General features: G+C 34.1%; 6 protein-coding genes across 8 annotated transcripts; 3 read left to right on the top strand and 3 right to left on the bottom strand.

The window, feature by feature from the left end:
- On the bottom strand, positions 1,009–10,045 carry LOC18592637 (sterol 3-beta-glucosyltransferase UGT80B1). 3 transcript variants are annotated; one of them, XM_007019460.2, is made up of 16 exons: positions 9,793–10,045; positions 8,728–9,277; positions 7,884–8,029; positions 7,547–7,570; positions 7,200–7,445; positions 6,763–6,874; positions 5,693–5,863; positions 5,487–5,550; positions 5,235–5,292; positions 4,948–5,125; positions 4,348–4,478; positions 3,800–3,902; positions 3,132–3,208; positions 2,848–2,895; positions 2,511–2,660; positions 1,009–1,513 (listed from the first exon to the last, which is right to left on the bottom strand). In XM_007019460.2, the coding sequence occupies exons 2-16, from the start codon at positions 8,993–8,995 to the stop codon at positions 1,304–1,306; spliced, it is 1,986 nt and encodes a 661-aa protein (XP_007019522.2). In that variant the 5' UTR covers positions 8,996–9,277; positions 9,793–10,045; the 3' UTR covers positions 1,009–1,303. The 3 variants fall into 3 exon arrangements, with proteins under 3 accessions (XP_007019522.2, XP_017981693.1, XP_017981694.1); XM_018126204.1 differs by lacking the exon at positions 9,793–10,045 and adding an exon at positions 9,369–9,520; XM_018126205.1 differs by lacking the exon at positions 7,547–7,570.
- On the bottom strand, positions 14,112–15,311 carry LOC18592636 (UPF0496 protein At3g49070). Its single transcript, XM_018125650.1, has one exon. The coding sequence runs from the start codon at positions 14,678–14,680 to the stop codon at positions 14,273–14,275; it is 408 nt and encodes a 135-aa protein (XP_017981139.1). The 5' UTR covers positions 14,681–15,311; the 3' UTR covers positions 14,112–14,272.
- On the top strand, positions 18,495–23,339 carry LOC18592635 (G-box-binding factor 4). Its single transcript, XM_007019457.2, has 4 exons — positions 18,495–19,557; positions 19,654–19,725; positions 21,798–21,827; positions 22,785–23,339. The coding sequence occupies exons 1-4, from the start codon at positions 18,811–18,813 to the stop codon at positions 22,863–22,865; spliced, it is 930 nt and encodes a 309-aa protein (XP_007019519.1). The 5' UTR covers positions 18,495–18,810; the 3' UTR covers positions 22,866–23,339.
- On the top strand, positions 25,026–27,238 carry LOC18592634 (early nodulin-like protein 1). Its single transcript, XM_007019454.2, has 4 exons — positions 25,026–25,433; positions 25,559–25,674; positions 25,951–26,349; positions 26,858–27,238. The coding sequence occupies exons 1-4, from the start codon at positions 25,298–25,300 to the stop codon at positions 26,918–26,920; spliced, it is 714 nt and encodes a 237-aa protein (XP_007019516.1). The 5' UTR covers positions 25,026–25,297; the 3' UTR covers positions 26,921–27,238.
- Positions 28,540–31,792, top strand: LOC18592633 (titin). The gene is made up of 2 exons (XM_018126389.1): positions 28,540–29,060; positions 29,167–31,792. Exons 1-2 carry the CDS (start codon positions 28,913–28,915, stop codon positions 31,698–31,700), a joined length of 2,682 nt encoding a protein of 893 aa, XP_017981878.1. The 5' UTR covers positions 28,540–28,912; the 3' UTR covers positions 31,701–31,792.
- LOC18592631 lies at positions 41,740–43,506 on the bottom strand. Its single transcript, XM_018125948.1, has one exon. It carries the CDS (start codon positions 43,371–43,373, stop codon positions 42,111–42,113), a length of 1,263 nt encoding a protein of 420 aa, XP_017981437.1. The 5' UTR covers positions 43,374–43,506; the 3' UTR covers positions 41,740–42,110.

The following is a 61,408-nucleotide window of genomic DNA, read 5'->3' as shown; positions in this document are numbered from 1 at the left end:
TAATTAGTTAATGAGCTTAAATAAATATTACTAAATAAAGTTAATTTAATCGTTTAAAAATTAATTAATTATTTATTTGATAAGCTTTGTAATCAAGTAAAAAATTAATCAACAACGTTAATTAAAGGATATGGATTTAAATAGAAAACAAAAAAATATAAAATATAAAAAATAATAAATAATCCATAAAAAAAATATTATTAAACACATAATTGGGTGAATTATAAACCACCTAAGTCAATAAACGCGTGCATGTAAATATCATCATTTATCTTGTCATAGCATGCCACATTTATTTTGCAAATGGTGCGGGAGTTTCGATGATGGGATTTCCCCGAAGAGCTTGTAGAGACGAGTTCTTTCGGGGATATCTCTAGGTGAGGAAAATTTCGAGACTTCACCAAAGCGTTGGGATGGTTTTCGAATGATTTTTCAATAAAAGATTACCGACCCCATTATTTAAAATAAACAAGTCATGACATCAATTTACACTTGCATCATGTGCATACGTAAAACCAAATAAAAGACTCAAGCAGTCAATTTAATAGAAAATTAGTTAATAAGCGGGGACTAAATCAAAAGTAGGCTATAATAGGATAACTTAAAATTAAATGGTACCGTTCGAAGAACGGATGTCACGGAGGTGCTAACCTTTCTCCGTGCGTAACCGCACTCCCGAACTTATCTCTAAAAAACGTGGATCAGTTCTCGTTCTTTTGACGGACTTAAAATTAATTTAAGACTTCGTCGATTAAAATTGAGTTAATAAGTGACCAATCACACCTAAATACAAAAAAAAAGATTGATGACAACTCCTAAACAGATTTATTTTCACCAACGTCTGACGGACGGATTCTCGAACCCACACGTTACGACATTACCTTCATTATATTTTAATCATTATTTTGTTCATTTTTCCTACAATCACATTATTTGCAATCACATTATCTATAATCATATTGTATTGTAAAGTACTAAACGCTACCTTAATGAAAAGAAGCAAGATCGGCGAAATGCCAATGCAATTAATGACCAAAAGAAAAGGAACTAAACAACCAACGAAAAGGTATATATTATCAAAGCTTAATCTATCAGTACTATAACTTCTAAATTTTACAAATGGTGACAGAAGAAAGCCTAATGCTATTACACACTCTACGGCAGAAATCTACACTGGTATGCAGTTCCATTTTCTCAAATTTTTTCAAAGCCATGAATGTAATGAAAAACCACTCACAAAAAATGATGTAATTGGGAAAAAAAATTAACAAATAACTCATCTGTACAAACACTGTAAGATAGTCTATGAATTCCACAAACTACAAGGAAGGCAGCACAATCTTCCAATTTGAAGAAAGAACCACTGTAAAGCGTTTGGATGATCATTTTCCTCCGAGGGTGTGGTAGACAATGGTAGCTCCGAAGGTAAATGCCGGTGAAATGCATCAACTGCAGCTGCAACACCGTCTTCATTTTCTATCAATTTCGCTAACTCCAATGTGTGGGACTTCACCTGAGAGAAATTGAGTTCCAATGAAAAGCCTGAACTTGTATCTAGCAATATTATCATGGCATATGGAGGGTATGACTCCATGTCTCAGAAAACAGTTCAGTAAAGAGGGAATCCTAAGCTACTGATCAAAAATTCATCAGCTGGAAGGATAAAGCTGAAAATGCGGAGCTTTTATTCACAGAGCAAGTATGAGGGCACTCTTGCAGTAAGATAATTCAGATCACCACTCCAAATGGAGAAAAAAAGAAAGTCGTTTCTAAGCCCTTTATTTTCATGATTTTCCACTACAAACAGAAATGGCACTTATAAATGCTCTCTTTTAACTCATGTTGGCAATATCATAACTTGCCTCTCCTGAATTGCTGAAGCCCAAGTTCTGGATGTTCCAGCTACAGAAGATGGGCGTGAAGGGTCTAAATGCAGGTTTGCTGCGAAGCATTTTTCTTCATTTAGCTTTTCAACTTTCTCTCCTTTTTTCAGGAAAGAAATTAATTTCATCTATGAGCCTCCTGATAGTAGAGGTGCATACCCATGCTCGATATATTCCCCAAGTTTTTTTGACAATTATACTCTTCAAAAGTTGAAATCTTCTTCTGAGTTTCAGAATATTTGATTGAATATATCTTTTTGACACTAAATAGTAGGTTATATTTCAAATGCAGCATAAGAGTAACAATGTGTATTTTGACTGCTGCAAAGAGAGTATGCATAAATTTTTTTTCCAGAATCTTGTATAATGTTTATGCATCCATACAACTAAGGAAAAAAATCACCAGCAATCCTGGCGCCAAGTTAAATGAGACATTTTGTAGGATGGAAGTAACTATTCTCATAACTGATAAGATAACACAACATTTTGACAATAAATAATTATAGCATAATTACCTTGGCATCCATCAATTATATATCAAGGAGATGATGGTGCAATCAATTTTATAAGTGATTTTTAAAGCAAGTAATCACAGTAACTTAGGCCAGCGAAAGCTACTGGAGTTACCTCTGGCTGGAGCATAAATCTTATAGCATTTGAAAGGTTCTCGACACTGAGCTGCGATATTGGTATTGGTGCAGGTCCAAGCCCTCTCTGGTGTACTCTATCACCCCAAAAGAACTGATCTCCAAAGAATGGCACTATGGTTGTTGGACACTATAAAATTAACAAATATATAAGATCCCATTAGAAGTTCAAATTTAGTAGCTTCGAAACAAGATATCGCTCAATCATATAAATTAAGGACTAGAAAAACTTATAACCAAAACAAAACAAAAAATATATATATTTACGAATGCAATAAAAATGTTTACACTAAAAGCTGAGTTAAAAAGAAAATTACCCCAGCTTTAAGTCCTGTGGCTGTGGTTCCAGCACCACCATGATGAACCTGCATATTTGTGGAAATAGTGCTTCCAGTTAAGACATTCTTAAGAGACAAACCATATACAAATAAAAAAGACTATGAAATCTTCATCATTTCACACTATTGCTACATTCAGGTGATACTATCCCTGATATCTGGTAGTTTTTCAATTCCCACAAAATCATATTGCAGTAGTTACATCTAAGCACATCAAAGAATTCCCTCAAATTATCGAACATAGAGTAGAACTAAGTACTTACCACGGCAGAACATTGAGGAAACAACCAATCATGAGGGCAGTCTTCCAGGAGGAAAACATTCTCAGGAACTTCTGTAACTGCAGGACAAATAATCTATAAGAAAAAGAGGCCAATCATTCTAAATACTAGTACATGTCATATAATGGACAGGGCTTTATATACTTAACAATGGGAACTTTCATATCATGAAGTTATCAATTACAAGCTCCATAGATTAGCACTTACAAGAACATATAGTTCACTTGTCAACATGTTTAATTCAGTAACAGTTGAAAATCAGTCGAGACCATTTTGAAAATCGAAATACAGGTATAAAAAATCACATTGATTACATACAAAGGCAGATGCAGATCTTAGAAGAGTCCCTAAGTTCCTATTCCTTGATTCAAGGTAGCACTTAAACTTACTAAAAAAAGGAAAGAAAAAATACAAAAAAAAAATCACAAGTTGATGACAAAATTAAACTGGTCTTATATTGACAAAGTAAACAAGAAGAAGATCAAATCAGAAACCACAATGTACCCAAAGAGAAATTAGAAAGCACAACAAGTACCCCAGAAAAAGATCTAAAACCACAACCAAAAAGAAAACATTTCATAACCAAAATCAGCACTCAAGACATCACCAGGTAAGGAAAACAGAACAATAAACAAAATGAAGTTACTTACAGTGCCCTAGATCTCCCCAACCTCGGTCAATTATTCCTCTTTGTCCTGTATCTTTTAATGCCTCCAAAATAATATCTGTTGTTTTCCTGGAATCTTGAAGAGGCTTCACAGGCAAGAACAGAACATTTATTAGAATCTTAAAATTTCATGAAAAATAAAAAAGCATTGTATCAATTCTACATATTCGATAAATAGTTCATCAATTCTTAGGAATTGCATCAAAGATATTATACCCAATCTCCATAATAGTCAATCAAAGTCCAATGAACAGAGTGTCAATCCCATCTAAGCTTCTTTCATTGAAACTATCAGGCAGGGTGTATGTGCATATGCACGCACATGTATGCACATGCACAAACACATTTTTAGAGATAAAATGCTTTGATAACCTCGTAATATTACATTTTTTATCTTAGATCAATCCTTTTTAAATCATTTCGAAAGAACCTCAGCAACCATGACATGTTCTCATAATTCTTTTTAAATAAAAAGACAAGATAGATTATACAATTAAGTCTTCTACACCTCCATTCAAAGAATTATCATACCATGCTTCCAAATCCAATATATATGGGTTGCGATCCTTTCTGAATCCACTGCACAAACTCTTCTTGAGGTTGATACTTTGACCCCAAGTTCAAAAAACAGTAACCAACAACATCAACCAAGGGACCCCAATCTGCACATTGTTTAATAATAAAGTAAGCTACAGGGCACTTACCACTATTAGAATGACTCACATTCTGAAAACAGAAAGAAGCACATGGGTAGGGTACAAACATAAGAAAGACAAAATTTACACTTTGCAGTATTCCAGATGATGGATACCACATCAAACAATATCTTGTGCAAATGAATGTTAAAGTTTCAGAAGAGGAAAAAGAAGAAATTCTATTAGAATGGCTGACAATAGAAAGAAGCATACGAGTAGGGCACAAACAGAAGAAATATAAAATCAACACTTCACATAATAGCAGATATGGGATGCCACACATTGCATGAAAGAACATTGAAGTTTAAAAAAAGGAGAGAGATAAGAACTTCTCACATATCTTCTTTCAGTTCAAGAATTTCTTATATGTAGAAATTGTATCATCATTTTAAGAAGAATATTCATTAAAAAGCACAGCATCTGATAACATCACTACCTTTCGGCTTCGGCACAAGATGAGAACTCCACATGTAGCCAGTTGGCAAATGAGATATTGATCCATGGTATGTACTGAAGTATGCAATAGGAGCAAGCTTCAGCTTCTTTTTTCTGAAGTCATTAATGTATCCCCTTATGCCCCACCATATCAGTAGGTCCACAACAATATAGGAAAGCTGAATCCAACAACAACAAAGAGGAATGGACAGATTGGTCATTGAAAGTTGTTCAATGGTTCGTTCATATGAGAAAAGAAAAGAAAGCGAGCCCAAACCAAGGACATACCCAGTATCCAGCACTCTGAGGTACACGTGCCAATGGATGAGGAAATTCACATGTTGGCCTGCCTATTCAAAACAGAAGTGAGTAGATAAAACCTAACAGATTTTTCCTCAATTTTTACAAACTTTCAGTTCATCAGTGTATATAAGCAAGTACCCCGTCCACCCTCTCCCCTAAAAAATGATAGAATTCTTTCAATTAAATTTAAAGAAAGGATATTGGAAGACAAATTGAAAAGGAAAACCCAAAACTCACGTCCAAGGCATTGTGAAGAATATGTGAAGGGGAACACCAAGAGCTTCTGCAACATGAGCATGTCCTGCATCCAAAAGAACATATATATTATTCAGAAAAATATCTTAAAGATGAGAATTTGCTCCTAACAAAATAAAGTTAGATGGAAATCAGAAATAATTTATTAAAACCGTTAGGTACTGAAAGAAAATAACATATGGACTCACCATATGCCGGTGGGTTTGCAATGATTGCCTGTGCTCTAAATGGCAGACCCGTTTCTATATCTGGCTCCGTGCATGCTGGAAGAAGAGATTCAATAATGGCCTTCAGTTGCTTTCTCTGTATTGATATTTCTCCAGGTCCAGATGGGATAAAACCTTTATTTCTGGCCATATCTACAGCAAAGAATCACTCCGTATCAACATCATACAAACAAATTAAGGGAAACGTAAATGCTTGAAAATGAAAAGCAAAAGAAAACAAAGAGAAAAATTATAACAATATAGTAAAATTCATAAAATGAGACATGTTCAGATACGTTAAGATCAAGCCAGATTTCAAAATCAATAAGAGTTCCAACAAATTGAGATTTTCATATGAGCCCAAGACAGACAACAAGCTGGTAGTCAGTTTGAATGAATACTAGAACATAAGGACTTAGTTCTTTAATACTTTTTTGGGTTGAGGGTGGGGATAGAAAGGGAAGCAAAGGGATAGGGAGTGGTACACTTTCTCTTGTTTGAAAAAACACTTTTATAGAAAGGAAAAGATTTGGAGGAGCGCATGTATCCCTCCAAAAGCCTCCAAAACTTCATTTTTTTCTTAACCCTCCAGAATGAGGGGATTTGGAGGGGAATAAAATTAAACTTTTTCATTCTAGAGACAAAATTGCCCTTCTTTTGACATTTTATCTATGTATATGATGCATACAATCATAAATGAAGACATAAGTTATCATTTCCTTCCTTCTCTACTCTTTAGCCAAACAAGGTTGATAACATGCCCCTTCCTTTCCTTTCCCTCTTCTTTTAAGCAATCCAAACAAGGTGAAGCTTACCCTTTCCTTCTCCCTCCATTTCCTCTCCTTCCCTTCCCCTTGTAGTTTCCAAACATAAACTTTGTCTATTAAATTAAAGGAAAACAAGTAAACAAGATGCAGTGCTTTTAGGTAAACATTCCATATCAGTTTGTTAACCACTGGCGAGGTGAAATTTGTTTTTAAAAGCTATCATCAACATAGATACCAACATAAATATGATAAATTGCAACAGTTTCCATGTCAGGGACCTCTTACATCCAGCCAAAACCCGAGGATCACCACCCAAAGGATAAAAGTCAATGCCAGCCGACTTTACAAAGCTGCTGAAATTAGCATGAGTTGCCAACCTAACATGATGACCAAACTCCTGCAAGAGAAAGTAAACAATCCATAAATTCAAAACAAATCAATTCTATGACAAGTATGGCTAAAATTAGTGATATGTAATCTATCATGTGTCAGTGCATCAAATTAGGATATGGATCGCCACAAGGCAATTTGGTGTCATAGGCATGGTTCAAGTTCATGCTCTGTGCCTCACGGATGCATTCAGCATATTTAATTCTGAAGAAAGTTAATTCTTTTTCGCTATATACCATAGGGCAGATTCCAAAACCATGAATACCTGGAAAGAGGGTTCACATGATAAATCAGTGATAATAAGGTGAATCAACAAATAATGTTAAACAAACCTGAAGTCTCTTTGCCATGGCCAAAAAAGTTTGTACATCTCCTCTTGTTCCAACCACAAGGATGGCAATTTTCAACCTTGGGATTGATTTATTGGTTTCATAGAAATAAGTATCATCAAGATCGAAAGATGTCCCTTCAAAGGAGGAAAGTTCTAACAGTTCTGAAGCTACAGGTGAACTTTTAGCTAGATCAACTTCTACTGTTCCGTCATTTTGAATTTTGACAAAGTTCACAATCAGTTTTTTCTGCAGAATGAACACCAAAAAGGGAAGGAATTGTGAACAACAAAAAGAAACAGTGTCATGATTCATGGTGAGAACATAAAGGCAAGGTGAAAAGGACAAACCCATCGTGTAAGTCTCTCAATCACCTGAAAGAATGATCACTTCATCAAGACAACCAACTTGCAAAAAGTAACATAGTAATAAAACACTCGATAGTTTCATGATTTCTTAATGAAGAGAAAACAAAAAGTCCCCTGGCCATAATTATCCTAGCTGCTGGCTTATGTCCAGACAGCAAAGTCATATAATTATAAGTCAGGAGCCAGCATCTAACATGCTTTTACACAAAAATCCCAGATATGCATGTTTCCAATTGTTTTGCAATTCATGCCAATCCATATATATGAGCAGGAAAGAAAATGTAAACTACAGACAAAAAAACGTCACTCTGTTATCTACCTTTTCAGTTTCTGAGAGTCTATCTATTTTTAGATCATGCCTTGGGGTCTTCTTCTCTGTCATTGACCTAGAGAATGTAATCTCATTGTCATCAATTAACAGGTTTCTAGGAGTGCCAACAGGTGCAGTGATACAATGATCCAAGCCTTCAAGAGAAAATGATTTGGCATCAGAATATTAAATTTAACAATGAGAAAAAAGAAAAGGAACATTACTCTTTCGGGCCAACTAGCATAAATCACATACACAATGACCCTTGTGCTTAAACTTCCATGTCTGTCTCTAGAAAATTTATCGAGGTTTAACTGAAGTTTGTTCATGTGGTCTATTTTCCCACAAAACAGGGTAATGGCATTATATAACAGATATTCCAAAATAAAAGGAAATGGGCGACCAAAATGTAAAGAGATATTTCTAGCCGTTTGAATAATGCTTAAGTACGATTATTTTCAGTTCAGAGTAACCTGTAATACTTTTCTTGCCACATACTCAGGAACACAGTCCTGTCTGCAAATTAAATAAACATCTTGCTTATGCTTCCATGCTTGTTGATTATCATATTCAGCTAATATGGTTCATTTTCATAGATAACACGAAATGCCAAATGGGAGGCAAAAAGGTTCCACCCTTCATTTGTTACCTACTTCTCCAAATCAGACATAATAAAATGCTTGTACCATGAAGACATTAGAATAATTTAACCATAACAACTTAGAAAAGAGAATTGTAAAGTTTTAGCTCAAAGTTGGAGTTGAATAATAAATCTCAATTTCCTAGAAGAATTGGCAAGGAGCAACTCATACCAATGAGAAAAAGAAATGAGGACTTGATAAAAACCACTAACCTTTTCGGGGAGTAGACGTGACACTCAACTCTTTCGCCTTGGAAATCTCTAGAACTGATGACTTCCGTTCTGAACTTGACTTGTGATTCTCTTCCTCGTCAAAAGAACTTGAAAAGGATTGCTCATCAGAAGACCTATATTCCACTGTCACTGATTCATCTACTTCATCTGTGTGTTCACAGTCCTTAAGCACTCCCCTATTGCTGCTATTGCCAACATTTTCCTCTTGCAAATCTTTCAGTGGATGATCAACGCCATTGCTCCCCATTGTACCCAATGCAAATCTTCGATTACTAAACACCCACCAAATCCTCCAAATTATAGTTCTTAATATCCTAATTTGACAACTCAGCAAACAAATGCCCCAAATGTGAAAGAATCAAATTCAAAAGTAAGACCCCACTATGACCATAACTCTTCAAGATTTAAAATTTAGCTGAATGACTAAAAACTTAATCACTAAGGAAAACCAAGATGACCCCAAAACTCTAAAACTCTTCAAACAACAGTTCCCACATATCTGAATCCTTAAATTTTCCAAACCTTACAGCTGCAAAAAGAAAAAAAAAACACAGTAAAAAAACAAAATTTGAAACACCCAGAACTAGAAAATTCAAGAAACGTCCCATTAGATCCAGAACCTTGAAAAGACTAAAATTTATAACTGCAATCGCCAGTGTAGACAAGAAAGGAATAACTAGTAGACGTTAAAGTCCAAAGTGATTATAAAACGAAATCAGGTCTTGGCTGTTAAAATCAACAAATACAATTGACCAAACTAAAGCAAAAAAAAAAAAGATGAAAAAGAAACAAAGTAAGCAAAGAACCAAGCACCCACCAGTCAAATTAACAAAACCACAGAACGTTAGGTGAACAAGAATTATACAAACCGTTTCTAACAGTAAACCAATGTAGTTTTAACAGAAATTAAGGAAAAGCTCACGTTTTCTAGCACCAAAGAAAAGAAAAAAACACTATTAAAACAAGGTGGGTAGCTGAACTGCTGAAGGCTTTGTATTAAATAGAGAACAAGCGAACCACTACTCATTAGTCAGTAGTACTCACCCCCATAAAATATCTGGTTCGTATCCTCAAAATCAAATATATAAACTGTATTTGTCAAGTAGTTTTAAAAGAAAAAGCAGAGAATTTGAAGGTAAAACAAATGAAGTTTCTGGGTTTGGGGTGGGGGGGTTTTGATTGATATTGGTTCTCGGACAAGAGAGAGAAGAGTTGAATTGTATCTGTGAGCGAGTGACTTTCTGTCGTGTAAGAAGAAGAAACTTCACTCTGTCTGGTCTCCGCTGACAAACTGATTTTCTTGGATTAATAAGATTCCCAAAAGACTGTCAAATTTTACGGGTAGATTTTTAACAGTTTAAGGGCCAAAACCTTCTTTCTTTCAATAATTAATTCCAAGTCGCTCAAATATTTAAATTTATATACTAACTACAAATTTTCAAAAAAAATCCAAAAAAAAAGAAGGTAATAACACGAATTTACTTAAAATGTTAAATTTTTCTTTTTTTTTATAACAAAAAGCATTATATTATTTCTGCTCAAATCACATTTCACTTTTAAAATTTATATTATTTATATATTTTTTCCTCTTCATTTTTTAATCATTTAGCTGAATTTGACTGGAAATTAGAGAAAAAAGGAAAAGAAAATTTTAGCTGAAAGGTCAGGTAAAAAAAATTAAAATACATGTTGGTGGAAAAAGCGAAACAATTAAAAAGATCATTTTCAAAAGAAATTATTATATTTAAACATGATAAAATGGATGTGAAATCTGCATTGGACTTTGATCAAATCCGAATTAATTAAAAAATTAAAAACATGAACTTAGAAGAATCAAAATTTACTGTTTAAATTATTTAAATTCAAAATTAATTCGTTTTAAAATTATAATAAATTGAATTTTAATACTAAAAATATATAATTTAATTTTTAAGTTGATTATAGTTGAATCTAAAACGACCCAATATGGATGGGAAGTTGATCCTTTGTCTGAATTTAGAAAAGCGTAAAAACCGGTGTGGAGATATGAATTCTATTTTTATTGTATGAAAAATTAATTTAATACGTGGAATATAAAAATTAAAGATTCTGACTAACGAATGGATATTCACTGGCACCGTTGAAATGATTTGGTGGGCCTGGCCCCACGCCCCATCGTTTGCCCTTTCATTTTGCTTTTTTGACTTTTTCTTCTCCTAAGACTAAAAATAAAGATTGACCTGGAAATTACGTGGCATGATGGCAACGGCCACGAATTTGACACGTCATTACTAAAAAGTCCGTAACGGAAGGCATAAACGAAGCTCACGTCATTTCCTCTTTCCAGCTTGCGTTACTTAACACGGCGATGTGCTGTTTTTTGTTGGTCCAGGACGGCAAGTTATTTATACCATTTTTTGTATTAAAATTAAAAGGCCATTAATGCCTACATTGCAACGACTAATAATATATTATCTCTCATTATCAGTGTCCCAAATTAATAATGATTATGATGTTATTGCCTTGATTTGAATTCATTTGCTTAAAGAATTTTATTCAATTTTTTTAAAAATAAATCATTTAAAAATATTCACGAATCTAATTACTTATCAAGCTTAATTTTGATCGAGTGTAGCATTTGATTTTTAGATTTGAATATAATTTCAAAACCTTATTAAATTAATGAATAATATATTATCTTTTTGCAATGCAATCCTTCATTGAATTACTAATTTAAAGTGGATCCCTTTATCCTTTACAATCTTTAAGGATATTAGTTGCAAAGTAAAGAGTAAAACACTTCATTCTAAAACTTTGTGTTTATTTAAAAAGTGAATATTTAATTTGGAAAAAAGATAATACATAATATTTGTTTTTCACCTGTGTCGCAAAGCAGTTGTACAAACTGTTAGTGTATTATTGTAGAGAAATGTTAATCAATGCTTATAAGCACTTGCACTCGTTAAGGTGAGACTCATAGAAGAATTTTGTAACTAATGAATTATCTTTTCTTCAATTTGACGGAAACTTAAGAAAAATATTATTTGTCCCGACATTTTTGTTCCATACCAATATAGTAAAAATTTATCGATTCATGTATTTATATATAATTTTCATGAATGGGTAGATCTCATTTCTGAATTTGTCCAATAAATTTTTGTCTCACTAGGTGGAATAAAAGGTTATGATAAAAGTGTTGGAACAAATACTATTTTTCATTTGAATTATTGAACTAACATTTTTGCAATGAAAAATATCAATTGAATTGTTTTATTATTTAGAGGAATTATTAAAAATTAATAAAATTAACATTTAAAGGCAAATTTTAAAACATAGCTAGCATTTTTAAATCTGTTTAATAATTTGTGATGATGGTGATTTAATTTAGTTAGTTAGTACTCTATCTTTTCAAGTTACTTTAATTAAGTGAATAAAAATTATTATTTGTGAACGAAATTCATAAATTTAAATTTTTATAAGGCATTTACACCATTCAGTTTAATAGATTTTTATTTTTATTTTCCACTATTTATTTATATTGTTCATATTTGATTGTGTTTTTTACTCTTTAGTAGTATAAAGACATCTAATTTTAAACTATTTAAGCAATTGATATTTAAATAGTTCAATAATAACAAATAATGTTTTGTATAAAAATTAATAAATTTTGTATTTACTATTCAAAAAATAAATAAAACAAACACCTGACTTAGGAACAAATTTTTTAAGTTAAAAAAACTTTAAGGGTACTAATATCTTTCACCTTTTGAATTCACACTTTTTTAAGAAAAAGAATATGTGATTTAGTTATTACTAAAATATTAATTAATTTTGGAGTAAAATGATGATAAATCATAATGAAAATATGGTTTTGGCTTCGATAATAGCTTATGCATCAGGTAGTCAATTAATTTTTATCTACTCATGGTTAATTTGGATTTTATATTAAAACATTTAAACAAATATTATATACAAACTATAGGCATATAGTATAAAAAGCGTATAATATTTGTTGTTGAAAGTGGTTTATTATTATATTATATACTTTTTGAAAGGGATAATTTTTTTTAGCCCTCAAATATAAAGAATTTTCAAAAATAACTCTTTTTTTAATTTTAATTATTTTTAACAAATAGAAAAGATTTTTGAACAAAATTAATCTTAATGAAACCTTCTGATATTGAGCGCACGTGAAAAAAATATTGTTACATACACCCATGTTGAAAAAAAGTTATTACATACCATGTTAGAAAAAAAAGTTATTATACATCATGTTAAAAAAATATTGTTATTACACATCATGTTCAAAATGTTGTTACATGTCATATTGGAAAAAAAATTATACACGCTATGTTGGAAAAAAAATTATTACACCTTATGTTGGAAAAAAAATTATTACTCGTCATGTTGAAAAGAAAAAGTGATTACATATCATATTGAAAAAAATATTACAATCATCTCTTAAGGTCTCCATAAACAGTAAAAAACATCTTTTCAACAAATCTATAGAACATTTTTTTTACGAAATCATTAAAAGGTGACATAAAGTTTTACGATTCATCAAGAAAATCATCTGGCAAGAACTTTTTTAAAACTTTTTATGAGGTTTTATCAAATCAAAGATGGATGGAAGCAACTAAAATGCAAAAACCATTTTCTTCTGTGCAGTTCCTTTTCACTTTCTTTTTTTTTTTTTCACTTTTTCTTCATTTCAATTTTGTACTGAATTTGAAACAATTGAAACTTTTGTTTATTTAAAGATGGATGGAAAATATTGAACTATTAATTTCTTTTCCTCTACAACTAAAACACAAAAACTATTTTCTTCCATGCAGTTATTTTTCACCTTCTTCTTCTTTCTTTTTTTCCACTTTCTCTCTTATTTCAATTTTGTACTAACTTTGAAAAAATTGAAACCTTCTATTTATTTCAAGATGAATGGAAAAATCTTGAATCATTATTTTACTTTCCTTTATTTAAATTTTTTATTATTATTAAGATTTTTGGCAAGGAAGATGAGCAAATCAAACACATGGTTTTGAATGGTTTAAAAGGTATGAGAAAGTTGAGAGAATAGAGAAAGTTAGATGGACAGTTTTCTAGATGGCGTGAGAGAGGAATCAGGAGTATTGAATTTGTCTGAAAGTGTTTTAAAGACATTTTTGTCAAATTACGACAAAACTTAGATAAAGACAATTAACTTTATATTTAAAACTATGTTTAAAATAGATTTACGAGAATGACCATTTTTCACAATTTTTTCTTTTTGAAATATTATATATATATATATATATATATATATATATATATATATATTATTGAAGACAAAAAGAGATATATACACATTCCATTNTCAAAAAGTGATATATACACATTCCATTATATATGGAGTCTAAAACCTTATGAATCTTCATATATAACAAAAAAAAATCCCCCAACTGTTTTAATTAATAATCACCAACAATGAAAAAATATTTCTATTATTTACAAAAAGAAAAACAAATGATGCTGCATTAAACACTCTTAAGGAAGCTCGTACGTGTAACTAGTCCCTCAATTCTTGCGTAAAAGATGTTGTCACCTCCTTGATTACCAAAGCCCTTGCCCGATTGATTGTGACAAGGCACAAATATACATGCTCTTCCAGCTCCTCTACCTGTTTCCTCACACCAACATTGCTCTTCTTCAGCTCCTTCACTACTTGCACAGAAAATCTATCTTCCCTCCTCTCCAAACAAATTTGTATCATTGCCTTGTTGTGTTCAACTTCATCATGTAACCTTGACACTAGCCTACTCATCGTGTCGAAATCCCTGTTCAAAATATAAGTTCCCTTGGTCGCAACATCGAGCTGCTCCCCTATTTTCCTGAGAAATCCACGTTTCAAACATGGAAAACTGAAGAGCTTCTTCTTGAATAGCTTTGCAGGGAAGCTGACAACCGCCGGTGCCATGAATAATGCAGCAAGTGTATGCGCTGCTATGACTATAGCTATTATTAACGCCAAGCCACAAGCTGCTGTCTAGCAAAGCCCAGATGCCTTGTGGACGAACTTGATCAGCTTCATTCGCCTTGCAACTTTTTTCCTCTTTGACTTAAGGTGGTGTAACACCGAGGCATATTTGTCATGAATTATCTTGAAATCATGTTTGTTGGGATTAGAAAATGGGTTGTTTAGGACTATGAATGAGTTTAGCTCTGAAATAGTTCGTCTAACTTTTTTAGGAGTATAATCATCGAATGAATCGAGTGTTTGTTGAATGAAGTGATAATTATCTTGGAATTGGTTAATTTTGGTGAGGAGGTGGCCACAGATCTTTGAAGCTTCGGCACTAATGTCAAAGTAATTGAGGATAAGGCTTTTGAGTTCGGGAATTTTGGAAAAGATCGCGGATTCAAGGATGGAAGGTATGGTGTCTTGACAAGGTTCCAATAGTTGAAAAAATTGGTGGTGGAAGGAAGATGGAGAGGATGGTTCATTGGCTAGCAATTGAGCTTTGGAGAAAAATTCTACGTAGGATTTGGTTCTTAATGCACTGAGGTATTCCTCATTCACGTTCAAGCTTTTACGAGCATCTCTCAATTCCTTCTCACCTGAAAAGCCGTATACAGTAAAAATTACTCAACAAGAACAAGCTATACACAGTTGCACAATTTAAATTCAGTATGCTATTTGAATATTAATTTGTACTGTTAATTATGTATTAGATTGCATATATATAGAAAAGAAATTTAGTATATGTGCAAGAATAAAGAAATAATTAGATGATCATTAATTATTCTTTCTTGTGTGCACGCCTTGGGAATATATAAATACAAGAAAACAAATCAACTAATTGATGGGTTTTTAACTGTGTCAACTCTATTCTTAAAATTATATTTTGGCACTGTCGTATTTATTATCATTTCAAAGAAGAAAAAATGAGATGAAGAAAAGTTAAAACAGATAAAGCACAATACTTATATTTTGTTTCATCAATACACTAATTAATTTCTTTGCTTTATTGAAGAAGCTAGCATAAATTGACTATATCATTTGTGCTTTTTATTTTCTTCTTGTCAGATATATAGTTTCAACCGTATTAACAGATTGAAGATCATTGTATTATTTATTGCTAGATTTGCTCCATTTAGTATGTCTTTAAGAATATGCACAAATCAACCACATGCCCATTGCAGGGAGGGTATAAATCTTGCAGTGTAGTTATTTTGTTGAAAATTTTGGATTTGGATGATCAAGAGAAAAGCTTCCAGCGTATAATTAGTATTTGAATGATTTCTAGTTACTTGTTTTTGCCCTTGCAAAGGAGAAAATACAAAAGCATTAAATTAACATGAAAGCCAGACCTTTGTTATATGTAAGAGCATACCTCTTTTAGTCTTTAAAGCTCTAAAGTTTGCCCACGACATGATCGCTTCTGGTTGAAAAAGAAGAAGAAGAAGAAGAAGCTGGATATGGAGGATGGGGCTGAGGAGGAGGAGGAAGGAGTGGTAGCTTTGAATTAAGGAGAAATCTGTAAAGTGAAAAGGTTGGATACCCTGCTTAGGCTCTTCCTTATTATAAAGAAGCTTACAAGGAAGAAGTAAATAGTAGTGCAGGGTTTTTAAATGATGAGCTATGCAACTGCCAAGGTTGCGGTTGGAATTCATATATCTTTGCCTTATATAAAGCCTTTTAAAAGGGAACACACTTGTTAAGAATTGTATCTCACGCTAGCTATCTTTCTGACAACTATAATCTTATCAAGACAAGAAAGAGAGATCAGATCATGGAGACTTAATTATTCTCCAATAATATTTTGCTTGCAAAGCTTTAATCCCAAATTTGCTGAAGAGCCTTTCCTCTCTTGGGAACCTTTATTGCATCCTTTTTCCTTGTGTTTTTGCCTCTCTATCCTTTGTCTTTATGTTGTTGTGTGCTTTTGTAAGTTTACGCCAGTCATGCTTGTGTAGACGAGTATGTACCATGGAGGCCTGAAACTGATCCTTCTAGTTCAAGTATTTCATAACAGATCTAACACCCTATCTAGCTAGCTAGATCTCGCTTGACATGCCTTTTCTAACATTGTATCATCTATTTTGCCTTATATATGTTCGTGCATTAGCTTGGGGGTATCTTGAAAGCTAGGATCTTCTCCCAGTGGATGGCAAATGCTAATCATCCACGAAATTTCTCTCATTTTCTTACCATTTATTACGAAAAAGCTAACAACATAACAGCTGTCGCTTAATTTATACATGGCTCATGGATTTGTTAGGAAACTAGGTCTTTCACTTCCTTCCAATTAACGTGTCATAAATATGCATACCAGCTTTATATAGAAAGTTAGGTTTTCTGAATGTGCTATCTATCATACAATGCATGATTATTGCCATTGTCATATCATCCTCTTTGTATATTAATCAAATCTCCCTTGGTTTCTCCACCTAGCTATATACATAATGTGTTATACTTAAATTGCTAATGAATCAATGTGACCATAATTTGTTAATGCCCTATTTCTTCAATTATTTTCATATTAGATACAATTAGTTTGTTTGTAAAAATACCCCTTGTATGATTTAATAAAATAAAATTACCCTTTGTATGATCAAAATACTAATATTTTCTTAAATAATAGAATCTATCTATTATTCCATAATTGATACATAATCTCTTTATCTAAATAATAAAATATAATTTAAAAAAAGAATAGTAAAGTAATAGTTTTGGAGGAGCTGTGTTGGGTAACGTCGAGGCTTGATGGGGAGGGTACAGGTAGGGAACCTGTAGAGGCCAAGGGGGCCTTGTCCAAGTGAACGATTTTTCGATTGATGACAAAAACGTGGGTCGTTACTCATTGTTTATGGGATACGTGGACACTGGGCAGTTCATCCATACACCATTTTAAAAAAAAAAAAAAACAAGAAAGAAAAGCAAAGTTAGCGAGACGACCATGCAAGAATACCTGCTTGAATTCCCATGCAAGATAGTCTGTCGTTAAGATATGATGTCTTCATCATTGTCATTACCATCTTTTTCCACATGCTCTGAATCTTCTCCTAATTCATTGGTCTTTCTTGTTAAAAAATTGTTGACCTTTCTTATTACAATTGCATGCCGCCAAATTTAATTAATTAATATCCTCGTTGTCAAAACTTATAAAATTATCTCTACAATTATCATATCTTTTTATATCAAAAAATTCAATGAGAAAATCTTTATATTATTTGTATACCACGTTACGTTGACATAACATACTGACAGATCGTAATATATTAATGTGGTGTGACAACGTAACCACGTAATAATTTCACTTTTCGTGTTAACGTAATATCAGTACTATATAAATGTAAAATTATAAGTATTGATTTAATTAATGATAATTAGTTAAAATAAAATAAAGTTGAATGTAATGAAAAAATAAAAATTATTTAAAAATTTTAAAATAATTTAATAATTTTTTAAAAATATTATGCCTTCAAACTTTTTATTTTGTAATGTAATATTATTTAACTTCCATATATCTTTAAAAAATAGAAAAAAAATACTACAATTGCCAAGAAGGCCCAAGACTTAATGGACCAGGGTCCACGATGATATAACCCAAACGGGCTTAGTTTAGCTTATAATCTCATTGATATATAAAGGAACGAATCCAATCGCGACACGCGGCTTCTCAAACTCATCATTGCTCTCCAGGAATAATATAAAATTTGGACGGTTACTTGGGGTTGATCACGTGGCAAGTGGCATCCCACCACGTTTCCCTTCATTCAAAATATCAAATCAATCCACGTCGCCCCGAGCCTCACAGCCCTTCTCACCGCCTCCGTCATCCTAACATCTCCCTCACCTCGAAAACAATAACGAGTCAAACACTCCCAATCGGAGCTCTCTCCGGCAGCTAGAAAAGAAAAATCCCACGCGCCCTCACACGCTCTATTCAGTCTCCCTGATCCCAACAGAATAACAAACCCAAAACCCAACAAAACGATATCAAAATCCCCAAAAATCCCAAACCCTGAGACAAACATCATCCATAGGAGGCTGAAGTTTTCTAAGAGAGAATCTCTCCGTAAAGAGAGAAAGTGTCGCCGAATATGGCGTCGTCTAAAGTAATGCCGACTTCAAATTCGCGAAATTCGGATCTCTCCCGACGCTCTGCTTCTTCTTCTTCCTCTACAAAGCCTCAATCTTTCTCTGATCAAAGCAACATCAACAACAGTAACACCAACAGATTAAGCTCGACAATGACGGTCGACGGCATCCTTCGAAACGTTTACTCAGCCGCTCCCACGACGGAGACGACGCTGGTTGACGCTTCCATAACTCTAATCGATACTCCGACACCGACCACCGCCGGCGGTAATTCCGAAGTTTCTCAAGGTCAAACCGTCGCGGATTGTAGTAACAATGTGGCGAAAAGTGTAGACGAGGTTTGGAGGGAAATAGTGTCCGGCGAGAGGAAAGAGATCACGATGAAAGAAGAAGCGCCCGACGAGATGATGACGTTGGAGGATTTCTTGGCGAAGGCTGGGGCAGTGGAGGACGCGGCGGCTGCTGCGACGGCGGAGGTTAAGGTGCAGCAGGATAGAATGAGTGGTGGTGTCTACGCTTATGATCCGGTGGGAGGGAGTCCGTTTCAAATGCTGGATAAGATGGAGGGATCAATTGTTGGATTGAACGGGATGGAAGTCATTGGAAGTGGAGGAGGTGCTGGTGGTGGAGGGAGAGGGAAGAGAGGAAGAGGGGTTTTGATGGAGCCGCTGGACAAGGCGGCACAGCAGCGGCAGAGGAGGATGATTAAGAACAGGGAATCTGCCGCTCGGTCTAGGGAAAGGAAGCAGGTATAAAATTGGTGGAATTATTATGATTGAATTGTGGTAATGTTAATGGATTTTTTTCTTTAACATAAGTTTATTGTTTCTCCGCCTTAATTGTAGGCATACCAAGTTGAATTGGAGTCATTAGCAGTGAAACTAGAAGAGGAGAACGAGCAATTACTGAAAGAGAAGGTATGGAGTTTTGTTTTAAATTTTAGATGTATTTTTGGTTCTATGGTTTTAGAATAATGGTCAGGAATGTGAAATTTTTGCCCTATAAATTACTTGCTAACGGTGGAAAATTTCTTTTATCTCAAAATGGGTGACTTCGTGCTCAGTGTAGTTACTACAGACCTAATCTAGTAGAGGAGCCTGTATTTTGATCAACTTTTGTTTCAAAACTTCCGAAAGTTGATAATAATTATACTCACTTGTTAAGTAGTCCCAAGATAACTTGTTTAGGGAATATGGGATTTTCCTCCCTAATGAAGCACATTTGTACATATTGTTAATTTCATTCATTTTATGGCTATGTGCAAACTATGCTTGATCACTTCAGATTAACTGGAACAACAACATTAAGGAAACTATGAGCTTCATTAAGTAGTAAATCCCTTGGATTGTACTTGAATTCACTTGCCCTCTCTGTCCATATTCTTTGTTGGACTTGGTTAGTGATTAATTCACCGTATAAGTTCTCGAGCTACTTACAAGTTACAGTCTCTTGTTGTGGTGTCCCTCACTTAACAATCTCAACATCATTATTCAAGCTTCATGTGTTTTATTGAAAATATTCTTTATTCACTATGAGTCAAAAAAATTTCTGCTATATATTTTGTTTATAGTCCAGCTGGTCCTTTACTATGTATAGGCATAGGGTTGCATTGTACCCTCCTGTATGCAGTCAAATATACAAGTTCATGGTATTGGCGTCATCCTAATTATGAGTTAAGTAACTTGAGCATATACCCAAGGGCTATAAATCAAGCACATGTGCACATGCATGCATACATACTCATACACACCACATCTAAAAACCAAAATTTATTTCGTGCAGCAGGTGTCTTACACTTGTTATGCCTACAAAGAAATCATAATGTATTCAATGCGGGACATTTCTTACACTTTTTATGCATGTCTTGTATGAGGTGTTTAAGCCAACTGCTAGGAAGGAACTAACTTGGTTTTTACCTTTAAACATTTGTATTTCACGTTCGGGGTCTCAAGTCCTGACTGCTTAAGTATTAGGATTTCCTTCTATCCTTTGTTTCTTAGGCATTGTATTCTTTCATTAAACTATTTACTCTTCTTTTCAGTTAAAAATTGAATGCTTTGAGGAACTATATTGCAGCTGCAAAACGTGAAATGACTTTTAATTAATTGATAGTGGTTATTTCAACCGGAGATGTGAATTTTCTTGTCCATAAATTGCTATGATTACTGTAGCTGGATAGTGTGATAACATCAATAATGTGACAGTGAGTTCAAACTAATAGAAAAAGGGAGAAATCTTGTGATTCTCTCAAAATTTTCCAGTTGTTTTTGTAGTAAAATCACAAATCTTTTTGTGTCATTCATGGGAGGAACTATGCCAGCAGCAAACCCATCTTAATTTTGCTTTGTGTATTAAGCGTTGCAACAACTAATCACATTATAATTGAGTTTGCATGTACATAAACTTAAAACAAACAATCAGCAGGTGAGAGTCTGTTTGTTCATTGCTTGTAAATGTGACTTGCTTATTCCATCCATGAGATCATATGTATGACCCTTTTTCTTGTATGTGCTTGCTTTTGTGCTGAGGGCTAATTGTTTGCATTTTTATGTGTTCTCTTTTCTGGTAAGTGATCATTTTTCATGTCTCCATATACTTCTCTGAATTAAATCTTTGATTTCCATATGAATACATAAATCTCAATGTTTCTTTCCTTCTGCTGTCACACTGCCCTCCACCCCTGACCTCCCAAGCAAAATAAATGAAGACGGGATTTCATTAGCATTTGTTCTAGCAAATGGTTCTGTGAATACGTTATATGTGCTTAGCACATTGGAATGGTTTTAGGAAATTCTTGCACAACGAAGATCTAACTTTTAGGATTTCGATTTTGTATGAGAAGCCATTGCTCACAATTTTTTTTTGTATTTTATTTTATGCTTAATATATTTTCCCGTACTGTATTTCCCATGTTAATGCATTGCAACATCTTTCATATAATCAGTTTTATTTTGTATGTTTTTTTCTAACAGAAATTTTTTACTTGCAGGCTGAGAGGACTAAGGAAAGGTTTAAGCAGGTAATGAATCTCTGCTTTTATCATGGAATAAGTTGTAGATTAATGGTTAATTTGATTCAGTGGTATTGGTCTAAATAAAGATAGACCTTCTTTGATCTTATGTTAACTTTGCAAGTGTAGCTGGAATAGACAACAAAACTAAATCTGTAATAGCAAATTAAAGAGGAAAGGTTTAGAAGGTGATCTTTTGCACTAAACAAATATATTTCTGTTTTTAAGTAAAGTTGAAATAAGTAAGAAGGAACAATGAAAGGGTAGAACAGGACATGGCAGGGCAGGGGGAGGTGGGTGAAGATCTTAATAGAGTGGTGGTGTGCTAATTTAATTTATGTTAAGGAATATTACTGGTGTGCTTCTGTGCTTCTTAATAGAGTGGGATGGTTTTCTACTTGAAGTCAGCAAAACAAGAGATGTTTTTGTAGAATATGGTGTGACCAATGTTTATGGAAAAACCTGGGAAACTAATTAAGAAATGAATAAATTTAAGGAAATAAAGTAATCAGTTTCTAATTTCAAGTGATTGTTGTTTGTTATATTTTCTCCTGTTAAATAATGCAACTAAGTGTGTGGCTCCCTAATCCTGAGTTTCTGTATTATTATAAGTTTCATTTAGCATGCTTTGAAATGTTTCTGTTAAAAGTAACAGTTTTTAATGTTTCAAGAAACTGTGAATGTTTTCTTTTCTTGTGTTTTTTTTTCCACTAAGAAGTAGCAATTTAATTTAGTTGATGAGAGTATCTATTTTTGGGTGAGGAATTTTGCAATTTGTCAGTGTATATGGAGTCTATTATTAGCCTGTTGCTTGCCGTCTTGTACATAACTTGGCCTTCAGTATTTGTTTTAGTTCTTACATGATACTGGAGTGAGAAATGATGTTATGGACAACAGAGAATCCAGGAATAAGTTGGGTCTATTAAGTTCCTAAATAGTTGCTTATCATGTTGATTTGTACTGCAGCTCATGGAGAAGGTGGTTCCAGTTGTGGAGCAGCGAAGACCACCACGTGTCCTTCGTAGAGTTCGTTCTTTGCAATGGTAGATAATTATTTTCCTGAGATCTGACATAGGGGAGGAAAGGAGGGGGGTAACAGAAAGGGAAGCAGGGACACCATTAAATTTATCTTCTTTTGAATAGTAATTCCAAGCTGATAGTTGCTTAGAGCAGTTGTGTTTCTTCATATGTAAACAAAGTGAAAAGGAATATTGTAACCTGAACCATGAAGGAAAAAGTTCCTTGCTACTGAATAGAAGATTAGTGGCAAAGGAATATAGGGCAGCAAAAGTCGGTATATGTAGCTAGTGACCCAGAGTTCCTCCTGTAGCTGATGTGCAAGGGGGGACAAAGTATAGTGTATTTATGTGGTGACAACTTATGGCAGGTCTTTGACAAAATATAGATAGGCCCAGGAGTGATCTGTTTATAGTAGTTAGAGCTTGCTTTCTGATTACTTTGTTGGAATCATGTTGCAAGTGTTTGAAAAAGGCTTGTTTATTGATGCTGCTTCTTCTTCCATCCTTAGCCTCCTTGGGATGCTTTTTCAGTCAGGAGTATCAGTCCGGGGCTAAGCCTGGATGCAGATCGTGGCTAAGCTCAATTGAGAAACCCACTTAATAATTGGTTCTGGGTTTCTTTGAACATTGAAATAATAATAATAATAATTTATCCGATGAAATAAATAATAGATTACATAATGATAATGTTAGCCACTTAAATAGTCATGTCATGTCATGTCATGGTACAAATAACATAACAAACTTGTAAACATTTATTTCTCAATAAAAATATTTAACAAGTGTATGTATTGAGATAAAAATCCATATTATCCATTGAGAAACAGAAAATTAAGAAGCAAATTATTAGTAGTTGATTGGTAAGTATCTGTGTGTCTGTGTATAGCACGCTATGGTAGTATAACTCTAGGGTTTTGAATGATCATCTTCTGCCAAATATTTTATAGTCTTGTAGTTGTCTTTAGGTGGCTTTTGGGACAGTTGGTTTGTCGCTTAATACTTGTCATTGTCTCTGCAATTTTTAGTCCTTATGTTCTCGCCACGAGTTGGCCCCATTTCGAAAGTGACAATCTGTGCCAAGGCTGTTGTAGCTGTCGTTTTTTATGTGCATGAGTTCCCTTCTTTTCTCAATTCCAAACAAAAGCTCTCTCAGGGGTTCTGTTCTGAAGTAGGGGACAATGCATCGTTTTGCTCCACCATACTTGATAACCCAAATTACACATTAATCTTTCTTGTTAAAGTTTACATTATTTGTTATTATGGTTTCAGATTAGTGTCGCCCGACCGTTCAACTCTTTTTCTCAAATGGTTAAGCTGATAGGTTGTGCAATGTTCACGGTTTTTAAGTTTTCTAAGATCTTTTACTTTCTTCATCATGTTTATTAGTTTTGAAACGTTTAACGTAACAGTAATACTTAGGACCATGGGATACGACCGTTATCAGATAAGAAATGTGAAATGGATGTGCTTTGGTCTGCTTGGCTACTCATATTCGTGTGTCTTTATGTTATTCTATGAAAACTCGTGTGCTCTCACTCTGGAGTATGGACAAGCATCTAATTTGTCGATAATAAGGAAGTTGGACCACATCCTATTGATTTATACAATCTCAAGCAAGTAATATTGTGAGATTGACAGATCATTTTGCTGTAGTTTTCCATGTGTACTACCGAACAGAGCAGAAAACAAAATGAAGGGGGGCTTTTTGACAAGTGAGAAAGGAAATTAGAGTGCACATCTCTTTCATTTCTAGTCTTCAGTCTGGACAATTCCGCGGGTTGATTTGTCACAAAAAAGGTGGAATCTCCTCTCTCTACTTAAAAGAAAATTAACAAGACCCTTCTTTAGAGATTTTATTCTCTTGAGCATTAAAGTATGAGCATCACCACATCCGCATTGTATTATTTGTATCACAGTCAATAAAATTAAGCTGAAAAGAGTGAAAAGCAAAGGACATTGAAGAAAGCAACTCGGATTCCTGAGCTCCCTAGAAAGCAAAAAACAAATACATATTATTTGAATAGTAAATGGAGAGTTGCAGAGGAAAGATGATGACTGAGCTAATCATTTTAGAATAATAATCCCCATCATTTTTCCCAGAGGAATCCCCAATTCCATTCCCTCATTCTTTCTTTCTTTCTTTATTCATCTCTCCCTCCTTTTTTAAAAGTTCGAGAGGTCAGTTTTTCCACAAACAAAATCATGCCACCTTTTACTGTGTATAATAATATAAACCCACACATCCTCCCATGTATCCATGTCTGTCATCCATTCAAACCCTTCCTATGTAAAGCCAAACACCCCTGACCTTGTCCCTCTCTCCCTCTCAACACATTTTTCAAAACCCTCTTTTCTTTGCTCCGCAATCACCCCGAGGTCCAGAAAGCCAGCGAGAAATCATAAAGCTAAGGTACGAAGGTCTATAAACCCTCCTAAGCTAAACCCTAAGCTGAAGAGTCCATGAAGATCCTCTCCATGTTACTCTTTCTCATTTCTCTCCTCTTCCCATTCTTCTTAGCTTCCCAGTCTGCAACAATCCTGGTGGATGGTGTTTCAGAGTGGGAAAACCCCAGTGTTAATGTGGGAGACTCAATAAGTAAGTATACTTACTTTAAAAAGCCACCAAAACGTTAAATATTATTGGTTCTGACTACTGGTTTACTAATTCTTTGTTTAGCTACCAACTAACATTCCTATGCTTTTTGTCTTTAATCTCCTCAGTTTTCAAACACAAGTACCACTACAACCTCTATATTTTCCGGAACAAAAATGCCTTCAACCTCTGCAATTTCACCCAAGCTACACTCCTCACCAAACCCAACTCCACCTCCTATGCGGTATGTCTCTCTGCCAAAATTCAACTGGGTTTATTTCAGGAATGGCTTAACTGCTTGTTTTCTTTGCCATTGGTATCCTATTTCCAAATTGGTCAAAGATTTCTTAGCTAATTATAAGTCATGATAACCACTCCTTTTCTTACAATATTATAACTTGCTTAAAGGTTCTGTTTATTTAGTCCTGTCTGAACTTTTCTTGGATTCTTCAAGGCTGAGAAAGAAAAAAAAAAACGAAAGTACTAATTTCCCAATCAACTTCCTTTATACAATGTGCAGTGGCACCCTTCTCGCCCTGGTTTCTTCTACTTTACTTTCAACAATGGCTCCCTCAAAACATGCCAAGGCTCTCAAAAGCTCCCCATAAAAGTCTCTCCCGAGCTGCCTCCAGAAAATGCAACCACCCCTTCACCAGAATTACCTCCAGTAGCGGCTCCAGCACCGACTTCCGGTGGATCAGTTGTGTCATCTTCCCCAGCATATCCATGGCCATTCCGGCCTCGCCAGGCGGTTTCACCAGCACCAAGCGCTAGCTCACCGGTGACAGTACCAACTCTAGTGCCAGATAAAGGCGGTGGCATCCCTTTCATCAACAGCAACCCTGCAGTTCCTCTGCCTACTGGTGAAGTTGATTCTGCCACTATTCGCCCTTTGCCCACCTCTGCTCATGGAGGACAGGTACAAATTTTATTTTTCTCTCTACTAGTGCAGGAGTCCTTGCATGCTTACCCAATGAAAGACTTCGACTTTTTTTTTCTAGTACTTTGAAAATACTAGGATTTTTTATTTTTTATTTTTTGTAAATACAAAAGAAAAATAAAGAAATAATAAAAGATTCATTATTATTTCTTAAAAGTTAACAATAACTGTTAAGACAAGTCTAAACTATTTTGAAAATGCTGGTGATACTATTCATCTTGTGATAATACTATGCTTCCTGTGACAAACTAGAACATGCTAGTGCTATTCCTACTTGTTGGATTCTTGCAATAAATAATGATCAGAATCAACTGTTCCATTGTATCCCTGTTAAAACTTAATCCCTGTCAAAGCAGTGACACACAGTTAGAGATTTATAAGATCCTTTGAATGTAAATTTATAACCTTATTCCATTTAAAGTTAAGGTGATATTTATATCTATCTATGTGTATAGAACCAACTTGATGGGGTGTTGGGTTGTTGCAGGCGGTGGTGGGGTTCCTTGCAGCTCCAATGGCACTATTATCTGTGGCTTTGCTTGGGCTGTAAAAAGAGAGAGATGGATTGGAGGGAATGGGTTGGCCAAATTTATTGTACATTAAAACATAATATATTTGGAGTGATTAGAGGGTAAAGTAGCTTTAAGGTCCATGATTATATATGGTAAGCTCTTTGTGAGGTGAAAGGTGATGCCATCTAGACCCTACTTGGAATCATTGCCACTTTTGCTCTTTAGTTTTGCCATGCAATCGATTACTTCTACTTTTACTTTTTCTTATCCCTCCCCCACTTCTTTTTTTTTTTTTTCTTTTCACATTTTCCATCTTCAGGACAATTTAATTTGAATCTACTTATCATTCCATGTTATTCTGCCTCTTTTCTTTTTCCTTTTTCCTTTTTCTTACTAAACAAATCTATATATTGCTCTTGGATGAGCTTAGAGTAGGGGCATTGAAAGATATTTCATATTTGTGGGTAGAGTGAATTTTAAATTTTTAAGCTGCTTTCTTTATATATATAATGCTTTTGTTTATCAAATAAAAAAAAACACACATAAAGGTTGCACTTAGCAAAACAAAGGTGAAGGGTTTTACATTTTTTTTATTTCTCTCTATATATATAGGGCGAATAACATTGATTTTTTTTTTTTGAAAATGAAAATTTCTACCTATTACATGATCTAAAAGAAAGATGGCAAAGGATACTTTTATAATCAGTTTTTATTTTGGGTTTGGATTTGGGTTTTTTGCGAGCATTATTAATTGGATTCGAATATTAAGTGTTGATTTTTAATCGGATTTGGAGAGAATATGTATAGTTTTAATAAGCTTCAAGTTTGGGTGTCCTTTTTCTTTTATTTTTATTGTTTTATGAATATTCTTTAATGGCCAAGGAAAAATAAAACATGAATTCTTTTTGGATATAAGTTTATGAAAGCACATTGAGCCTGCCTATCCAATTTATAAGGCCACCAGCTAGTGTCTCCTGTAAATTGAGTTGCTTAGTATGGGTAAATATTGGATAATTATGCAAGCATTTCATGAATATAAACTACAAACTTGAGCAGTGGGTTGCCCCAGCCTGGCCCCATCAAATAAACAATTTATTAGATTCATTTAAATTAAGTTAAAAGCATTTTTAATTAGTATAGTATTAGTAAAAGTTGAAATCTATATATGATTCAGAGTTTATTCATTATGGATAATTGTGCAAGTTTTTCAAGGTTCAAGCCCTGATTAAACTAAGCCTGATCCATAAGCTTCTCTCTCATTCAGAGCAACATTAGCAACACTGGCCTACTCTTGCATTATTTGTCTATTCCTTTCCAATTAATCCCCTAGTTATGGGATTCCTGTTCTTAATTTGTTTCTTATGACCAGATATTAATCATTATGATGCATGCAGCAAAGAAGCTTACTTGTAGCAAAAGATTTGGTAAAATCAAGTCCTTGTGTTCAATAAAGTTGCCAAAGGAATCCAACTCCAACTTTTGAATGTATAGAAATTAACAATAGGAAAGGCCACGGTTTTTCCCTATTATGGACCCAAATTCAACCTTAATTTGGGCAAGACCAAAATGGCACCTTTTCTGGTTGCACCCAATGTTTCACTGCAAAGGTATTGGTAACAGTTTAAGATTATTTTTTCAGGCACTGTGCCTGCTGATGTCAAAATAATAATGTAAAGCATTTGGAGTTGTCTCAATTATATATTTCTAGTGCTCCCACCACACGGCACTGCTGTGTCAAACATATTCTCTCTATTCTCAATTATGAATACAAGTCTTTGACCACATTTTGTTGTAAATGAAAATATCCTTAGCTTTGTGGCCAAGGCAATACCAAATAGAAGCAACCGACTTTCAACCGTTATTATGCTGTTCTTTGACACAAGATCCTGTTGGGAAGCAATGAATGTATCCTTTTCTCTTATAACACACATCACAATGCTTTCTATTGATTTTCCTTATTCAGCAATGCCCCATTACCCCTGTTCATCTTCTTCTAATTTTAATCAAGCAAAAACCAAGTCAGAATACCCATGGAGCTGGAATTAGGACTCAAGATTACACACACCAGAGATGATATCACTTCAACAGCCGATCTTCGGATTAGCAAAGATCCTTTTGGTCCTGTTTTCTTGTCTAGAGAAACTGACCATATGTTCATCCTCATTGCTCATCTCAAAGGTCCCTCTTTTCTTTGTCTTCTTCTTCTTTTTCTTTATTTTTATGGAACTTTGTTTCCATGGGTGTTGATTTTATGATGTCAATGGAAGATTTGACACTAATGCAGGTTTTAGAAGAGAGAACATCTTCATTGAGATAAATAAAGATGGGAATCGGATTGCCATAAGGGGGGAGAAGCCTGTTCAGGAGATGGTGATGCTAGGGTGGATTATGTGCAAGAAGGAGGTTGAGATAAAGGCTTTTCGAAAGGTCTTTTGTATTCCTGATGTTGTCGACTTGGAAAGAATAAAAGCTAAGTATAATGAAGAAGAATCAACTTTAAGAATTATCATGAAAAAGAAAGTTAAAGGAATCTGTGGTACTGGGATCGAGGAAGAAGAAGAGCCTATGATGATTAAAGAGGAGGTACCAAGGGAAGAGGTGGCTGAAAGGAAAGAAGTTGAAGAACTACCAATGGAAGAGGTGGTTGAAAGGAAGGAAGTTGAAGAAGTACCAATGGAAGAGGTGGTTGAAAGGAAGGAAGCTGAAGAAGTACCAATGGAGGATGTGGTTCAAAAGAAGGAAGTTGAAAAAGTACCAATAGAAGAAGTGGCTGAAAGGAAGGAAGCTGAAGAAGTACCAATGGAAGAGGTGGTTCAAAAGAAGGAAGTTGAAAAAGTACCAATAGAAGAGGTGGTTCAAAGGAAGGAAGTTGAAGAAGTACTAAAGGAAGAGATGGCTCGAAGGAAGGAAACTGAAGAGGAAGTACGGAAGGAAGAGGTGGTTCAAAGGAAAGAAGCTAAAGAAGTACTAAAGGAAGAGATGGTCGAAAGGAAGGAAGCTGAAGAAGAAGTACAAAAAGAAGAAGTGGTTGAAAGGAAGGAATCTGAAGAAGGACCAAAGGAAGAGGTGGTTGAATTGCAGGAAGAAGCTGAAAAAGGACCAAGAGAAGAGGTGGTTGAAAAGAAAGAAGCTGAAAAGGTACCAAGCGTAGAGCTTGTTGAAAAGAAGAAACCTCAAGAGGTACCAAAGGTAGAGCTTGTTGAAAAAAAGAAAACTGGAGAGATAACAAAGGTAGAATTGGTTGAAAAGAAAGAACCTGAAAAGGTACAAAGGGCAGAGCTTGTCGAAAAGAAGAAACCTAAAGAGGTACCACGGGTAAGGCTTGTTGAAAAGAAGAAACCTGAAGAGGTAAAAAAGGTAGAATTGGTTGAAGAGAATGAACCTGAAGAGGTACCAAGGGTAGAGCTTGTCGAAAAGAAGAAACCTCAAGAGGTGCCAAGGGTAAAGCTTGTTGAAAAGAAGAAACCTCAAGAGGTACCAAGGATAGAGTTTGCTGAAAATAAACCTGAAGAGGTACCAAAGGTAGAATTGGGTGAAGAAAAAAAACTTGATAAGGTACCAAGGGTAGAGCTTGTTGAAAAGAAAAAACCTCAAGAGCTACCAAAGTTAGAGCTTGTTGAAAAGAAGCAACCTGAAGAGGAACCAAAGGTAGAATTGGTTGAAAAAAAGGAACCTAAAAAGGTACCAATGGTAGAGCTTGTTGAAAAGAAGAAACCTGAAGAGGTACCAAGGGAAGAATTGGCTGAAAAGAAGGAACCTGAAAAGGTACCAAAGGTAGAGTTTGTTGAAAAGAAGAAACTTGAAGAGGTACCAAAGGTAGAGTTGGATGAAAACAAGGAACCTAAAAAGATAGCAAAGGTGGATATTATTGAGAAAAAGATTCAAACCACTGAAGAATTTAATCAAAGGCAAGTTGAAGCACAAGAAGAGGTTGAGAAAGAAAATAGCATTGAGTCAGAACCAAAAGACCCAAAGTTAGAGGAAAAGGAAGAAATTGAAGAGAAGCTTGAGAAAGAACCAGAGACAGTGGAAAATGCAATTTTTGAAGAGCTTGAAAAAGTTGAAGAGATAATCCAAGAAGAACCTCAGATTGAAACAGTGGAGGAAACTAATCAGGTTTTGGACACACCACAAGGGATCCTAGAAGAAAAAGTGGCAACTCCTACTACTCCACCAACATTTCAAGAACCAGAAGCAATGGAGCTTGAGTTGGTTGAACCACAAATGATAGAGATGCCATCAATTAAAGAACCACAAGAAAAAAGACCTCCTAATGAGAGACAAAAGGTTCCACAACTAGAAGAAGAGACAGGGGAAGAAAAAACAGAAGATGCAGCAGGTCAAGTGACTCAACAGTTAGAATTACCAAGTTTACCACCAAGTCAAGCTGAAGATAGAAAAACTGCAAATGAGGATGAACAAGCAAAAGATTTAACGTCTAAACAATCAGAAGAGTTAGAAATTGAAGTAAATATTCGGGAATTGAAAATGGAACCTGAACCTGATGAAGAGCCAAAGGAGGCTGAAACTCCAACCAAAAAACAACTTGAAGATGAATCAGATCGAGAAAATGAAACTGAGAGCATGGAAGGTGAAATCGGTGAAGAAACTGATCAAAAAGGACATCGCAAAGAAAATGAAGGTGCCATAGATATATCTCCGGAAATAGATGCTGACAAAGGTCCAATCGAGGGAGCAGCTATGGAGGAGAAACGGAAAAAGACCAGGCTGCGTAAACCTTTAATGTTTGCGGGATCAGCATTTCTTGTCTCCCTTATAGTGTTAGTTATCAACTTACTTAGAGCAAGAAAAAGATAAAATTGAAAGTATTGGTGGCCTTGTTTTCCATTTTTGTACTGATGATAATCTTTGATGCTGCATACTGATGAATATACTGCACCTTCTGACTTCTGAGAGCTTTTTAATCTCATTGTGTTTCCACTGTTTACACCTTTAACTCTAAATTTGAATTGCCACAGTGTGTTAGTGCCATAACAAACATATATTCTTGGCTTAGAAGTTGAAGGCTATGCTTAGTCTTTAAATCTGAGCGCATGAGCAAATCTTTCCAAAGCTTTATAAATTTTATATGGCAAAAGAAACATTGGTAATAAAAGAAGAAATAATACAACATTTGATTTTAGATCAACGGGGTTTTGACTTTTGAGAACAATATCAAAACTAAAGGTATTGTCAAGTCTACAAAGACATATTAGAACTAGAGGTTTGGTTCTTTCCTATAATAAAAAATTACAGACTCTACAAGATATTCTAGACTGCATAAACAATGAACTATAAAATTATTCAATCCAAATGTAATAACCATTTAAATAACACAAAATTTAGTTAAATACCTGCAAAGTACAACCATTTGTCTTTAGGCCTCTGACTGGCCTCAGCAATTACTGTTAGTTGTAGAGATTGTATAGACTACTTATTGCTAACATTGACACACATCTCAGCGATTAACTTTGTAGATCCGATATTCTGCTCTTATATTTGGTGCAAAGCATGATTTAAAACTAAATACTCAAAGAGTGAAAGAGGGGCAAAAACTGTTGATGCATTTTTTAAAAAACTTAATCCCCTTCCACCCATTATAAATGTTGTACCTCAATAATCAAAGAAACATTTTAATTGTTGGAGTAGATGTTTCATTAAAGTCCATGAAAATCTATCTACTACCCATCTTTTGACCAAAATAATTAATTATTCAGAGCTATTCCAGATATTAAAGGATGAATTGATGAAGAAAACAAATCATAAAAATCTGGTTTAATTTCATGCATGCTTGGACATGTTCAAAGCATCTCAATGAGCCGACATTATCAACATACATTGAACAAAAAACTAGAAGCCAAAAACCATTATTGAGCAATTATACAAGGTCAGCAGATTTGTAACTGTGATATTAACTTCCTCCTCGTATGCATGTAGCTGTATTCGATACTGTTTGAACTCTTAAAATGGTAGATTTACCCCTATATCATAAACCTTTTTCAGAGTCTGAAATAGAGAATGTTCTACAGAAGTTTCATATAGGTGAATGGCCATATCCAACTATAAAGCTTGGAATGCAATAAAGTACCCTTTTCCATAATACAATAAGGCAACTTACTAAGACTATCAAAGAAAACTTTCTTAAAGCTGAAAAACAATAACATGAAATGGTCTGATTCGAGGATATCCAGAGGTTAATTTTGCCTTTAAATTGAGAAAATGAGGAAATATAAAGGAAAAAAAAAAGGTCTTTTGAGGTCAAAATTAAGTATAAGAACCCCATTGAAAATGGAAGATAAGAAAAAATGATAATAGTGATAACAAAAGTAATACTAAAATAAAGAAATGAAGAGACTCCCTTTACAGATGTACACAAAAATGATAAATCTATAGTTTGATTCAATGAGCCTTAACTATCAGCTGACTAAAATAGGCAAACCTTAGATGCCTTAGTTGGAAGAAGGTAGTTCACAACCAATGCAGATCTTAACTACTAAAAAGCAGAGGTACGAGGCAAAATATTTACCAAGTTGTGCAGATCTAGCTGGTGAAGACTATCTTTTCTTGCAAAACGTTGACAAGCTCAAATGGAGGTAAGGTTTGCCAAACATCATGTCCAGTTAATTGGTATTATCAAACGTGCAGGACTAAAGTGACAAGAAATAGTCCCATGGCAAATTATATGAAATAATAATGTTTACGTGTAAGTGGTCAAGTTTTGCACTGTAAAAATAAAGCAACACCTCTTTAAACATGAGCAACAGGAATTCCAATTCCAGACCAGGTTGCTTGGAGAAGCTGTTAACTAGTCATAACATTCCAACATTGATAGGCAAATTGGAAGATATGCAGCACAAGTTGAGGTCCAGGAAATGATTGATTGAAATCTTGAAATCGTATCATCCATCCTCTTCTTCTCATCCTCTTTGTGGTCTTGATTTACATACAGATTATTTAATTATGTTTCTTTCAATCTTCTCCATGCTTTTTCATTTTACAGATAAGTTTAGTCTGGCTCTAATAAATGCCATGAAAATGCTAGCCATTTTCTCATTATAAGCTGACCCAGCAACTAAAGATTTTTTTGAGACCACATAGAAGTACTTCCAATTCCAACCATATCTTTTAATAATTAAAACGCAGATGGTATGAACAGATAAGGAGGCGTTATAAGGGTGGCTGGTTGCTCTGGCATCATCTTTGGTGGTCCTGCTAATGGCTAACTTTGCTTTCTTAAGAGTTCTTATTCTGACTTAAAAAGTTAATGATTTTTCATTAATGAACAGGTAAAAGGCAGCTGCTATGATGAAGAATAGGAAGCTTTGAGGTACTTAACAATGGCATATCAATGAAAAGATCAATTCTTCACCTCAAAGTTGGCACAACTGAGGCCATTGTCTTGTCAAATACTGAATTATTAACCAATAATGAAGAGTGAAAACTCAAAAGTAGCCATGACTATTTACAGAATTGAATATTAATCATTTGCAACTTTTACCTAGATAATCCAGAACCCTTTGTTAGAATACTTTATCTAATCAAGATGTTCAAAAGCCATGAGATATCCTGAGTTGCAGACAAGGAGTGTGACTTCTGTGTTCCCAAAATCCTAAGAACTATGCTGAGTTGTGCCTGGTTATGATAAAAGGCAGACCTTCACCAAATTTGAGAATTTTCGAAAGCTGTAGTTCTTTGGGTCTGTGTTGTGGAACTTTGCTTGTGTGATATGGAATGTGCTCAAAATTAAATGCAAAATATAAGCAAAGACTAAGTGCAAGTGCACATAGTCACAACAAATAATATAATGATGAGTTGAGTTTGTCGATCCCGCAGGAAATTGCATCTAAATTCTTGCTAATTACTAAAATTGGGCAATTTAATCTTATTCAAGGAAATCTAGTATTGAAATTAATTGAAAATGAAAATTAAAGAACAAAGGTAAACTAGTGAACTACGCTAAAATAAATTGCAAGTAAATTGAGTTGGAAAACAGTGGGGAACTACTTAGGATTATGGTTTCAATTAGTGCGTCGTTTGGACTTTAGATTGACTAATTACCTACTTTATGGAAACTAATGCTAGCCTAAGATCCTTAAGCATGTACGATTCTCCGTCGAGATATCGTAAAGTCCTATAAATTGATTGTATATGGTTAATAGGTGTATGTTTACCCTATTAACAAATCACCTAATTAATTCCTAATTACAATGATCATACACTACCCAAACCATAGTCATTTTAAACTAACTTTGTCAAGTATTATCTAAAAATTCATACATATCCTATTGGTGATCAGTCAATAAAATGAGAAATAAGTGCAGATTTGGGTAAATACTAAATATTCCATAAAACAAGTAATAGTCAATCAAGCCTCCAAACTATACATTAATATTTACCATAACCCTAAAAATGGAAGTTTAGTTTAATATTTTAACGGCCCATAATAAAATTTCAACAAAACTAAGCATTTATACAAAGAGATTTAAAGAGAAAAAATAAGCTAGTGGGAGAAAACTCTATTTGCTACAGCTTTGTCAAGCTCTTCTTCAAGATTTTTGCCTCTCAAGTTGCTCCTCCAAAAAGCCCCCTTTCAGCCCTAAAAAGGCCTCTTTTTATACCACTCCACATGGTCCTCTGATCTGAAAGATCAGAGATTCAGAGGGTCCAGTAACATTTAAGTTGGCATTGCAGTGCTGAGTGTCTGGCACTGCAGCGCTTAGTTCACTGCTAAAGGCAGTGTTGCTTCGCTTGACAGCGCTGCAGCGCTGAGTTCACTGCCAAAGGCAGTGTTTGTAGTGCTGGATAGCGTTGTAGCGCTAAAAGCTTGATGCTGCAGCACTGGAGGTTCTATTTGGTGAGGGGTTCTAGTTGACTGGGACAGTGCTACAGTACTAGGAGCCCGACACTACAATGTTGTGCTTGCTGTTTCCATTCTTTGTTCCTTCAAGCTGCCTAGTGCAGAACTGCTACGGTCAAGCTACATCTAATGCGATTTTGACCATGCTTAGATCAGAACCAGATGAAGTGATAAACATGAATGTTATAGCCCTTTCTCTTAGCTTTTCAATGGTCTAAGAATCACGTTGATTGGACTTTTATAGCTTGAGTTATGTCTGAAATACCACTGTATGTTCAGTGAAGTCTACACCTGATCAATTTGTGCAATTCCTTGCCTCTTGACCTTTTCTCTTTTGAGGACCTTAAAAACATAGATGCTAAAGTAGCCATAGCTAAAAATAGCCATTTTTACCATACAAATGAGTTCAAATAACTTCAAATAAATTAGCTCAATTATGAGTTAACTAATTAGAGAAAAACGAAAAAAATTACTTAAAATTTTATCTAAACTTAAAGATTTAGCTATTTAATCACTCAAAATATGACAAGATAACTCTATAAAAGTCTAGCAGCCACCTTTAAACCAAACCAAAAAATGTCATCCAGAGCCTGTCCGCGTTTTGTAGGATGGAAGGAATGAATGAGAAAGCCAAACTCTGGTTCACCTTCCTTTAGAGCTGCCTACCAGCCGACATATGTCAGCCAAGAAAGATTGAAAGCCATTCTTGGAATTAGACAAGCTAAATATATAGGTTCATTAACACAAAAAAAAAAAAATTCAAGAGCTGATTGTTGTCGTTCCAGACTCTTTAACACTATATTCAAATCTCCATCCCTCATCAAAATCCAAATCTTGAAAATCTTCTAGAGGATGTTGAATTGTTCTGAGTCAGACTCAGACTCAGACAGTTAAACAGTAATATTTGTGCTGTAAGGAAATATAGTGTTGTTTTGGTCATTACCTATCTGATCAAAGTCATCAAAGCCTTTAAGGTCCCAGTTGATTATCATAGCCAATAATTCAACCTAAAATCCTAGGCTCTAACAAACTAGATTCAAACGCAACGACTCTTATTTCCCCCCTTCCAAGAAATCCAGCTTGCGATTTAGCTGTCAAAACAAGCCGTAGATGTAAGTACGCAAAAGACTTACAGACTAGCGGCTGGAAAGCCCAAGGCCTAGAATGCAGTTAATGCAACAATTGATCATATCATAGGAAGAAAACAAGTGCAAGACGAAATGTTGAAATAGATTAATGTAAAGAGTTAATGAGGACCAGCTCAAGCAGATTGCCAGAAATGACTTCCATACGTCAAAAGAAATTCCAAGGTACTGAAGTGATCGCCCACTGGTCGCTGAAAGAAAACACAGCTGAATGACAAGTCTCACTCACAGCACATTTGGCTTTGTGGTTGAAAATTGGAAGTTGGAACCCTATGGATCAGTTGAAAAGAAAGCCACAAATTTTGATCATTATTGGCAAAATTACCTAACTAGAAAGTGGCCCCAGTTTGAGTGGCGGGTGGGGGCACTGAAATATTAATCTCAGGAAGGAACTGCCTCGACAAGCTTAAAGGGCTAAACATAGACCAAACAAAAAGTTTTTCTTTTTTCCTTAAAAAAGGTTTTTAAAACTCCCAAAAACTGATACCCAATTCTAAAATATTGGGTAATTAGATAACTTCAGTCTGACAACACTTTGCTTTAATTCTACCAAACTGAAAGCAGATAAGATTTTGGACTTTGTTCTGCATGAATGAAGTGAGACAATCTGCACGAATGAAAGGAGCAGATGCAGTAAAAGTCAAGAAAAGAGTTTGATTCATACAATGAGACATTTCTGTTTTAATCATCTTTTTTCAACGTGAAAACACGGGGGGAAAAGCCGGGTTTTTCCAATGTCACTTCATGCCCACTCATTTTCACATGAAAAGCCTAATGGCTAAAATAGTTGACTTGGCAACTACAGATATTCTTCAAAGTTCACATAAGCTCACATCAATTGCCAGCCAATGAACAACACAACTGGGTTTTAGTAATTAAAGTTTGGAGTTTATGACAACCATTCAAGTGTTGTAAGGACAGACTGTTCTGACAGCCTCCCCAATCCCATTTGGTAGGTCGCAAAGGGTTCAATTCCCTTTCACTGGAGTCTGGAGATGTTATATTCCACCAACGGTGCCCCTGCTGCATGCATATCAAGAAATGGGGCAGAGTGATTCCCTGAGGTTTCCTTTAACAAGAGTAATAGAGGCTGTTGTTATGAGAGAGAACATGGGGAATTGATGTCTGAACCATACAATTTGAACATTTTTTAAAACAATTATTATGGCTCTACTGCTTAAAGCAAATGAGACTTGCCTATTCACATTAGTAAATGCTCAAGTTGGCATTGCCAATGATTAGTCAACAATAGCAACAGTGATCGGCAAAGTCAAAGCAATCATTGGCATTGCCACCCTTAAGACACTTGTTCATAATTTCCTCTACTTTTATTTAAAAAAAAAAAACCCAGCAAGTCAAATTAAAAAAATATATATATGAATGCATAGAAAGGGAATTATCAACATCAGTATACCTGAAAGAATTTGATAAGCCCCTAAAACCTAGTGTTGTAATGGACCTTTAAAAAGAGGTAGCCTCAAGTTGTTGTCCCCTTGCATTATTTTAAAAGGCTAACCCTCAAACACTCTCAACTCTCAAGTTTTGGTCCTCATTTCCATTTCTGATGTGAAATGGCCAGTTTTGGGCTCTTTTCACACATCGCTTTATTTTCTTCTACACTAAACAAAAACAACTATCTATTTCTATATACATGTTCCAGAAGGCCATGAAAAGCTGAATTCAATATTTTATTGACATAAGGGGCTTGAGTCTGGGGGATCAAGATTCACTCTCTAGATACTTTTCATATCAAAACCTTCCACAAAAGGGTGTGGGCGTTTCAAAGCAGCTTTATATACNATATATATATTTGTTTTTAATAAAAACTTCTAATTCGAAACTGGTCTTGCAGGTAATTACTCAATCTCAACCGTCTTAAATCACCCATTTGAGTCTTCTAGGGGCAGTGAAACTTGTGTGCAGTGTGTACCAAACAAAGGATAATTGCACAAGTCCTTTGATGCAAAGAAAAAATTAGAGTAAAATATTTTTACCACCCTAAATTTAAAACCAAATTACACGAAAGTTCATTAATTTTTAAAATAAATATCTTATTTTAAAAAAATATTTTTCACTAGATACGTAAATCCAACCGTTAATTGACCGTTAATATTTCTGTCAATTTATTGATATGATACAGATAAAAATTTAATTTTACTCTTGATTAATTTTTAAATTTATTATATTTTCATTGAAAACAATCCACTTGTAGTTTAATTCAGGTGAAGGATCCGATTAAATTATTTTTACCCTCCACTGTGATCTTTTTGTGAACATGATTAAGAGTAGGATAAAATAATTGCCATATCAGTCCACGGCATAGACAACACTGGAAGGAGATAACCAAATTTTATTTCTGACCACCTTAATACTCCATTCTATATCAAACATTATTTCATCCCTCCCCCCTTGTCAAAGCTAAATTCTAACATAAAGATCATATTTTAATGGGTTTGTTAATGACTTTCAATTAGGAATTTATAGAGCTCGCACTGGGCTAATATAATCCAACTCCGCTCCGCTTCTCAGTTGTCTAATATAGCCCCATTGCAGATATTCTCCCATATAGCACAACTTATGCAGGTTTCATTAGGGCTGTGCAAACCGAAAACCGAATCGATATGAGGTTCAGATAACCAATCTATTTGATTTGGTTTCGGATTTTGTGCATATCCGACTTTATCCAAACCAACCAGCGCCTTACCATTCTATCAAATAATAAATTACAGCTCACGCATAAGTGAGACTTGACACTAGATTTGAATGCAAGTCACATGAATACAGTGCGACCAGGGACCCTTCTTTGTTTTTTCAACTATTTTTTAATCTTATAATTTCTCTTTCTTATTTCTTTCTCTAATTCCAGTTTTTTAGTTCAGAATCTCTTATCACTGCTGGCTTCTTTCTCTCTTTTTTCTCTTAAGCAACCATTTTAACATTAGACTTTCTTATTTTTCATATTGTTCAAGCTTCTTTCTTCGACAAAGCACTGCCCAGAGATATCACAATTCTAGCTCTATATTTAAAATCTTCTTTCACCTTCTCTTTTTCTGCAAGGTTGGGGATCAGAACTAATACTTGAGAGATCACATTTGAAATTTTTTTATTTAAGATGCCTTGCTTTTGGGGTTAGCTTTGTGATTTTTATTTGATTCAGGGGCAAAGATTTCTGAAAGGGTTTAATAAGGATTTGAATATCTGCAAATGCACTAAATTTGGGCGATGTGACGAAGACAAAAAACCCGAGAAACCGAACCAAAACAACCAACTAATTCGGTCTCAGTTACATTTAGTTTTTGTTACCCTTCAATGTGGTTTCAGTTTGAGATTTTTAAAAACAGGAAACCTCAGCTCAGTGAGTAAGTTAGCTAATATCTGAACCACCCTGACCCATATGCAGCACTAGGTTTAATAATAACTTCACACAAATGTATGCAAGTTAAAAAACTAATATCAGACCGTGAGTCCAAGTGTTTTAATGGATAATCAATGGTTTTTTAATTGTTCTAGTTTGCAAGGGCCAGCTAAATGAGTTGTATCAACAGATGCCTAAATTGAACAAGATTTAACAATTAACGGTTTCACCCTCTATATGTTGCAAACAAAGGCCCCAAGACTAATGAGAGATATGAGATATGCTGACAGTTTCATCAACCACATACAACATCTACCCTCTCTCTCCATGTGTAGAATGAAACTTGCTATACTAGTTATATCATGTATGTCATTAAGACAAGCAAAAAGAGAATGACAATTCAACATCCCTCTTTCGGCCAAACTACAATCATTCGTATGCCATTTAACATATAATGTAAGCTATAGAAACGCCTTCTATCTAAGATATCATCAAATTAAAAAATACACTAAATGTCAACTGAAAACACACTTACTTTCAATCCCGGCTAGGACAATACTCTGAATTTCTAAACAATGAGGGCACCTCTTAAGCAAAGAAGATTCTATAACCTTCAAAACCAAAGATGATAAGATGAATATATACATAAACAGATAACAGTAACACAAGCTTATTTCAAGTCCTCATTCTTCCTTCCTAGAAAAATTATGAATGGCATGTTGAAAGTCAAATAATAGTACCTTTGTTCGCTCAGGAATAAAGAGGGCTTCTTTTCCTTTGCTAAGCCAAGAATCTTCCAGCGGAATCTGTAAAAATTAATTATTAAAAAAAAAGAAAGATAGAAAGGAGTTTATAAGAATTTATTTCCCAGGGACCCTGCTGGTACATATAGAAATTTCCAAATCATGTATATGTACCTGGAGTTTGTAGATGTTGCATCCAGTGCCAATGTAAACCCAACAAAAGAGCCATCCTCATTAACCTGATGAAGAATTGGAAAAAATAAGAACATGGGTAATAGTGAATTCACGTAAATGCAAGGAATATGAAAGAAAAAGTGCATACATGGAGAGCAAGGCGAGTCTGACTGGAGGTTTCCAGGAGATGGATTCTCTAGGAGTATTAATGGCATTAACGCCTTTCTCAGACTCTTCGCTGCCAATGTTGACCCCATTTTTCTCTCTCTTGGGTCTGGCGGGGAAAGAACAGTGAATAAAGAGGGGAGGGGAGGGGAGGGGAGGGAAAACGGAGATTCTGTCACTAAAGTACTTCATTTCTTGCTGGCATAGGTGAGATTTCAGACCAGTCAATGATTATTCTAGTTAAAAGTCCAACACAGCAACTAGACAATTTTCTTCATCCTAGAAACTATCATACAATTTTTTTTTGCATTTCATTAGGTGGTTACAACCTTGTCCAAAGAGCTTAGCAACAAAAAGAACTCTTTCATTCACTACCATTCATCTTATTATTGCATCTAAAATGCAGAATATTAACAAAGAAGCACAAAAAGTATATATCATTGACAAGTAGACAAAATTTTGAACATAAAATCAGCTACAGAACCAAGATGCAAATTTACTCAGAAATTTGATTATACAATAACAACACAAAGCTGGACATCAGCACCGGGACCAACGGGCCGACTCCATATCCTACTTTCTTTACACTGTTATATGGTGATAAATACAAGAAAAATCTCTTTTGTTTTTCCTCCTTACCCTTTTTTTATTTTTGCGGCGTATGCCTCAAATCCTTCTTCATTTCTTCTCCATCTTCATCATCTCTTCTCTTCTTCATGATACTCAAGTTCCCCCAAAGACAAATCATAACACAGTTGCAAGCTTCACATTTGACACTTACAATTAAAATCAGCCCAGCCCCAGAACAGACTTTTTACTCAGGATTGTGTCTTCTAAAGAGTCAAGCCCTTCAGTTCGGCTACGAACAATCCTGTGAAACACCTCCCTAACCTGCCTCTCCAGCGGCTCTAAACCTTCCTTCATTGCGTCACAAACCTGGCCCAATTCCTTCACTCTCTGCCTGACCTCCCCTTCCTTCTCCTCACTCAACGGAAACTGCACAGAATCAGCCAATTCCCCCAACAACCGCGAACACTTCTCCATCTGATAAATCTCCCTTAACAACCCGCAAGCATTTTTCCTGTCCCTCTTCTTGGACTCCTCCATGATCCTCTCGTGCAACGAAAGAATTGGAGCTGCCCACGAAAACTGCCTGGGAACATAAAAATGAACTTGCAAACCACGATCCTGGCAAGGAATAGCAGCCACCAAAGCCCACATTACAAACAACAAAACACAACCCATTGTGTAAACAGGGATTGCAAGTCCATTGGTAGCCACAACCTCATTCCCTCGCGGCGCAGCCAAGTTATTCCCAATTGCCTGAAGCTGCCTGGCAGCAGACCAAGACCTCGAAACGCTCCAAGACAAAGACCTGAAATGCCCCAAAGAACGATGGTGATGATCCTTCGAGTGACTGCCGCTATTGTTGTTTCTTCCAAAGGAACGATTCCGATGAGCCAAAGCTTGCCCAGAATCTTTCTCGTCAAGCATCCCAATTGCTAAATCTATCAACGCCTTTTTGGCGCGACGAAATTGCCCTTCTCCTAGGATTCTCTGATAACAATTATTATTATTACCATTGCTACTCGTATTACTATTAACATTACTATCACCCAAAGCACAAAGCACGATTTCTAGAAGCTTCTGCCATTGCCTGATCTGTTCAATTCCGTCGCGAATCGCATTACAAACATCAAGCGCCTTAACAGTACGCTCGTAATAATCGGCAATCAAACGGTCCATGGGCGGTTTCATCACTTGAGCTTTGTTGTTAAAAAGGATGACTCGAAACTCCTCTTGACAACAAAGGAAAACGTCGAGCAGTTTCCGAACCCAAGGAAGAGACAGCAATTCATCGGAAGGAACAGACGATAAATCGTGGAATCGGTCAGCTACTTGTCTTTGAAACGACTCGAGCTCCAGCTCGTGCGAGGCAGATCCGTCGTTCTGGGTTTCCATCGCGTGTACCTGATCCCTCCTCAGGGATAACAACGAACGGCCGATATTCGTCAACGGTGCCGAACTTCCTTGATAATCCGTTGCGGGCATTCTCACATCGACAAATAATAATTATTATATTAAAATAAAATTTGGAATTTAATTGGATCGAATAATTTGGAGAGAAAATTTGGGAGAAATGAGATGAGAAAGAAACGAACCAGGGTGCACTGAAACCCTAAAGAAAGGGGATGGCATTTTATTGGGGATTTTTGGACCGCGTTTTAGGGTGGTTGGGAAAAGGAAAGGTCTAATCCGAGGCGAGCTAAAACAAACCCTTTTCTTTTATTTTTACTTTAATTAGCCTTAATCAAAATTTAAACCTTTTTTTATTCCTTTTTAACTTGTCAAGATGGTTAAAAACATTTACACGCGGCCACACGCAGTGGACACGTATAGTCATAATAAAATCTAAGATTTAAGTTGTGAGCACATCGGAGCCGTTGATCAAATACACTGTTCCTTTGGCCCACAAAAGTTTTTCACTGACGTGACTTCGCTAGTGTGAACGAGGGTCTTTTTTCCACGTGGATTAATATGACTGGAGAAAAGACGAAGTCCCGCATACACGTGGAGGGCACAGCTGGGTCTTCGTTGGCGCGTAATGAGGAGAGGGACTCGGTCTGAACTCAGATTCTTTCTTCTAGAAAGGAGAGAAAGAGAGAGAGGATGACGTGTGTTGCTCTTCCAACAGAGGGACGAAATTATCCCCTCTTCAGAGTTCGGAGGTTTGCAATCCTGAATTATTATACATTTCTATTATTTTATATAAATTTTATGAAATAACATATTTTTAATTACATTTTAACTTCATTTTAGTAGCCTTTCACATTAGTATGAAACAAAAAAATTGTTCATTTATATACAAATAATTTTTCTTTAAGTCTATCACATTTTGCCCCTTGGCCCTTGTGTTTTCTTTGCACGTGCCTCCTCATAATTGGAACTTGTCAAAATCAAGTGCGGGAAGTATGGACCGCCCCTGAAAGAGACAGAACCTACCATATTATAAATATATGGAATATTTTCATTTTTAGAACTTTAAAATTATTGTTTTAATTAATGCTAATTAAAAAGGATAAGGTTTTTAATGTGAGTTGAGGTTTAGAATATCAACGACCTAAGATCTGCCCCTTCTCTAGAGGACATGGACTTGCCTTCTCTTTAATTCTTTGTTTTAAGGTATACTTTTCTTTTATATATCATAATATATAAAATCATTTTTGTACTCCAAAAAATTAGACTTAACAATTCGTGTTTTCGTATTTTAAATGTATCAGACACAATTAGATACGAAACATGTTAAAATTAAATATGAACACAACACGAATACTATTCATATTTTAAATCTAAAACAAAAACACGTATACGCTTAATAACCGTGTAATACGACATAACACATTTAGACATGTTTGTCAAACGTGTCAATATATGACACGACATAATTAATAACACGATTAATATGTTTAACACATTTAACATGATTAAATAAAAATATTTATAATTAAATATAATTTTATTATTTAAATTTAAAATCAATAATTATAAAAATAATTATAACAAAACAAAATAACAAAAACATCAAATATAACAAAACAAAATTTAAAATTAGGATTTGGGCATGACATAATTACATTTTTATCTTTATAAAATTTAAAAATCTTATTAAAATAATTATTTAAAATTATTTAAATAAGACTAAAACAGCATTTGACTATTAATTTTTAACAAGTTGATAAGCGTATCATGTAAACATACTTAAACACGATAACACGATTAAACACGTTTATATGTTTAAACACGATAACACATTAACACCATTAATTAAACATGTTTAAACGTATTTTAAACGTATTACTCGTGTCTGACACGTTAAGACACGAAAATTTTTATGTCTTAAACGTATTAGACACGATTAGATACGAAACACGTTAAGGCTAAACCCAAACTTGTTTAACTCTGTGTTTACTCATGTCGTGTTAACGTGTTGTGTTTTAAATTACTAGATCTACAAAAAAATATTAAATGTATATGCAGGTATTATGCACATCTATTTCTAACTCAAAAAATATATTTGATAAGTGAAAAAATACCTTTATTTATAAATTCAAAACTCATTTATCTTTTATTGATGTGAAATTTATGACACGTGTAAATTTTTTCTTTAACTTTTATCTTGAGTTGTTTTTTTTTTATTATATTGGAAGTTTCTGCAGGGCTCAATTACCATGTATTTATTTTATTAATAATAATAATAAAATGAAGTACAGCAAGGAAGGGGACCGAAACTTGACCTCCAAAATTACATGATCAAGAAGAGATAAAATTCCTAAAATAAGAATTACTACCCTTGCCATAATTTTTGGAGCAGAGGATAAATAATTTACCTGTGTACAAAGTTTTATGGGACTTTTGAAAAAAAGAACATTACAAGTGAAGATAAAAATAATAAAAATGAGGAGTACTACTCCTTTACAATTATTTAAATCGAACATACCCTAAATCAGTTTTGTCTAATCTTAATATACCTCGTAATTTCCTAAACGAGACTGTAAAAACTTGAAGACTCTGATATTCGTGGCCAAGGTTAACTAATAAATCTGCTGCCTGATTACCTTCTAGGAAAATATGAGACAACCTGTAAGAGAAATGAGTAAGCAGTTTTTGAATATTAGCCAATAAGTACCTTCTATCATATGAGCCTTGATATCTCCCTATAAGCATTTGTATCACAACCAGGGCATCCATTTCAATCCATAAACGCGAAATGTCATAGTCACGATACAAAACCAGTCCTCTATATAATGCTAATAATTTTGCATGAATGAAATTTTTTACTCCAAAATTCTCATTAAATCCAAATACTAATGCGCCTGTGTAATCTCGCAGAATCCCTCCACCTACAGCATTTTGAAAGTTACATTTCGAGCTACCATCAGCATTTAGCTTAAACTCACCTAATGCAGGTTTTTGTCAATATAATATTTGTGGTGGTGATAATCGGGCCTTCTGAAAAGACAATCCCCATAATGAAGCAATTTGCAGATCTCCCTTCCATTGCCATTGTTGAAATTGCTTCCCATGGAATAGCTGGTGATTGAGTTTCATAATTTACCACACCACTCTATTAGAGTACACACCTAAGTTTCTATGTTTTATATCATTCCTTTCCAACCATAGAAACCAAAATATAAATAATGGTATTAAAGTACGGATATGGCCCTGCTTAATATAGTCACCAAAGTATGCCCATGCTCATATAATTTGAGAAACATTCTGTGGGTTAACAATCTTGAGTTGATAAACAGGTTTGGAATTATTTTGTAAAATTTTTTCAAATCTTGAGTTGTTTTATCTCTAAAGGATTTACTTCATTATGGGTAATCTCTTTATTAATAAAATCCCTTATATTCAAAAAAGGAAAATAATATTTGTCTTTATCTCTATGAGGCTTAAATTAGTTCAAATAGCTGGAAGAATTAATTTTTATTTTGTTTTTTGTTTTCATGATTATTACTTGTAACTTATCAAAAAGGGATTCTCAATCATTTTCGTGAGTTGGCATAAAAAGAAATATCATATAGAAAAGAAGAAGAAAAAAAAAGGAGTTTGAACTTCTAATGTCCATTATTGAAATTAATTAGTACAACAAAAAGATAAGAAGAGAACCGAAGAATAGTGATGGCAATTAATTAAGATTGAATGCTCTTTGAAAGAATGAATAGACAATGGGATGGATGAAATTATTTTGCAAGCGAACAATGTGAGCTTTGATTGTAAGATTATAACTACAGTCTAACAAAAAAAAATTGCCATGCCAAATGGTTTCCCTAACATCTAATCTTTATTAATTAATTTTTTATTTTTGCCTTTAAAACGGAAATGGAATAGTTAATTATGAGATAGAGACAGAACAACACAAAACTTAGAACTCAAAGCTCTCTTTTTAATTGACTAAAGACCTTGCTCACGTGTGGCTTGATGTTCTCTTGGGGCATGGATTTGCTAAACTTCTTTCTCATCATAACCCATATTTAATTAAAATAATTATTTTAATTATTTTAAGACAGATTATTAAGAAAAATGTGATTTTGCCCCCAAAACAAGAAAAAAACACAAAGGCATGTGGGAGACAAAAATCTTCCTAGTCTTTAACCCCATAATTAATGGAAAACCCTTATTCTTAGGAGACTTACATATTTGGCTGCAGACGGTATCTCCTACTATACGGTCATTAAGCCTTCAAACGGCGTTAATAAGTTTCAATATGGCATTAATTAAGTTAGGTTTACCTGGATCAGGTGTAGGCCATGCCAATTTGTCAAGCACACTTGGTCCGTCCGACCTCATCTAAATGCAAATTCATTTTCAAAATTTCAATAAATTTGAGTTACATTTTGTGTAATTTGAGATGTGCTTGATTCTTTCTTAAAAAAAAACAATTTAATTTAAATTAAAATAGTACTTTCTTTTAATAACTAAATAAATAGTTTTCATTTTATATAGAACAATTAAATTAAAATTGTTGCAATGAAAAACTTTGGATTAAAATTGGTATTTTATTTATGTTATCAGAAATTTTGGATCACTTGAACGAGTATCTATCAAAACTAATTAAGTTTAGTTAAAATATTAATTTAGAAAAAATGCATTTTTTATTATTCTCACCAAAATGACAAACTTCTTTTTATAAAGAGTCAGGTTAATTGGCAGCTATAAGCACTTGTTAAAATTAATTAAATTATCATTTTAAGAAATATTAATTACAAAAGGAGGTAATGTATTAATTAATTACAAAAGTTTTTCTATAAATATCATCTTAACAAGTATCAATAGGTTAATGGCAAGGAATAGGTTCTCAAGTTGATTTTCGTCAAGGGTGAGCGTAGTCCAACTTTATATTAATTTATTAATTTATTTAATTGTTTTTTTATTTATTCGTGATGTAACAATGATATAAGACATGTTGAGTAATGCTTTATTAGATTAATGAAATTTTTACTTATACTTGTAATCTCATTAAAAGAACAAGTGCCAATAAGCACTTTGAACATTTCTTTTCTATAAATATCATTTTAATTAGTATTCAGCATTTATTTACTCTAAAGTATTCAACAATACACCTCAAAGTCCATAGTGTTCATTAATTTATTTAATACTTGCCAAGTATTCTTATTCACTCCCAAGTCACAAGATCTCTACAAAAAGTTAACTAGTAAAGTTCTACTATATTATTATTAATTTACCACAAAAAGTAATAAGGTGAAAGACTTGACTTGTCCACAATAGAATTGAGACAACACATTTACACTATAAACTTACAGTAATACAAATATGAAAATTGAATACCTAATTAACAACTATCATCATCAATATTATACCTTTTACTTTTCAAAAAAAAATTATACCTTTTTATATACGAAAATCAGTTAATATGCTTAATTATTTGTAAAATGATTATAATTAAAATGTTTAATTTATTATAAGGCCATAAAATATTTATAAATATATCATCAGATAAAAGATCAAGAATAAATTACACCTATGACTCTTAAAATTTGTATCCTTATAATTTAAAAAGTAACTCATTGTCTTTCATTTATGAAATTAAAATACACTTTGCTCTTACTCTAGAGAGTCTGCTCTGCAAATAGGTTTGGGTGCACATTAAGGAAAATTTGCTAACATACACCATTTTTTGAAAAACCCTAGTTTCCACTCCATGGAGGCGAACTCAACTGGTGACCCTCTGACCAGGGTAGACAACGTTAAAGAAAATGACCCTGTTAGGGTAGGAATAAAGCACAGAGGACCAGGGATGGATAATGTGCCTTATGATAACTCATCTAATGTAGTGGATCATTATCAAATACCAAGTCAAGAAGGATTGTTGTGATCCTCTTATTGAAATATTTTAGTGCATGGAGACCAACAGATGTTTTTGGCTAGTGAAGAATTAGATGATGAGGATCAGGAGTTTGATGATTTAGATTCGAATGATGACTTTATTAAAGATGTGGTAAGAGGCCCTTGTATCAAACTCTCTAAGGAAGAGAAGAGAATAATCATAATGCCCCGGCAAAAGACTCTTATAGTCAAGCTTCTTGGATGAGACATCAGTTACATTTATCTGTGTAACAGAGTTAAGCAACTATGATTTTTATTGGGAGACTTCCAGGTGGTAGATTTAAACAATGGATTCTACTACATTCAATTTTCTAAAAAGTTGGATTATAATCATGTCCTATCAGAAGGTCCATGGGTGATAGCTGATCATTACCTCACCATTCATAAATGGACACCGAGGTTTCATTTAGAAGAGGCATCAATTAATTTAGTTGCTGCATGGATTAGGCTACCAAGTATGTCATTGGAATATTATGATAGAGTGATCTTGGTAATGAGTTAAGGAAGACATTTAAAGTGGATTGCACAACCTCTCGGGCTACAAGAGTTAAATTTACTCGTATGTGTGTAGAATTGGATTTTACTAAACCTTTGGTATCTAAGGTCTATATAAGGGGTGAATGGTAAAAAATTGAATATGAAGGGCTCCAAGTGTTATGCTTTCATTGTGGCAAGTTCGGCCATAATGTTGAAGCATGTCCAATTCGACAAAAAGAACAATAAGGATACTCTGTGGAACAATCATTAGAATTAACTAACAGTGCTAAAAAACTTAAAAAGGATTGTGAAGCCTTAAAATTTGACCCATGGATGGTGGCCAAAAAATCTTATAAACAAAATAGCGGGACTCAAATTGAGAATAACACCAGGACGAAGCCAAGAGTTTCGAATCTACCTAAAGGTTTTAATGTTGCGATTAAGTTTAGGTCACAATTTCATATATTGGAAAATGAAGATAAAAATTTGGATGAAGAGAAAATAGTTCCTGAGTCTTTTAATTTTGAAGCTCTTGAGCATTTTTTGAATAATCACAAAAAAGGCTCTACTAGTATGAAAAGTAGAAAAGTTTTGAAAGAATCCCTTCAAGTTGCTGCCAATTAGTTAAATAAAGATTTATGTCTTTCAAAAGGTAAAGGGAAGACGATTTCTATAGGAGCCGTCAAGATTGCTTCATTAGAAAGATCTTTGTTGGCCAATAAAAAATTCAATTAAAGGAGCAAATGAAGCGTTTAGGTGGGCTTAAGAAAGTAGTTGATGGAAAAATTTAGAATGTAGTAGAAATGAGCACATCAACTGGACAATCCCGTGAAGACACTAACAAGGTTATTGATATTTCTTTATCATAAGACTTTGAAGTAAATGAAGGCAGGATTGAGGGTAAAGGTTAATGGAGTGGCAAGGGAAAAAAGTGATCAGAAGATAGCTGGTGAGAACGCAACTAGGGCATATTTTCTTATGGCATCAAAAGACATCGAGTTAGAGGAAGGTGAGGATGACATTATGCAAGACTAGTCTTGCTAATGGTTTAGCCTTCTATATGGTATTTAGATTGGGTTATTTCTTTACTTTGTTTATTTTAAATAAATGTACAATGTGTTGAGTTAGAATGTTAGAGGTGCTACATCTATAAGGTGCATTCGAAATGTCAAAAATTTGATTCGACTACATAATTTGAATCTAGTTATTCTTTTAGAGTTGAGGATTTCAGATGTGCAGGCAAATAGAATTTGTCATCGAATCAGTATTCTTAATTTTTTTTTTTTGTTGAAGCTAATGGTTTTTCGGGTAGAATTTGGGTTTTATGGTATGCAGACATTATTGAAGTCAAAGTACTTGCTTATTCTTCACAATTGATTCACATGTTAATCAAGTCTCAAGACAATGTATGGTTATTAACTATAGTATATGGGAGCCCTAATGCAAAAGAAAATAGGAGGTTATGGAGATCTTTTTAGACGGCCAATGAATTACATGATTTACCTTGGTTGGTCATGGGAGACTTTAACCAAGCTACTTTTCCTGATGAAAAAAGAGGCAAGAGAAGTGTTAATGTTAATCACTATGATTTAATGAGTGACTTTATGAGTTATTGTGAACTTTATGATTTGGGTGCTTCGGGATCAAAATTTACTTGGTGGAATAAAAGAGAAGGGATGAATTTTATTGGATAGGGCACTTTCAGATGAATCTTGGCGTAATTTTTTTCCCTTTGTTCAAGTTTTTAACCTACCATGGACCCACTTTGACCATCCTCCCATATTAGGTTTTTGCCAAGCCACATCTCCAAGAGATCAACCAACTAGGAGATTTTGCTTTGAACTAGCTTGGATGTCCCATCCTAATTTTGATGACTTTGTTAAAAATAATTAGAGTATGAAGGGAATGAGTTTTCCTACATCACTAAACAGATGGTGGCCTCATTAGATAATTGGCATTTTGTTACCTATGAAGGTATTCATAAAAGAAAGAGGAGAGTGACGCAGGAGCGTCAAGGATTATATTTTATTAAATTTAGTTTTTGCTAATTTAGTTGATTTATGATTTATTTTCTTTATTTTATTTAAATTAGGATTCTTTTCTTATTTTTATTTTAATACTTTTAAGAATTAATATTTGATTAGGATAGTCATGTTCTATTTAGGAATAGAACACCTATTTTATTTAAATCTCTTATTAACTATTCCAATTGTATTAGACAACTAGAAGTAGAATTTTATTAGGATATGGGCCTATAATACTATAAATAGGATTCTTAGGCTTAGTTATGAGACATTCAAGTTGATAGTTAATAAATAATATTTTCTTAAGCAGGAGTGTTTATTTCTCTAGGCTCTTTTAAAGAGTAAGAGGTTTTAATATCTTTGGCCTAGCCAACCAAAATGGGATTTGGCTATTTTCACCTTAGTGAGGTTTTCAACCTTGCCAAGATTGGTGATTCACTTTAGTGGGGTTTTCAACCTTGCCACGATTGGTATTTTTCATAATGCCTAGGTGTCTTTACAACGCCCCGGCGTCAGTTTGGTATCAGAGCGGGGGGGTTATTATTCGCTGCATAAGTTCAGATTCGCTGTCAAGTTTCGATACTCCCTGTACGGGTAATTTTATTTCTTTATAGTTATATCATCATTTTTTTTCTACATCACCATAAAAAATAAAATGCCTCCAAGACGTCAAAATCGTCAAAGAGATGATCACGAGATTGAGATTGCAAAACTACGTCAACAAATTCAAGAACTACAAGAGCAACTCACAAGATGTGATGCTCAAATCAACAATAACAACTCTAGTGATGAAGAAAATGACACCAACCCGTTTCATCAAAATTTGTCCTCTGATGAAGAAGTACCTATTCATCGCCTGAGAACTGCTGCTACCAGAGATTTGGGAATCAAAGTCGACATTCCTAAGTTTGAAGGAAGACTTCATCCTGATGACTTCCTTGACTGGCTCTACACAGTAGAAAGAGTTTTTGAGCTCAAAGATATTCCCGATGAAAAACGTGTGAAGCTTATGGCAATTAAATTGAAGAAACACGCTTCTATTTGGTGGGAAAATCTCAAAAGACAACGAGAAAGAGAAGACCGCAACAAGATCAAAACATGGGATAAGATTCGTCGAGAACTCAAGCGTAAGTTCCTTCCTGAGCATTATCGACAAGAAATTTTTATCAAATTTCATAACTTGAGGCAAAAAAACAATGTTGGTGGAAGAATAAACAATGGAGTTCGAACAACTTTACATGAAGTGCGATGTCCATGAGCCTGAAGAACAAATTGTAGCTCGTTATCTTGGGGGTCTTAATGTTGGAATTGCAGATGTTGTTCAACTACAACCATATTTGAACCTAAATGATGTCATCAGATTAGCATTAAAGGTTGAGAAACAACAATTACGAAAAAGCTCAATGAGTTCATCTAGACAGAAAGATTCCACTTCAAACCGTGGGAGACAGAGTTCGGCAACCATTCCACCTCCAAAGGTAAACTCTTCCAAAACTCTAAATCATAAAGAGACTACTTCTACTCGTGCTCCTAATGTCAACAAAAAGTGNATGAGCACATCAACTGGACAATCCCGTGAAGACACTAACAAGGTTATTGATATTTCTTTATCATAAGACTTTGAAGTAAATGAAGGCAGGATTGAGGGTAAAGGTTAATGGAGTGGCAAGGGAAAAAAGTGATCAGAAGATAGCTGGTGAGAACGCAACTAGGGCATATTTTCTTATGGCATCAAAAGACATCGAGTTAGAGGAAGGTGAGGATGACATTATGCAAGACTAGTCTTGCTAATGGTTTAGCCTTCTATATGGTATTTAGATTGGGTTATTTCTTTACTTTGTTTATTTTAAATAAATGTACAATGTGTTGAGTTAGAATGTTAGAGGTGCTACATCTATAAGGTGCATTCGAAATGTCAAAAATTTGATTCGACTACATAATTTGAATCTAGTTATTCTTTTAGAGTTGAGGATTTCAGATGTGCAGGCAAATAGAATTTGTCATCGAATCAGTATTCTTAATTTTTTTTTTTTGTTGAAGCTAATGGTTTTTCGGGTAGAATTTGGGTTTTATGGTATGCAGACATTATTGAAGTCAAAGTACTTGCTTATTCTTCACAATTGATTCACATGTTAATCAAGTCTCAAGACAATGTATGGTTATTAACTATAGTATATGGGAGCCCTAATGCAAAAGAAAATAGGAGGTTATGGAGATCTTTTTAGACGGCCAATGAATTACATGATTTACCTTGGTTGGTCATGGGAGACTTTAACCAAGCTACTTTTCCTGATGAAAAAAGAGGCAAGAGAAGTGTTAATGTTAATCACTATGATTTAATGAGTGACTTTATGAGTTATTGTGAACTTTATGATTTGGGTGCTTCGGGATCAAAATTTACTTGGTGGAATAAAAGAGAAGGGATGAATTTTATTGGATAGGGCACTTTCAGATGAATCTTGGCGTAATTTTTTTCCCTTTGTTCAAGTTTTTAACCTACCATGGACCCACTTTGACCATCCTCCCATATTAGGTTTTTGCCAAGCCACATCTCCAAGAGATCAACCAACTAGGAGATTTTGCTTTGAACTAGCTTGGATGTCCCATCCTAATTTTGATGACTTTGTTAAAAATAATTAGAGTATGAAGGGAATGAGTTTTCCTACATCACTAAACAGATGGTGGCCTCATTAGATAATTGGCATTTTGTTACCTATGAAGGTATTCATAAAAGAAAGAGGAGAGTGACGCAGGAGCGTCAAGGATTGTATTTTATTAAATTTAGTTTTTGCTAATTTAGTTGATTTATGATTTATTTTCTTTATTTTATTTAAATTAGGATTCTTTTCTTATTTTTATTTTAATACTTTTAAGAATTAATATTTGATTAGGATAGTCATGTTCTATTTAGGAATAGAACACCTACTTTATTTAAATCTCTTCTTAATTATTCTAATTGTATTAGAAAATATAAAGTAGAGTTTTATTAGGACATGGGCCTATAATACTATATATAGGACCCTTAGGCTTAGTTATGAGAAATTCGGAGTTGAGAGTTAATAAATAATTTTTTTTAAGTAGGAGTGCTTATTTCTCTAGACTCTTTTAAAGGGTAAGAGGTTTTAATATCTTTGGCCTAGCCAACCAATGTGGGATTTTGGCTATTTTTTACCTTAGTGGGGTTTTCAACCTTGTCAAGATTGGTGATTCACCTTAGTGGGGTTTTCAACCTCGTCACGATTGGTGTTTTTCATAACGCCTAGGTGTCTTTACAACGCCCCGGCGTCAGAGAGTCTTAACTAGATTAAAAGCCATTCAAATTAAGCTAGACAATGGACCAAACGACTATCTACAGAATCTTGAAGTTGTTCTTGTTAAAAAATATAACCTGATTCTTTTCTAGGAAAAAGTCATGTGGCAACAGAAGACAAAACTTAAGTGGCTGAAAATGGTGACGCTAATTCCAAGTTTTATCATGGTGTAAAGGAAGACAAAGGAAGAAACATATCTTAGTTTTAAAGAAAGACAATGACACTTAGTGTTTTGACAAAACGAAAATTAAAAGCATGGCTTTGTAATTTTATCGTAACCTGTACAAAAATGGTGTTGTGCATGTTTTTCTTCCTATAAGTAGTCATTGGAGGTTACATGGCAGCTTAGTTGATGAATTATCAAGGTCGATTATTTTAGAAGAAGTGAAGTAAACAATCTTTGATATGAACCCCCAATAAAAGTCCAAGTTGATGGGTTTCTAGTAGCTTTCTGTCAGAATAATTGGAGCATTATTGGTCCGAACATAATAAGATTTGTTAAGAAGGCGTATAATAGTGGTAAATTTCCTTTTGAACTTAACCATACATTGATTACTCTTATTCCCAAGGTTGAGAATTTAGGGAAAATTTCCTAATTTCGTCCTATCAACTTATGCTCAGCTCCTTTGAAAATATCAAAAAAGTCCTAATGGATAAATTGAGATCTTTGCTTAATAATTTGATTAGAAGAACCTAGTGCAGTTTCATTCCAATGAGACAAGCCTCTGACAATATAATTATAGTCCAAGAAGCCCTTCACACGATACGAATGACGAGGAGAAGTGAAAGAGCAATTATAATTAAAATCGACTTGGAAAAAGCTTACAATTGATTGAAATGGAAATTTTTACAATATGTGTTGGAAGAAATCAGTTTTCCCACTGCGTGGATTCAGCTCATTATGTTTATTGTTGAATCACCTACATTTTTCATTATTTGGAATAACAGTCCCACGGATGTCTTCTTTCTAACAAGAGGTATTCGTCAAGGTGACCCACTTTCTTCTTATCTTTTTGTTTTTTGTTTGGAGAAATTGTTCCACCTAATCAATATTACAATGAGTATGGGGAAGATAGAAGCCGATATATTTAACAAGAAAGGGCCCTAGTCTTTTTCATATTTGTTTTGTAGATGATCTTATGTTGTTTGGTATTGCTTCGATAAGACAAGTGAGGATAACAATGCAAATTCTAGATCAATTTTGTTGTGCTTCAGGCCAAAAAGTTAGCCTAACAAAATCTAAATTATTGGTTTCCTTTAATATCCATAATACAAGAGCCAAGTTATTAAGTAATATTGCTAAAATCCCTTTAACAAAGGATTTTGGCACGTACCTTGGCACACCTATGCTTCATGGTAGAATATCGAGGGAGACTTATTCTAAATTGGTAGATAAGATTAGACAATTGCTTGTAAAATGGCACAATAAAAATTTGCCAATGGCAAAACGAATATCATTAGTCCAATCTGTTACCAATACTATGGCAACTTATATAATGCAGCCATCGTATCTTCTTGAAAATGTAATTCAGGAAATTGATCATTTATATCGTAATTTTGTACGAGGACATGTGGGTGAGACAAAGAAAATTCAACTATTAGTTGGGACAAATTGTGTGCAACTAAAGAGAATGATGGTTTGCAAATTCAAGATTCCAGAAAATTCAATTTAGCTCTTCTTGCTAAATTAGGTTGGAAAATATGGAGAAATGAATATTGCCTTTGGATTGATATTGTGAAGAACAAGTATCTCCACAATCAAGATTTCATGTTGGTAAAGGTTAAGGTAATAGACTCGCATGTATGGAAAGCATATTGAAGAGTATACTGGTTTTATCTAATGGCTTGAAGGATGATTATCAATAATGGGCATCAAGCTAAATTCTAGACAAATGTTTGGCTCAATTGCGGCCCTTTAATCAATCATGCTATAGTAAAGTTGAGTGAGGTTGAAATTGATTTTCTAGTTACAAGCTATTGTAATGAGCTTAGGAGATGGAATGTTGAACAAATTGAGTCGATGTTGCCTTAACATATTTTCTTGAAGGTTACTTCAGTTCTAATTGATCTTTCCAATGAGGAGGATTGTATAGGATTTTGGATCCTTTCCAACGATGGCAACTTTACAATATGAACGGCTTACTGGCTTCAAATGTCAAGTTGTTCACCAAAAGAAGGATTTTAGCAGAAGGTATGGTCAATTATGAGCTCATGCAAGGTACGAGTTTTCATGTGGAGGCTTTTGCATGATTCATTACCAACATCAGCCTGGTTATTGAGAAAGATTGTGGGCATTTCAATTGCTTGCAGTCGTTGTGATGATTCTGCCAAGACCATTATTCATGCGATCAGAGATTGTGGGACTTATAGGAATGTGTGGCTGCAGCTTAATCCTCAATTATTAAATGGAAACTTCTTTGATCTTGCCTGAAACAATGGTTATTGGATAATATGTGCAGCAATGAAATGTTGGACTTAATATCATGGGGCATAATCTTTGTTCATATAATCAGGTTATTATGGTATTGGCGACACTTATCGATCTTTAATAACTTTTTTATTTGGCCACAAAATGCTTGGCAACAAATATGGACCAAGTCAAAAAAGGCTCGAGATAATTCGAGAAGAAAACAAGCTAGATGGAAGCAGGAGGTGTTGAAAACTTGGAAAAAGCCTAAAGAGTCCTTTGTTAAACTCAATGTTGATGGCAGTGCAAAAGGATAGCCAAGTTCAATAGCAGTAGGAAGAGTGATTAGAGATGCAAATGGGACTTGGATTTTGAGTTTTCTTATAAAATTAGCATCTCCTTTTCACTTACTATAGAACTTTAGGCATTATACTAGGGTCTGAATTTGTGTTTGAGTAAGGGATTCAGAAAATCCAAGTAGAATCTAACTCAATGCTTGTTATCCAAAAACTATTTAATCAAAATATAGTCTTGGATCTGAATGCCCGTATTCTCAAATGCATAAGGGAGTTACTTCATCAAGATTGGGACTACTCATTATCTCACGTTCATCGTAAAACTAATCAGTGTGCCAATCGGATGGCCGCACATCATGAGAGCTTACAACTTGCTCTACATGTCTTTGATTCTCTGCCAACTTATGTTAGTTCTATTTTATTGGCAGACATTTTGGGTATTTTCATGACTTAGAATGATGTAATCGGTTATTTTAGTGTTTCATCTATTATATATGTGTGTGTGTGTGTATATAAAAATTAACTCATTGATAATGAAATGATCCTTTTATCGATATTTTCATTAAGTATGACGTTACGTGAACACCTAAATCGATGTGTACATTACTTATTTATCTCAAAATTTTTATTTAAAATTAATTTTTCAAAATTCATACTATTTAAAATAATAAAAAATAAAATAGTTATTTATTAAAAATAGAAAATATATAATTTACTTGTTTTAAATTATAATAGTTCATAAAATATATCTTTTTTTTAAAAAAAAGGTCTTATTTTTTTATTTTATATTTCTTTTTTTATTTTTTATTTTTTATTCTTTTCTCTCTTCTCCCTTGTCAAATCAAGGGTAATAGTGGTCGATGTAGTCCCAAAAAAGAGAAAAAAACATAAAAAAGAAAAAAAGAAATGGAAAAAAAAAAGAAAATAGAAAGAAAAATTCCACAAAACCCAAATTTTGTTTGTATTAGGTGACATACGTTTGTCATGTGTTATGAGTTTATCATTTAAGGAAAGACTTAACAGAATGATGGTTTCATTATAATGTTGAAAGTATAGAAAATGAACAAGTATTGGTATTAGTGTTAGTGTTAATATTAGAATTAGTATAGGGATCAAAATGATATGCAATTAAATTAAAACTTGAAAATCACAAAAAATGAATAGAATTTAGAAGGTAATGATTTTGGCTTTGGAAGTGGAAAACATATGAAAGAATCATCATCTCCAACAAAAAGATTTGTCCCTTAATTTAATGGCTGTGTGTTTGGGAATGCCCCAAATGAAGTGATAATGATGCAAATTCCAATGCAAATGTTCCCACTTGCTTTATATTTTCAACTATCAAGAAAATTTTTAACAACTTCAATGTTAAAGTATTAAAATTAATAAATATTGTGAATCAACAAAAAAAATTCAAAATAAAAAGAAAAACCCAGCAAGTCAAAATAGAGCAAACATTAGTAAATGTTAAAATTAAAAAAAAAAATAGGGAAATATAGAAAAGGAAGTATCAACATCAGCATTACCTGAAAGAATCTGACACAAGGACCCTAAACCCAAAGTGTTGCGGTGGACCTTTAAAAGGACGTAGCCTCAAATGGTTGTCCCCTTGCATTATTTTAAAAGGCTAACCCTCAAACACTCCCAATTTAGTGGTCCAAAATGAGTACATTCCTATTGTGAAATCGCCGGTTTTTGGCTCTTTTCACACGTCCCTTCGTTTTGTTACATGCTAAACAAAAATAATTTTTATTTTAGGGTGAATATATATTTTTTAATTTTAATTATAATTATATATAAATTTATTAATTTTTAAAAAATAATTACTCTATTTAAAAAAAATATTTTTTATTAGACACATAAATTTAATCGTTAATTAATTATTAATATTTTTATTAATTTAATAATATAATAATATTAAAAATATAATTTTATTTTTCATTAATTTTAAAAATTATCAAACTATAATTTTTTTAAAAAAAAAACTTTAACTTAACTCCCATCTACCAGTTACTTCACGGTCGGATCTAGTCGAAGAGCATCAAATTCAATCAGATCCCGCACTCTAAGGAAAGCATGACCCATCTAGTGCTCCTCAGAGAGTGCTTAGAGAGAGTATTGTCTACTAGCTTAAAAAAAAGGAAAATGATAGAAAAAAAAGAAGATCATTTTAGATATTTCACGTTTAAACATTAAAGTTGTTTTACACGTTTGAAACAGAATGTTTGTTTTGAAAATTAATATATTTATATATAATTATATTTAAAAATTAAAATAATCTAAACATTTGACCTTTTATTTTATTTACATAAGAATTTGAGTCTTGGGGATCAAGATTCACTCCCTGAATGCAATACATTTCATATCAAAACCTTCCACAAAAGGGNATATATTATTTTATATATATATATTATATATATTATATATATATATATATTCATATATGTTTTAATAAAAAATTCTAATTCGAAACTGGTCTAATTCATAATTACTCCATCTCGACCTTCCTAAGTCACCCACCCATTTAAGCATTACAGGGGCAGTGAAACTTGTGTGCGGTGTGTACCGAACAAAGGATAATTGCACAAGTCCTCTTGATGCAAAGAAAAAACATAATGTCCTACCATCATTTTGTTCCCTCTTTTTCATGCCAAGACTTGGTTTTAATCAAATCTTGGGTCTTAATTCAGTGAATTCTTTCTTTTAAATTCAATTACTACTAGTTGAGTAATAAACACGCGCTGTTGACCAAACCCAAGTTCCCACGTTCTAAGGGATAAGGAGTTGTAAGTTTCAGAGTCCAAGCAGACCCCGATGCCCTTATCTCTAAAGGGGAACAATTGCACATTCAACATTCATTTCTCCCATTACTTTAATTGCTTTAACCTGACATTCATTTTTAAGATGAATTGGCTCTAAAAGCTTGGTTCGAGTGACCTGACATCTATCAAACAGGCCACGCATGGGCAATGGATGCCCTATTTGCTTTCTAAACAAGTTATCCTCAAATTTGCCAAGCAATGCCAAATGTTTCGTCTTCATTCCAAGGTGGATGTTGCTCCATCAAAATCGATTCACCACCGCAAATGCAAGATCAAAGGCGCTTGGTGAGCTGTTAATTGTACTGATGATCTCAATAAATGGGATGGGATGGGACCCTCATCGCATGATCTCCTGCCAAAACCAAAGCCTGACCCTACAAGGCCCCCAACCAGGGCAAACCTGTGCACACCTCTTTGCCAGTTATCTTGACCTTGACCCTGAAAGTTTCATCAAGTTGAAACATTCAAAAAAAGTCATGGCCACAAGCCTAGCCACAAAGTTGTAGTCTCAGATAGGGTGGGGTGGTCATTCACTTGAAAGTTGAAACCATAAAATCTTCATTGACAAGAAAAAGAAAAAGTGCGACTGAAAATTTGGAATCTTACAACCACCATTCCAACTGCAAACAGTTGAAAAATGTTCACCTTTATAAATTATTCTTTCGCTTTGTTTCCGAAGACCAATCCACAGAGCTAGGATATAAAGATAAAGAACCCCTATGATCTCCAGGGATGATGACAGAAGCTTTACAAAAAGAAAAGGTCATGTGAACATTACCTCAGGCAATATAAATATATATTTGTCTACTAGTCTTGGGAAACAGCCAAGAATGCCATAATTT

This window comes from Theobroma cacao, chromosome 8 (assembly GCF_000208745.1).
Source record: "Theobroma cacao cultivar B97-61/B2 chromosome 8, Criollo_cocoa_genome_V2, whole genome shotgun sequence".
NCBI lineage: Eukaryota > Viridiplantae > Streptophyta > Magnoliopsida > Malvales > Malvaceae > Theobroma > Theobroma cacao.
Note: the sequence above shows the minus strand (reverse complement) of the source record. Positions and strands in the feature narration are given on the sequence as shown.

What these genes read in the sequence shown, in the direction of transcription:
- LOC18592636 (XM_018125650.1), bottom strand. Translation starts at nt 14,680, where the DNA reads ATGGCACCGGCGGTTGTCAGCTTCCCTGCAAAGCTATTCAAGAAGAAG.
- LOC18592631 (XM_018125948.1), bottom strand. Translation starts at nt 43,373, where the DNA reads ATGCCCGCAACGGATTATCAAGGAAGTTCGGCACCGTTGACGAATATC.
- LOC18592634 (XM_007019454.2), top strand. Translation starts at nt 25,298, where the DNA reads ATGAAGATCCTCTCCATGTTACTCTTTCTCATTTCTCTCCTCTTCCCA. An exon ending in CCAACTCCACCTCCTATGCG is followed by an intron (nt 25,675 to 25,950) that starts GTATGTCTCTCT and finishes TACAATGTGCAG; the next exon opens with TGGCACCCTTCTCGCCCTGG. An exon ending in CCTCTGCTCATGGAGGACAG is followed by an intron (nt 26,350 to 26,857) that starts GTACAAATTTTA and finishes GGGTTGTTGCAG; the next exon opens with GCGGTGGTGGGGTTCCTTGC.
- LOC18592635 (XM_007019457.2), top strand. Translation starts at nt 18,811, where the DNA reads ATGGCGTCGTCTAAAGTAATGCCGACTTCAAATTCGCGAAATTCGGAT. An exon ending in GGTCTAGGGAAAGGAAGCAG is followed by an intron (nt 19,558 to 19,653) that starts GTATAAAATTGG and finishes CCTTAATTGTAG; the next exon opens with GCATACCAAGTTGAATTGGA. An exon ending in AGCAATTACTGAAAGAGAAG is followed by an intron (nt 19,726 to 21,797) that starts GTATGGAGTTTT and finishes TTTTACTTGCAG; the next exon opens with GCTGAGAGGACTAAGGAAAG.
- LOC18592637 (XM_007019460.2), bottom strand. Translation starts at nt 8,995, where the DNA reads ATGGGGAGCAATGGCGTTGATCATCCACTGAAAGATTTGCAAGAGGAA. An exon ending in CCATGGCAAAGAGACTTCAG is followed by an intron (nt 6,875 to 7,199) that starts GTTTGTTTAACA and finishes TTTCTCTTGCAG; the next exon opens with GAGTTTGGTCATCATGTTAG. An exon ending in TTGGGGAGATCTAGGGCACT is followed by an intron (nt 3,209 to 3,799) that starts GTAAGTAACTTC and finishes TTTGTCCTGCAG; the next exon opens with TTACAGAAGTTCCTGAGAAT.
- LOC18592633 (XM_018126389.1), top strand. Translation starts at nt 28,913, where the DNA reads ATGGAGCTGGAATTAGGACTCAAGATTACACACACCAGAGATGATATC. An exon ending in CCTCATTGCTCATCTCAAAG is followed by an intron (nt 29,061 to 29,166) that starts GTCCCTCTTTTC and finishes ACACTAATGCAG; the next exon opens with GTTTTAGAAGAGAGAACATC.